The sequence below is a fragment of the Larus michahellis genome, chromosome 1, assembly GCF_964199755.1.
Source record: "Larus michahellis chromosome 1, bLarMic1.1, whole genome shotgun sequence".
Classification (NCBI taxonomy): domain Eukaryota; kingdom Metazoa; phylum Chordata; class Aves; order Charadriiformes; family Laridae; genus Larus; species Larus michahellis.
The window spans coordinates 25,782,352-25,843,299 of NC_133896.1; the positions used below are offsets into that span (position 1 = coordinate 25,782,352).

General features: G+C 40.6%; 1 protein-coding gene across 1 annotated transcript; it reads left to right on the top strand.

The window, feature by feature from the left end:
- Positions 1-30,340: 30,340 nt before the first annotated feature.
- FAM3C (FAM3 metabolism regulating signaling molecule C) lies at positions 30,341-59,161 on the top strand. The gene is made up of 10 exons (XM_074598761.1): positions 30,341-30,497; positions 43,012-43,073; positions 45,778-45,882; positions 46,966-46,995; positions 47,436-47,559; positions 53,065-53,123; positions 54,567-54,617; positions 55,094-55,178; positions 57,474-57,600; positions 58,632-59,161. The coding sequence occupies exons 2-10, from the start codon at positions 43,061-43,063 to the stop codon at positions 58,719-58,721; spliced, it is 684 nt and encodes a 227-aa protein (XP_074454862.1). The 5' UTR covers positions 30,341-30,497; positions 43,012-43,060; the 3' UTR covers positions 58,722-59,161.
- The last annotated feature ends 1,787 nt before the right edge of the window (positions 59,162-60,948 follow it).

The following is a 60,948-nucleotide window of genomic DNA, read 5'->3' on the forward strand; positions in this document are numbered from 1 at the left end:
TACCTGATGCTACTGGGAGAAAGGAAACAAGACCACTGCCTGGAGACCATTCCCCTTACAGTTCCCCAGCACCCACAAGTCTTGGTTAAAAGATGTTGGAAGGTAACATACGTTGCTGCCTGTTTCCTTTAAGGAATTTGTCTACTCCCTTTCAAGCCGGTGGTAGCATTTTCCTTTTGTCTATTTTAAACCACTTTCACCAAGTGCTCTCTAGTCCCAGCACTGCAAGACGTAGTGAATTTCACTTCTGCATTGACCTTTTCCACCACCTTCATAATTTTGTAAATCTTATTCCTTTTTCTCTTCAGCCTTCTCATTTCCCTATTGAACAGCTTTGGCCTTTTTAATCTTTCCTAATGAGGTGCCATGACATCCCCTCAATCATTTTAGTTGTCTTTCTCTGTACCTTGTCTAACTCCACTGTGCTCTTCTTAAGGACACAGAAATTTTAAGTTTGCAAGATGAGGGTTTTACATAGTGGCACAATGATGTTCCCCGTCTTATTCTCAACACCTTTCCTAATGATGATCCACATTTTGGTGGCTTTTTTTGGCTGACACTGAACACCAGGACAATGATTTTTTTAAACTGACTATGATGTTTCCAAGATCACTTTTCTGAGCTGAAACTGCCAATTCTGAATTCTGCATGTAGGTGCCCTTCAAGTTATTTTTCTCTGGATGCATTTCTTTTCATTTAGATACAGTGAAACTAATTTGATGCCTTTTTGTCCATTCAGTTTCGTAAACTCCTTCTGGAATTCCTCATTGCGTACCAGAAGAGCTTGGTATTATCTTCAAATATGATGATTTTGCTGCATTTCCCTTTCCAGATCACTGCTGAAGATGCTGAATAAATCTGGTCCCAACACCACTCCCAACCTCCTCTGTTGACGTGTCACCATCCTGGAAAGCACTAATCTTTATTTCCTATCCTTTATCCATCCTCCAGTCAATAAAAGGTCATTTCCTGCAATCCTGTGGCAGTTTAAGGGGTTTTTTGTAATCATTGGCATATAATCTGGTCAAAAGCTTTTTGGAAATTCAAATGTGCTATCCCCTTTGTCCATGTTAATAGAACTCCAGCAGGCGAGGGAGACAGGACGCCCTTTCACCCCAGCCATGCTGACACTTTTTCAATAGACTGTTTATTCAGGTATTCAGCAATGTCTACAATAAAGACAGACCTTTTCTACCATTTTCCCATGAGTCAGACTCACTGCTCAGTAGCTCCCAGCACTTGCTGTAATGGCCAACAATTCTGCAATTTTATGTCTCATTTCCTTATGGACTCTTGCGTGAATGCCATCTGGTCCCGGTGACTTATTAACTTTTAAATCTTCTGTTTGGTCTAAATACTTTTGGTACGCTTACTTCAAACCAATCTACCTCATCTGATCTCTCTGCTATAAAGGATGTATAGGTTATGGGAGCCTTCCCAAGACTAAAGCAAATAGTGCTGTGGATCTTTTGTCCCCAGTTGCCCCTAATTTCCCATCCTGAGGCAGTCCCACCATTTTCCACCCAGGCTTCCTGATGTCTGGATAGGGCTGCTCGACCTCCAGGAGTAAGAAACATGCAGCACCTCCTGGGGTGCTCTCTCCTCTTCTCCCTTGTAAATGTCCGAGTGAGTTGTTGAAAACATTGGTACTATCATCTTGGCTGGGGTCAAAGCTAACTTTCGTGTTTACCTGCAGTGCTTGATGAAAAACATCATAGCATAGCAATTAATGATCATTTTTCAAATGTTCAGTAAATCATACTATTTATTTACATGTCTTGCTCAACTTAAACTATAGGCTATCATTAAGAATGTGCTTGTTCTGCTTCAGATTAAATGTCCATCCAGTCTAGCATCCTGACACTGACAGAGAAGCACAGCAACAATGCATACTCCCCCGGTTGCTAACAATTTGTGGTTCAGAGAAACAGCAAACAATTATTCCCTATTCATCTTCACTATGACACTCATGATTTTATAAGTATGTATCATATTGTATCTCCAGGGAACGCTCCTGGCTGAATAGCCTTATTATGCAAATCCCTTCCTTTCTATTCCATGCATTTGATCATTGGAACAGGTTCTCCAGAGAGGCTGTAGGTGGCCCACCCCTGGAAACATTCAAGGTCAGGTTGGACGGGGGTCTGAGCAGCCTGATCTAGTTGAAGATGTCCTTGTTTGTTGGAGGGGGGTTGGACTAGATGACCTTTAAAGGTCCCTTCCAACCCAAACTATTCTATGATTCTATGATCATCCTTATCCTTCTCTGGACCTTCAGCTGGAGATTTTTGGTGCATTATCAAGTCATTTGCCTGATGTTAATTGTTTTGTGCAAGTTGGAACATTTTTTATATGGAGTATAATGTGCAAAAGAGGGTGACCTGCAAGCTTGTTCATTTTCTTCCACAGAGCTCCAAGTATGTAACAGACTCTGGCATGGGGATTTGCAACTCTTTTTAATCATGTATACCTATCCACATTCCACATTCAAAAATCATCCCATATTTTCATCTGGGATTTCTGGGAATAAAAATATGCATGCACACTATGCGAAAGCCCATCACGGCTATTCACACATAGTTAAACCTTAGAGCTGAACTAACTTAGTTAGCTAGATGCTGGCCAGCTGTCAGGAAACAAACTTGTCAGAAAACTCACTCTGTAAATAAAAAGAGAGCAGTTTTTGGTCAGGTTAACAAACCAAATCAGCATACCATGTGGTGTGAGGTGTGCCAGAGCAGGAGAGTTATGTGGCTGCAAGTATGAGAAAAAGGGCAAGGGCAGTCTTCTGGGAAGCAATGAGCCATGAAAATGGCCAGACTACACCCAACCTGCGCACGGACTTACTACGGGTGGGACAGAAGCAGTTGCCGATGGGTTGCAGAATCGAGCTGGATATGTACCGCAACCTGGCGCGTTCTGGACAAGTTGGACTTACTGCAGACTTGCACAACAACTGTATTGGGTGTCCATGCCCTGGTGTTGTCACCGGGGGGCTGCAGGGATGGCCTCTGTGAGGAGAAGACCAGTGGCTGCCCTTGTGTTGGGCTGAGACAATTCCAGCCAGCTCCAAAACAGACCCACCACAGGCCACAGCTGAGTCTGTCAGCCAAGCTGGTAGCATCTCTGCAAAAACATATTTAAGAAAGGGTTGAAGACACTGCACAGCAGCTGTGAGAAAGAGGAGTGAGAAAATGTGAGAGAAACAGCCCTGGAGACACCAAGATCGGAGAAGAAGGGGAGGGAGGAGGTGCTCCAGGTGCCAGAGCAGAGATTCCCCTGCAGCCCATGGAGAAAGCCAAGGTGATGCAGGCTGTCCCCCTGCAGCCCATAGAAGATTATGATGGAGCAGATATCCACATTGCAGCCCTTGGAGGACCCCACACCAGAGGGGTGGATGTGCCCTGTAGGAATCTGCAGCTCATGGAGTGCCTATGCAGGAGCAGGTTTCGTGGAAGGAGCTGGGGCCCATGGGCAGGACCCTCGTCGAAGCAGCAGGGAAGTGTGAGGAGGAAGAAATGGCAGAGAGGAGCTGTTATGGACTGACAGCAACCCCCCATTCCCCATCCCCTGGTACCGCTTGGGGGAGGAGGAGGTAGAACAGTTGGGAATAACGGAGACAGGTTGAGCCTGGGAAGAAGGTCTAGGGTGGGGGAATGGTGTTTTCATTTTGTCTTTGTTTCTCACTGCCCTACTCTTCTTTTTTTTTTAACTGGCAATAAATTAAACTAATCTTCTCTGAGTCAAGTCTGTTTTGCCCATGGCAGTGACTGGCAAGTGATCTCCCTGTCTTTATCTCTAACCGTGAGCTTTTTTACCTTATTTTCTCCTCCTGTCCTGTTGAGGTAAGGGAGCAAGAGAGAAGCTGGGTGGGTGTCTGCGAGCCAGCCAAGGCCAACCACCGTACTCTGTAACACGTGGAATATCTTGACTGCAACTGACTGATTGCACATGCAAAGTAGGAGTACAAAGTACGCGTTTCTCAGGGCTGCCCAACATCTGGGAACTTTAGTCAGAGCAGTAGCATCCAGTCACATTGCGAGACATCTGGAAATCCTGGTAAACATGTGGTGATGGTGTGAAAGGTACAGAAAAACCCAGCAAATTATTACAAGAAATGATAGAGTTGGCCAGGCTGTACCAAATAATAAACAAAAAAAACCCATAAGAGTTGATATACAATAGAAGCTGATGTGAGATGTCAACCCCAGTCATGGACAAGGGAACCACCAGCCCTGGGTACTGCCTGTCTTTTCCCCCTCCTTGCGTTCACAGCTGCAGTCAGCCTCATCTGCTGGGGCACCCGTCCTGCGGCAGCACTGCACAGGGTTCTATGGGGAGAGCCAAGAACGGGCTGGCAAGTTTACAGGGGCCTGGGTGTCCTGGTTAGTGACGGGAGCCCTGGGATGCAGCCGACCCATGTCACTGCACGTTAACGCAAGCCTCCCTCTGTGTGCGTCCAGCGGAGGGTGTACCAGTCACAGCCCACGTGGCCCTGATAGCCTGCAGTAGGAATGTTTGAGAAAGAGGTGGTTTTTTGGACCTTACAGAGTTGTTTATTCAAGTGATAACTTTGTTTTTATACCATTTACAGAAATCTTGGACTCGGTCCAAGTCATACGTGGCATTTTTCCAGCGGGAGGGATCGTTGTTGTGGTTTTACTTAACATTGTAGCCATGAGTATGCTGGGGGCTTGCTAGTTGTAAGTCTTTGCCATTTCTCTCTCTTTCTAGCTTTCTGTTTGTACAGCTGTAACCAGAACATTAAAAAGCTCCTTGAAAAGCTGCCGTTAGGTACTGACGTTCTCTTCACAGTTCTGCAGAGTTTGTTCTCAGGTTCAGCTACTACAGGACATATATTTAAAAATACATGATGATACAACTACCATTGTAGTTGTAAGCATCATTCCAAACAGACAAAGGAATGAATGATTAGGCTCTGTAAGACCACTGTATTTAGGAGAAAAGAGCTAACAACAGTAATACAAAATTGCAGGTATTGATTCTGCCTAGTTCAGATGCCAACAAACCTTACAACCATCCAGAGATGCCGCTGTGCTCGCTGAAGTTGATGGAAAGATCCTCACACATGTCAGTATAAGCCAGGACCAGAGTCAGCCATTTCAAAGGCGACAGTTAATTAACACAGAGTGCAAAAGAATGAATTTGCAGTAAATTGCTTTGTACCATTCTCTAAAAAAAAATACACTATACTTTTGAAATTTGTAATTATTCCTTTGCGTTTTACTCATTTAAGCAGCTGAGTACACAATAGTTACTGTAAGACTATTTGGATGGCTGATTGATTGCTTTATTACTAACACTGAAAATCAGTACAACTCCAGCATGCCGATGATCAAGCCCTCTCTGGAAACATGCTTGAAATTAGCTTCCTTCCTCCTAATGCAAACGTTTAAAAAAATAAGATGGTAAAGCCAAGCATTCACAAGCCTGTAGGATGTCCCAGTCAAGGCTCTTCATTCTTTCTCTGTTTCCTCTTCAGTATGTGTAAGTGTTATGACACCTTATTTAATTGTAAGTTAATTACAAGATATTTCAACTTCACAAGGGGAATAGGTGACGCACTGGGACAAATCGGGATCCTCTAAGGGTAGAGACTGTAGGCTGCTTCCTTTAAAGACATAAGTAGCCATGCAGTGGGTAAGCCAGGGAAAAGCAGGATGGCAAGTGATGACCTTAAGACAAGACAGTTGAGTGCTATTCTGGGGAACTGAATCCTAACCTTCCCTCAGCTATGGACTGCTTATGGGATTCTAAAGAATTTTTTTTACATTTAACCTATTGCCTTGGCCAACAAGTGATCCTCACACTTTGACAATTTAGGGCCCTGGTTTGTATTTTTTTTTTTTTTGGTTTTGAACAGCAGAAATTGGCATATATTTTGTAGTGATAATTTTGGCTTTCATTTCTTTGCCTCTGCCTATAGAATGAGAATAATGATACCATATAACATAACACTCACATTGCGGAGATAACTATAATAATGGTTTTGAATTACTTAGCTTATTCTATTAATAGCACTCCTGAAACCCCTGTAGAGAAAATGAGATTTCTTTTTAATCTAAATCACTGGATAAGGTGGGAAACTACTGAAAAATGGCAGTACACTTTCGTACTATTAAAGACAATCACAATGTCTGTGCATCAAAGGAGCAAATTAAAATTGCACAGAGATCCCCAATTCTGTTATCCTCTAGGTTCTCAACATGTGAATTTAAGATCTTTTCTCTATTTTAATGCACCAATTTTGAACATAATTTTTAACATTTAAGTTTCATTTCCAGTGCTGAGTTAATCACTTGAGCATCTGGAAAAGCAGATAGTAGTAATAAGATGCTATGCTAAGAAAAGAAGAGTCACAAACATTACAGTAAGTTTGGAAACTGTTTTCTGATACCAAGATATATATGTTAGTTATTACAGTCTCTTTCCTTCTAATTTCTTTTGTCTGCTACTCTTCTGTCGTTCAGATTATTAATCACTTATCTCCCTAATTCCTTCCTAACTTCCAAAGGCCTCAATGAACTTACACACAGCAGTATTCTGTTTTGCTGCATTACAGAAAAAGTCATGCTTCACCTCCAGAGCTGAGAATATTTGGAGATTTAAAATACAGTCAAGCTTTGGCAAGCATAGCAAATGATGCTTTTCCAACTCTAATGAGCTTCTATGTCAGATTCTTCTCTCATTTAGTCATGTTTCTCAACAAATTCAACCATAATGGGCTCCGAGCATCTAAAATTTAAAAAATATGATACTGAAAACCAAGCGTGACCATTAAAAATGCTGTATAATCTTAACATCTAATAGTAGCAGCCATGCATGAAGTCTCAAAGGACAGCATGAGAGGCTGAAGGAGCTCTTCCTGTTAGGTAGGATCCAGTGGTAGAGGATGCAGGGTCCTGCTAAGCTTCTGTCCCCACAACATGCTGCAGGGGAGAATCCCTATCAAAATTCTGCACCTGCATGCTTATTGATCTGCTGATATGCTTGCACCTATCTTCCCACCCCCTGTGCTGTACTAAAAGCATCTATCTGAGAGGCTTTACACTGTAGGAGACAGGTAGTGAAGTTTTACACAAGCAACCTTTGCTTTGGACACTGGGACTGGTAACTCATAAAACCATAATGTTGTTCTAACAAAATGAGACTCAAAATATTCTTGACAAAGCAGCATTTTTATATAACACTGCTATTTCCTTCATCCCATCCTGAGCAGCCAGCCAAAAATAGTGGAGTTGTTGGCTACTCTATCTAGAAGTAAAAGTGGTTGGCAGTGTGTTTCTTTGTTAATGTTCTCTTTATTTTCAAACATGTACCAAGCTCCATATCTTTGCACTGAGGAAGAGGAAAGAAATAAAAACAGCTTATTCATTCATTTTGAGTTCTCCTTCGGTCTCCACACGCTCCTAAGAGCCCATTCATTTATCTCTAGCTGAGGTCATGCCCTAGAGCTAGGGTCAATCTTTGGCTTCTGCCAACTTCACTGTTCCACCATACTCCTCCTTCTCTTGAAGAACCTCATCTCCACCAATCTGTCTTCTATCAATAGCACCCAGATGAAGCCCTTCTGCTTTATGCAGTTAAATTTTTGCATTCCAATAACTAAAACTGATGACAGACATCCTGGTTTTGACTGAGAGTTGACAGAGATGAATCTGGCACATCACATAAATTAGCATAAGCTATCTAAAAAATTTCAAAATCTGATGTGCCAAGCTTGCATTTATCTTACGGTAAATGTAGAAATCATGGCACTAAAAATAAACTTTGCTAGCATGGAGATTTCACTTTTCTCATAGTCATTAGATCACAAGACACCTCAGCTCCCAAATAACTAATTACCCTTAAGTTGCAGTATCACAGAAGTAATGATTTTTGAAAGCCAGTCAAGTAAATAAAATTAATTTTCCAGAGTAATTAGCCAAGCAGCTATGACTGAGATGAGTGATTCAATTAGAAGTTGAATTATGCAGAGCTTGTTTATGATGATATGAAAAAGAAATAAAAATAATTCTGTCCATCCTTGGAAGCCTGTGGGTTTTGTTGACGTTCCTATCAAGACAACTTCAAGAGTAAAGGCTTCCTCTCAGGCAAATAAACAAATCTATTTCTGAGTAATTATTATCACACTTCAGGTAGTGACTGTTGTAAGCCATGATGCTGCACGCTAAGTGACTGACTGCTAGAGACATGGAATTAGCCTTTAGAAATGCTCTGCTTGAAGTGCTGTTTGTTTTTTAAATAAATTAAAGAGCAGTAATAAAGAGCAAGATCAGGATTATTTTTTTTTTCTGTAAAGAAGGCAAAATGGTGTCAGAAGACATCCCCTTATACTCTGAAATTGTTACAGTGCCAGTATTTGTTATCCCTTGAGAAAATGGTCAGCTGCGTTCTAGCAGCACTGGATGGAGCACCCCTTCTAGTGACTCTTCTGCAAACACAGAACGATAAAGAACAGAAAGAAAAAAATGTCCCTTTCAAGTATAACAGTGCAAATATTTTCTTGGATGTTCCAAAATATGGACAGCCATTTGCACAGTTCTTCTTTGTTATTTTAGGCTCCTCACTGAAGCGCATAATTTGTTGCCGAGAGTATTACTTTACAGCCAGTGGTGCCAGGGATATACCTTTAAAGAATGATTCAGCCAAGCCAACTGCAAGTGCCTTTCTCTATTCATTGATTACAGAAGGTTTGTTGGACAATTCAGTTAAGGGATTAATGTTTTTTGGAACATGTTTATGATTTTCAGAGGTGTCGTGGGGCTGATGGAACTTCATATTGTACACACAGCAGAGTGCCTTGTAAGTGCAGCCAGCCCACAGATGATCAAACGACACCTCTGCTTGTTATTATTTTGCATAAGTAGTACATTTCCAGGGGTATAGGACAGTCTTTTCTCGGCCCTGAAGCCATTTGGCCCTGAAGCAATTTTACAAACAAATATTATATTATAACATAAAAATAATCTGTAAACCAGATTGACCGTAACTATGCTATTCTACCCTATTTCATCTGGTCTCACCATGTTCAGTTTTATTCTTCTAGATGACACAACTCTGTATGTGTTTCAGTACTTTTGCATAGCAAGTCATATACACAGAAATTACAGTGCAGGTAGAATACTTAAATGTTGCTTTAAACTAAAGACAGAAACTGCTGTATTAAATTAGTTATCTCAACTATACTCCAGCATCATGCATTGTACCGAACATTTAGAAAGTGGCTTGATACTTTCTGACCATCTGCCCAGGGCCAAATGTACCACTGGTACAAGAAGGTCCCACTCCCTTTCCTTCATAGGCATTCCGTTTATTTGCCTGCAAAGGAGCAAATATAGCCAAGGAATTTCAAAAGGTTAAGAGACCACCATCACAGTAGAGTATGAACATATATTACCTTATACTCCTGTTATATGTGACAATTGAATATTTTCCACAATACAGTCATGACACTCCATGATATGTTTATAACTGTGAATAAAAGTTCCACTAACACATCTTTCTTTGCCCATATTTGCTGTTCAATATCATCTTGGATACCACAATATCTCCCTCTTTTTAAGAGAGAAATGGAAGTGGTGAGGTACTTCTGTGCAAATAGGTCTTCTTTATTCCGAACTTTGTATTATTTTCCTCCTATGGGCTGTGTGACACAGAAACCCTTTGCACACTTGGAGATTTAATTGTTCAGCATGGCTGCCTCGGCAAGCCCAAAGCCTTAACCACCGTGGTAACTAAGCAAATAATAAGAAATAGTAGGCAACACTGTAGTTACAGTAAATCAATGCACGTACACAGAACACCACATCAACCTTGGTGGGCAACAAGAAGAACAGACCACAAGCTAAAGCTTTCTGTGATGTCTGGATATGGAGGAATATAAAGAGAACACACAGGTTCATCCAAAGAGCAATGGGGAGATGGAATTAACCAGTGACTCTCACAGGGCTGCTCTGTGGCTGTGGCTGCTGTCAATGAGCATGCTGCGAGGGCAAGGGCAAGGCAGAATTGATTGACTGGTCCTTCCTAGCACATTGATGGATGTGTGTCTAATTAAAGCATCTCATCTGCCATCCAGTTTTATGTCCCTTCTTGGGGAATCAAATTAGGCAACAAGCTGTCAAAAATCATTATGGCTCAGAAATGGTGCTAAGAAAATACGACTACATATAGAAACAGGAATCGATATGGTAATGCCATTTCAAAAGTGCAGTTAAACTCCTGTTCGTTTTCTGAATCTGTTGCTCATCTGAATCGAGTAAGGCTCATGGTGACTGAAAGAGGTTGTAATACAGTCTGCTGGAATAAGTTAGGTGGATTTCATCCAGCTCCCAGGAGAGACACGTCTTCACCGCAAAATCATCACTGCTCCTGCCACTAACCAGCATCTGTGCTGGCAATTTCAACAGAAGAGCTGAAAGCACTGCCAGAGGACAGAGAATGAAATCTTTACTGCTCCTTAGGGACTGTCATTTGGGAAGGCGTGAGACACCCTCGCAGGAGCAGAGAGCAGTGAGCGCCCGCGTGTGCTGCCTGAGAGCCTGCAGCTCCCCCCAGGTCCAACTTACAGCCACTTATCCATCCTTACTCCGCTTTCATCGCTCAATTACGTCAGCAGGGTGTTTGCCTCATGTTTTGTGAAGTACCAAAGTGCTCCTTCCCTTTTTCTTTCACATGGGTAAAGAACTGAGGCAAACACGCGAAATGATTTACCAGCGCATATAAGAATGTTATTCTCATGCCCACCACAGTCACGAGGCACAAAGCCAGTTTCCTGAGGGGCGGGAACCTTATTCTTTTGCTTAAATATGACAATACCAAGTATGTAATACTGTCATTATTTGTGATCAGTGTTTTGTTCATCCACTTTTTATTTTTTTGAGATTTCATTCAAGATGATTCGAATGATACAGACATTTTAATCAGCCATTAAATTGGTATGTCTGCCCTTACTAGGAAAATTCAAGTGATTGAATATATTGAAGAGAAAATAATAAACTGCTGTCCTCAAAAATAACTAGAGACGGACTTGTGCAGGCTGTCTCTGAGAAGCAGTCTTTGCCAAGGTTATTTCTCAGCAGCTTAGAGTACTCCTTGTTCAACTAGGTGTTGAACAACGCCTTACAATCAAAATTTAAATGCTCCCAATAAGATGCAGAAAAATATGGATAGAGAAATGCAGTGTGTAATAAATACGTAATAAAAAGCTCTGTAAGTGCTTAGGCAATTTATTGTATTTACCATATTTCTTATTATTCCTGGGGGAAAAAAAATAGCACTTTAATGCAAGAATTAGAGAAATAATTCTTAATTTGCCATGTTTCACCTACTTGTCAGGGTAAAATTCCTATAGAGACTTAGATCAGCACCAACTTTTAGCTTTCAAAAGTAAAATGACTCGCATGTTTTCTATTGTAAAAGTATCATTGGGAAAGAAATTATACTGAGGTTGGGTACAAAGGTGCACAGTGTTGCTGTCTTTGTGAAGTTCTCCGTCTTCTCATCTGTTTGCTTTATTTTTACCACCATGTTTCAAAAATAGTCTGCTTTAAAAATTCAAGGAGTGTTTTACACACAATCCTTAAAAAAAACAGTTCATGAATTAAATCCACTTATCCCAGTGAGCCTACGAGTCTTTGCCCCACAGGAAAAATATTATGCATTCAAGTAAATATCAAAAAAAGTCTCAAGTCTTGTCCTGGAGCTAACAAATCATGTGACAACTTCAGAATATTATTTTTTATCCATGTCCTCATCTTTATTTTATGAGTATCAACCTTGTATTCTCAAAAACAGGTTTCATTTTCACAGGTGCTTGTGAAGTACGCAGTTGCTGGCTGTTAAATATTTAATAAGAAATGTCAAGGTTACAGTGTCAAATGCTGTAACCTGTTACCACCATATTCATATTCCTTTCTTCAAGAAACAATCCCAAAAAACTAATTGGATATCTTCCTTTTCTCAAGGCCTTAGCTTGAAGGTCTTGAAGCTACAGTAGCATTTGAACCAATTTATTTTTTAATCTGTAGTTTAAAGTGGAAATTGAGGCAGTTATCTCACACAAGGTCTGCGTTTACGTCACAAAAATCATCAGAGCTGACAGTTTCAGTTCAGCCCAGGCGCGGGATCAGAACCGCTCACAAGCTGTACATCATGGCTGGAGCACTTTGGTAAAACTATGTGGAAAAACCTGTACCTGTACAGACTTTCATACCTTGAGCCACTGCAGTTCGGGTCAAACTGATATTGCTTCACAGCTTGCTTGACCAGTTAACAAGGAAAATAACATGGCATTTACCCATGTTGTAATAGGTATGCCTTGCGACAGAAAGTGTTATATCCCAGTTTAGGTGTGGTTGTGAGTACCCCTACTGAACTCACAGGCCTGTGGCAGTAAGGAGGGAGAGGTAAGAAGCAGTAAGCGTATTGGCCTGTCATAAGACCCTCTACTATTGCTCAGCTTATTCAAAACTAGCCCCTCTACACAATGGAAGGGACTACAGTGGAAATAAACTCTACCAGACATACGTGCGTGCAGCCTGCTCAGACTCAGGAAACTCTGTGGGCAAGTTTGGTGGTTTTCTTGTGTATGAAGAAAAGAAAATTACTTTTACTTTTAGCAGCTTCTACAGCACTAGCTGTCTGTCTGTCTGCTTTCAGCAACAAAGCCTGATATTTTTGGTTTGGTTTATTGAGTTGGTACCTGATTTACAGGTTTACATTTTGTTCCTTGCTTTGTTCTGCATGAGAGAGCTCCCAAAGCACCGGGATAAAAGGATAGCACTGTGTCCTTATAGGAAGCACAGTTCTACTTCTGAGGAAGTTTCCTACACATTTGCCATTAAGTATGTAAGACAGATAGCCCCAGCGGTGTCGTTTCCTACATCATCCCATTTCATTCTGATCACGTGGCAGATGTCCACCTTGGCCAGCCAAGTTGAGGGGGAGGTCGTGAAGTAACAATTCATGCATAGCCATTAACTCTGAATCCATAGTTGTCAAGTTTTACATAGGCTTTACCAAGGTATGAGAATACTTCTTGTTGTTTTCCTTAGCTATGAGCACCCTGGCTCACTGATTTCAAACTATCTTGCGGCCTTAGGGAAAGGATCTCTGTTGTTTGAAACCAGTGATGCTCCAGGCATGTGTTGGACACCATCTTATTCTGCTAGTGAGTCCAATGAAGTCAGAGAAAGACGTCATCTTTTCAACCCTGCCTACTCTACTCCATAATCACCTTTCAGACCAGCACAGCTCATACACGTTTGCATGTGTGTGGAGCCTGATATATCCCAGATGCGTTAGAGCTATTGTGCACCTGCAGATTTAACTTCAATGCATTGCCACAAAATTGGTGTCCAAAATGTGTCTTGCTTCCAGTGTATGTGCAAATCAGTTGCACAGCGGGCCACATGCTATAAAGCGCTTGTGCTGTGTCTATACACTACAACGTACATATGCCCTTGAGAAGTGTCTGTATGTCCTGGATTTGTGGACATGCAGATACTTAGGAATCCTTGACAAGTGACAAAACCAGCAGTAGTTCATAAAATCAGCAGCCTACTGCTAAAACAGGTGAAGTACGAGTGTGCACGCCTGGCAGAGCAGTGCTGCAGACTAGTTTTCCAATGTGGTCATGATGCCAGTTCAGTCGTAATGCCAGACCGCACTGTAACTGGGGTGTGATGACCATTTATATTAGAAATAAACTGATTTAAGTTCTTAGGTTACTTCAGCAAGCTTGGAAACTATTTAGACAGTGTATAAGCTAAACTGTGAATAGAAAATCCGAGGGAATGTATTGGACTGGAAATCCATGTCAGAAATTATGAGCATAGATGTAGCTAATCTTATACTGGTATGTCTGACTTCTCTGGGTGGGCTGGGGTTCTCCATTCTGTGGAGAACTGTGACTTGTACCTAACTTTACTTGTATAAACTGCCTGTTCAGGTGTGGGTTTTGTGACTGGCTGGGTACTCAAGGGAGTGAAGCAGAAGACTTGAGAAAGTTAACCCCTCCTCTTGCTCTTGCATCCAATACATCTTTTTTTGTCTCCTGGAGAACTGTTAGGTTATAAGACTGAAAAATCCTGTCCAAGAGCAAGAATAGTTACCAATGGGGTTCCCAAGTACTACAACACACAGAGAAATGAGAACTGTCAAAGCAAGCCAAGACAAATAGTAGCAGAAGCCCAAAGACACATAAATTTCAGATTGAGTCAAAACCACACAGAGGTTTTGTATAAATAAAAGTTTGGAATTACACTTAAAAATAAACCATTAAAAGTGAAATATTCCAATACAGTAGATGAAAGTGTATCCACAGAGGGAGTGAATCTGCTTGCTTTGAAGTCAATGAGAGTAAAATTGGGGCCCCAGTATTTTGGAAAGAAAATCAAGGAATAAAAGCATCCTTAAGGCAAGAAACTTGAGTGTGGGTTAGCCTAAGAATGCTGTAACACACAGAAAGAGGAGCCTGAGCTTTGAGATAGGCTCAGACACCAGCCTTTCATCTGCTGCCCAGTCGCTCTGTGTTTTCCATCTATGGCATAGTAGTTATTATCCCCTAACATAACTGCATGTTTCACTAAGCAGAAAACATAGTTTAATCACTACATAACAGATAATTTGGTCTTAGATACAACTCTGCCAGCAACTCTAGCTCACATGTGTTAAAATTTCATTTCATGTGCCTCACACAGTCATGTCCCTACAAAGTGTTGGCCAATACAGGCAATGGGAAGTCTGCCATGACTTCAAAGAAGTCAGGATTTCCCCAAATATTCATCACGTGACAGTATATTTGGCATGACAGCAAAAATAAGGTTATTTTAAAGCTCATTTATTGTCTGCAAAGAGTATTAGGTAAGTAGTCAAAGGTGAATCCATCCAACGCCTCATTTTTGCCACCACATATTTATCCTTATACAAGGCACACCCTTTTGCTTAGTTTACTTTCTAAAATAGACATACTTCTCATAGTCAAGTGAATGGTAAATTACCACTGTCTTACAGTCTCATAAGTGGGCATATTAAGACTATCTGCTTGAAATCCTGCTCCACGGAAATCAATAGGAAAACTTTCACGGATGTTGCATAGCACCAGAATTTCATGATCCCTCAGAGGCTGTATCTGAAAGTACTGTGTCTACCAGCCGTGACTGTTGACTGAAAGACAGTCTGACTTTTTATCACCTTCAGCAAATGTTTACATTCTACAAAAGTGGAAAGAGCCATTACACTTTTCTTTAGGAATACAGAACTTGTATTTTCTTTAATAGATAGGTCAATCTAATGGTCCCTTTAGCTCTGTATTTGACAGTGGCTAGTACCATATACTTGGGGAAAAAAGACTAGGAAAAATCATGAGTACAACATAACAGGGTTTTTTCGCGGTATGTCCTACACTGATATCCTGTTTATTTGCAATAAAGAAACTTCCAAAGGTCTTGGTTTCAGCTAGATAATTGTGTTTAATGTTAATCGAATAGAATTTTAGAAAATATAATTTTAATGGATTCATAGAAATGTTGGTTAGAAGGGACTGGTGGAGTTAACTGGTCCATCCTGCCACTCAAAGTAGGATGGACTATAGTCAACATTAAATCAGGTCAGATAGATTTTGTCTAGTCAGGGCTGGCAAACCTGCAAGGACAGAGATTCCAGAGTCTCTCTGGGTGACCAGTTTCTCTGCTGAGCCATTCTCCTAGAGATAAAGTTATTCCTAGTATCCAAATGGAAGCTCCCAATTGGCATTTTGTGGCTGTCACTCCTTGTCAAGCTATCTGTCACTACTGAGAAGAGTTTGGACCTACTGTCTTTGCAACTGTCCTTCAATCAGTTGTAGGCTGCTATCAGATCAGCCCTGAGATTCCTCTTCTCCAGAGTGAACAAGCTTAAATCCCATAAACTCTGTCTTACAGGATAAGATAAGCCTAAACAGCTAGCTGATATGCTATGACTTATCAGTCAAGTGTCTCAAGCCCTTGACTGTGTTGTGGGTCCTATACAGTTCTTGACATCCTTCTTCAGCTGGTGATCCTTAACCTGCACATAGTGTCCCAGAGATAGCCTCACCAGAGCAGAATAAGGGCAATAAGAGCTCCCATTGATCTACTGACCAGTGTCCTCCTGATAGAGCCCGGTATGCAGTTTGTCTTATTCACCATGAGAGCGCAGTTACAGAAGCACAGAATAATTTAGATTGGAAAGGTTTCCTCTAGGTCACCTGGTTCAACCTAATACACAAAGTAGGCCTGGCTTCAAAGTTAGATTGAGATGCTAAGGGCCTTCTCCAACCAAGCTTTGAGTATTGCCAAGGATGGAGATTCCACAGCCTCTGTTGGCAATCTCTCCCACTGTCCTTAATCTCCCCCACTGTGGGCTTCGTGTCTACCTGGTTGAAATCTTCCTTGTTGGAGGCTTTGAACCTCATCAACTCGCTGTGCAATTCTGAGGAGACTAGCTTTGTCTTATCTTTATACCCTCCCTTCTTCAATAGACAGCTCAAAACAGTAATTGGATTACTCTCTTGGCTTTCTCTTCAGGCTGAACAAACTCCCTCAGGCTTTGTACATCACATGCTTCTACCCCCTCACCATGTTAGTGGCTCATATTCAACTTAGCATCCACTGTGACCCACACCACCAGCCCTCAGTTTCCCACTCTCAGCCCTCAGACCCCACTCTCAGTGCATGGGGTTATCCTGCTCCAGGTGCAGAACTTCGCACCGCCTCTCTTAGAACTTCATGAGGTTTCTGTTGGCCCAATCATGAAGTTTCAAAAAGTCTTTCTGGACTGAAGATCTACTACTTGGCGGGCTACTCATTACCCCAATTTAGCTGATTGTTAGTAGTTCTCATTACATTTAGTAATTCAATTGTATATTTTTCTATATTTGACATTGTGCATCATGAAAGGGATATTGGAGCTTTTCCCAAAACATTTTAGTGTGGGAATGCCAAACAACCATGAATAACATGAATAGCAAGTAGCCCTTCTGGAAAAATCTGGTGTGGCTTTTAAGTCACTACCATCTCCATAGCTGTTTTCTACTGTCCTTTTCCTGTAGATCCCCAAGACAACAGCAGAATCAGTACATAGGTCATGGTGCCATGTTGGGTTAATGCTGTCACAGAGGCAATGCCATCACAGAAGTAGATAACAAACACATACTCCCTCTGTGAGCTGAGCTGTAAGGGCTGTAAGCCCCTTGATTGTAAGACTAGCATGTGAAGAGTGAAAAGAACAGGCAGGGAAGGTGTTGTTTTCATTGGCTGAAGACAGAACTGGATGATCATCTGAGGCACAAAATAAGATATTTTTTATTAAGTAAGACTCTTAACGAAATACGCTGAACTGTGCAATAGTAAGCCTGACGATATTGATATGTTTTGTGGTTCTGAGCAAACCAGTAACATTTCCAAATCAGTTTTTTGCCTCTAAAAATGGAATACTACTTATTAGTACTTTAAGGATATATTGGAAGAACTAATCAGTTGTTAAGTACTGTGAAGAAATTGGTAGTAATAGCAGTGGTAAGTAACCACATCACCAGGGGCACTACTGCCTTGGCTTATGTTCAAGTGCGACCTTTGCAATTTATACGCCTAAGTGCAGTCAGCCTGCCACAGCCCCATTAATATCTGTGCCATTTTATACAACAGCTTGCAAAAATAGATACGTGCTATCTTGCAGTATTAAGCTCTGATCAGGAATACAGACTCATTAGAACAACGTGAAGAACTACAGATATTATTCTTTTTCCAGTAGAAGATTTTAATATTTCAAAATTTGGAATGAAACCAAGGAGTGTTGAGTCTTTTCATGGCGTGATGCCTCAGCTCTGGGACAGCCTGTCAGCCTCGACCTCTGCATGTCTGGGGAATTGGGATTGCCAAGAAGCCCCAAACTGGTGGGTCCTTCCTTCCCAGCTCTCAGCACTCTGTCAGCCCCAAAGTGAAGGAGTCTGTAAGCCCAAGATCCCCTAGAACCAGCCAGAAGGGCTGTTGAGAAGACAGACAGGCAAACTGGCAGGCTCAGTTGTCTTGGAAACCTGCCTGGATTCCATTGGAAATTGGTCAAAAAATGGAAATTCTCTTGTGGAACATTTTGATTTCAATGAACGGCATATCCTGATGAGAAAATGTTTCATCAGAAATTTTCTAGACAGATTGTTCACTGCTGGAAGTAGATAAAGCTATTTAAAGGATTGTTTTTTTTTTTTTTACTCCCACATGGGTTGGTAGGATCAGATTAATGAGCAAAGCACTCTGAACGTGCAATGGCATTCAGTTCTGAGGTTTTACTCCAGGAACCCCTCCCTCTGGCTGAAATCTAAGTTCCAGCTCCATCATTCAGGCCTCAGTTAGGGAAATTGTTTCAAGAGACACAGGCTGCTACCAAAAGATAATCAGTTCCTCTCTACAGCTACATTTCTTATATGCCCATAAGTGCTCCTGAGTTGAGAACAGCCGTTGCACAATTAATTGAAGTAGAGGCCTGCCTCTGATTAAAGATACATGTTAATACCAGATTAGTCTTAAATACAGGAAGGGCAGATTTCCTATGGAAATCCTGGTATATGTTTCTGTAAGCAGTTTGTGTTCACTTAGACAGCTTGTAATAGTGCTACAAGAAATAAAATCTTCAAAAGCAGCTTCAAAAAGTGTAGGATTTTCTGGTTATTTCAATTTAAAATGGTAACATGTAAATTAACAATCATTCTGTGACTATAAATGTGTTTTGTGTTTAGACAAGCAGGTATCGTCTAATTACTGTGAAATCAATGAAGGGTCTATTAATGCAGGTGAAATGTCACTTCAAATACCATGAAGCCAAATGTCTTTCCTCAGACAGACATCAGAGGCCCTATCATGCTAAAGAAGAATAAATTTAGGTTAGTGACCTAACCAAGGTAACAGGTCATGTAGACAGGAGAAAAGCAGTGGATGTCATATACCTTGATGGTAATGGGGTTGTGGACTCTGCCGTCCATGAGATTTTCAGGAACAATCTTGGCATGCAAGATTTAGAGAAAACTGCTATGACGTGGGTGTGGCACTGACAGAAAAAAACAACTACAGTGGGCTGTATACTGCCAAAACCCCTTTTTGTGGTGATATCCCCAGTGATCTGTCCTGGTTCTAGCACAGAACACTCACAATTAACGCTCTAGGCGATGGCGTATCTAATTGTTAAATAAACAGATACAACCAATCTGCAAAAGCCTGTGAGGACTTTGAAGACCAGGATTAATTTCAGGAAGATCTTGACATGTAGCAGAAATGGTATAAAAAAGACAGGCTACAGTTTAGGGTTAGAAAAAATCAGCTGTATAAATACAGGACTTGAAACTCTCTGCGGGGCAGCAGCTGCACAGAAGAGGATGTAGGGGTCACACACAGCCACAGCTGAAGAAGAAAAGGCTCCAGGGAGACCTTATAGCGGCCTTCCAGTACCTGAAGGGGGCCTGCAAGAAAGCTGGAGAGGGACTGTTTGCAAGGGGATGTAGCGATAGGATGAGGGGCAATAGCTTTAAACTAGAGCAGGGCAGGTTTAGATTAGACATTAGGAAGAAGCTCTTTACAATGAGGGTGGTGAGGCACTGGAACAGGTTGCCCAGAGAGGTGGTGGAGGCCCCATCCCTGGAGACATTCAAGGCCAGGCTGGATGAGGCTCTGAGCAATCTGATCTTAAAGATGTCCCTGCTTACTGCAGGCGGGTTAGACTAGATTATCTTTAAAGGTCCCTTCCAACCCAACACATTCTATGATTCTATGAACATCAGTCAAACAGACTGCTGTAGCCAAAATGGAAGAAAACATCATGTAAGAGTACTGTGTGCCATAGATAATTTTATGTTGGTAATGCCTAAATAGATTTGTGTTGAGGTTTGGCCACCATGTTTCCAAGAAATTGTAATCCAAAGAAGGAGACAGAAAGTCTGGAAAACATGACCCATGAGCAAGGATTAGAGGAAGTGTGAGTGTTTTGCTTAGGGAAGGCTGACAGAAAACAGAAAGAAAAGTCTTCAAACACATAAAAGTCTAATAGCAAAGGCAAAACAAATACATAGTTTGCCGACATCACTGTAGGTGAGAGGAAGAAATGAGCTTGCACTACCACAAGGAAGGTTTAGGTTAGATATCAGCATCATAAGCATAGGTAGGTAATGGTATGGATCACTTATGGAAACGAAATTCTCCATCACCAGATGGAGATAATACAAATACAAAGCAACAGTTGTAAGGAAAGGTTTACGTACTACTGATTGTGATGGGCAGATGGATTAGGTGACCACTAAAGGTCCCTTTCAGCTTCTTCCTAATGTTCTACAAAAACTATGTGTGACTTCATCTGATCAATTAGCAACAGTGTTGGCGTATTCTAAAAGGAAAGGATGTAGGGACCATTTAAACCAGCGTACTGGGAGAAACATCTTCACTGAAATTTTAACAGAAATACAGTACCTTAAGAAGAAAAGTACATGAAAGGGATGCTTTGTAACACAAATCTGTTACAGTAACACTTCTGTCTAGTGTAAATCAAATTACTTTAGCTTCAATATGTCCTGTCTAGAAACTAACTGTGCAACAGCATAATAGACTCTCCCTCCTCCAGTATTTTCCTTTCATTTCATGCTGTTTCCATTTGCAGGATAAAAGACCGATTGAGAGTAATAAAAGTTTAGAATTCAAGTCTTGCCTAGATTTTTTTTTAAAGTACTAAATAGATTTTCCTTTTGACAAGCTTTATTGTTAAAATTAAAAAAGAAAAAAAAAGGGAAAAAACCCACATTCAGACAAATACAATTGGTAAAAAACAAAATTGCTGTCTTATGTTTTAGGAGTGTTGCTAGAAAGGGCTGTTAGTACTTTATTTAAGAAGTGCAAGCCATTCTGTGCACTTAGGAAGGCACATGTACAGTCTCACATCCTTTAGAACTAGTGAAATCTCCTACGGAGACACAGGCTGGAAAGACAGGGCATGGGCTTGACGGAGAAAGAGGTCCGTGCCTGTTTGAAGAAGGTGGCTTTCCCTGGGAAGGTGGGCCCTCTGCATTTTTAGCGGGGGGATCTAGAAGATTTTGCTGTCTGGACAGTCCACAAACTAGTATTTAAGTTGAGACACTATCACAAGCCTAATAAACAAGGTGAACAGACCCAGGAAAAGCAGAGCAGGAAACAGCCCAGCACTAAAGGGTGCCTACCTTGAATTACTTACAAGCTGCATCCCCCTGTACCTCATGAGTTCTTTCTTTCCTGCGCTGTCTGTACTATGAAACAGAGCAAGCATTCTCCCCACGTCATTCTTTGGACTAAAATTTAAGCTATCTGTAGTTGTTCGGGAATATATGTTTTTAAAATTCATTGAAAGCCATATTGTTCTTTTGTCAGAAAATCTGTGGTATCAGACTTGTACAGTACTGCACGCAGCAGCATGAGAAACAGTCGGAAGTGTTGACGTACAAGGAGCGAGCGCCCTGCTGCAAACAGGAGGGGTTGGTTCTGACAAGGTGTCTTGCTAAATGAGGCTGTTGTTACAATCAGCTGCTTCTCACACCATACTACTTTGACTCTTGAGGTAGGCCCCCTTCAAAGACATCTGAATTTCAGTGGCCATGTCAGCTCTGTGGTAGGAGGAAGTAAACTGCTGAGCTCAGAAAACCACCATGCTTGTGACCAGATGAACAGAAACTGCCAGCTGCATTTCTTTTATCACTCAGCAAACATGAACCTCTGCCCCAGCTGGACTGTGACGAGCTTTTGAGTAGCTGCTTAGCTGCAGGCAAAGCCAGAGTTTGATTGCAATTCATTATGAATATTACTGTGCTACTTTGAGACTCTCAGCAATAGCAGTGAGATCCATAGAGGCGTAACACCGGTGGGAAGATGGCAAGTGAACAGTGTGAGAGGGCATACGGGTGAACTGAGGAGCTGACACCTTCCAAGTCATTCCAGAAGCTCTCACAATTCTGGGTCTTTGCCCCACAGCTGCAAAGTAATGCCATCTAACCACAGTGTCCAAACTGCCACATCTTCAGTATTTTAGTCTCAGAGTACTGCATCTCCTGGTCCTTGAAGAGATCATTTTTTACAGTGCGATCTTATGGTTGGTGGTCCATAAGCTCTACTGCATAACCAGGTGTCTGCTCTCAGAGTTTCCACAGTTGCCAGGGTTCCTTTCATTAGAACTGAGCTGCTTGTACTAGCTGGGCAACGATGCAGCCTACTCTGGTCTCTAGATAAATCCCTTTGGCCTAAAACCAGCTGCATTTGGATCTGCTTCATGCAGTTTTCTTTCTCACTTCCAAAGTCAGTCAGATGCCTCTGTTACCAGTTCTGTAACTGTGGTCAGAACTAGAATCCCCTCTTCAGGGATGTGCCTATCAATCTACAGCCAAGGATGCAATTTCTTTTCTGTGGTCTAGCCAGGCATGACAATAGGCACGGGGTGATCACCAATGTCTCTGTGCTTTTTTTCTTACTCATTACTTGAGGCTTAGCAGGATGGGGTCCGGTCATTCCATGCTGGTGACAACTGTGTAAGCTGGCAGAACCCATAATTATACAGCCTGGTTTCTATTTCTGGGTACATAGGATTTAATGTTTTTTTTATTATAGTACCACCTAAGGGCCTAACTCAGTATGGGTTCTACCCTCCAGATATTTGCTGAGCTGCCCTGTCTTTTTGCCCCACCATCCCGAGAGTTTCTTCACAAGATGGGATTCTTTCTGCTAGAAAAGCACAGACATGACAACCCCTGACAATGGTTTATGTGTTGGTAAAACAGGAAGAGTTTTTATCTTGATGAAGCACTGAGGTGTGGGTGGACATGGAGAGACTGTCCATCAATTCCTCTCTCATCATTTGAGTTGTGTTGTGAAACGCAGAGCACATTGCTCATGCAGTTACATGGGTGGGAGGAGAAAAAATTATGATGAAGGCTGGAGGCTTGTGGCTTCTAGCAACAGGAGGACGGCTCCTGCTCTATCTGCAGATCTGCACCTACAAAATAGACTGAGTGCCCTGGTAGCAGCCAAGGGGCCAGGAGCTCTGTCCAGCAAAGCAGTGGAACCAGCGGAGCCTGACTCCACAGGTTTTATCCTTGAAAACCACCAGAGAAGGGAATGGAAGGGCTTGAGGAGGAGTGGACAGATACTGCAGATCACCACGCAGCAACATGCATCTGGCATTAATTTTTATGATTATAGGACCCTATCTGAGGGTCAACAACTTCTAGGAAAAGACAGGATCCACTTGACAAAGTGGGGCAAAAGTGATTCTGCCAAATGGCTGGCCAACATGGCGAGGAGAGCTTTAAACTAGGACAAGGGAGGGAGATGATGACCTACAATCAAGTAAGGAAGTGGTGGACCAGTTTCATAAGGAAATGGTGCAGGGTGACGCATAATCAATAGAACAGGGTGGAAGAGGTCAACTTAATCAAATACACATCAATAGGGAAGTGCCAACAGTACATTATAGGGAAATCTCTCCTACATTTTCTGGGAAATCAGCGCGACTGGGTGCCCATCTGAAGTGCCTGCACATTAATGCGTGCAGCACAGAGAACCAACAGGAGGAATTAGAGGTCTGAATGCAACTGCAGGGCTACAGTGTCTAATTAGCACCACAGTGATGTCGTGGAATAGCTCACACAACAGGGGTGGTGCAATGGATGAATACAGGCAATTTAGCAAGGACAGGCTGGGAGGGAGGGGAGGAATTGCCCTTTTTGTAAGAGAGCAGCAGGGATGCATGGAGCTCTGCCTTGGGAAAGGTATGAGCTATTTGAGAGCTTCTGACCTGACCCACAGGAACAATATCTTGCTGAAATGATGCATTAATAAACTTGGAAGCAAGCTTTATATGCTTGCAATGAGGAAGGGCTGTAGTTGGAGGAGTTTCACCTTGCAGAAAAGAAGAGCTCTCATGCTAAGGCAAGATGTTCAGAGTGCTGCGTGTGACCTTTCACAGTGCAACTCATCACCAATACCATCTTCTCTAGTGTGTCCGTCTTAGGGCATCTACAGTTACCAGCTGGTGATGCCTGTTCTTGATCCGAATGGGTACAACCTCAGTTGGAAGTGTTCCTCAGATGCTCCTCATATAAAACCGAAGCACGGATTTTTAGGACTTCCAAAGCTTTTGGGGAGACTGCTTAGATTCAATAACGTCATATACGGGAACCGTAAGATCTCCATATCCACAGATTAGAGGTTTTGCAAAAGATTGCCATTTTGCTCTTTATCACTGCGCGCAGATTTCATGTGGATCTCCAGCTCAGTACACATTGCCTATAAGATCTCACGCCAGCAATATTTCACTGCGTCTGCAGTAATACCTGTGTACCAGATGTTAAGACAAATATTTATGAGTCCCATATGGCAAAAGAAAATTACCACCTTCCACTTCTTCTGTCTAAATGACAGAATAACCTGTCCTTATTGGCACCAAATTGTCTGATTTCACAAAAAACCCATTATATTTCATAAGGAGTTAATACGATATCATACACAAGGAATAGCCCGTGTAACATTTAAGGTATTTAACAAACAATATAAGAAAGCTTCCTCTACCCTTTGCTGCACATATAATTTACACGAGACTTTGGTCTCTACTATTGTCTACTAAATCTAAGAGTTAAGCAATACTAGATGATTTAGAGGGAGGAAAGTGAAATAAGAAACCCTGTGGTAGAAATGTGACATTATTTTAGCAATTGCAATTATACTGACTCCAGCGGAATTTTGGACACTTACATACAGATTTCCTTTTCTAATCATACGCACTTAACTTGAAATAAAAAGAGACCTAAATAAAGGCAAAAAACCCCAAATCTGAAAGTTTGAGAATGCTTGGACCTGGAGTTTATTTTGAAATTACAGAAAAAGAGAGATATCTGTGAAATATTGATCAGGATCAGTGAGAAGAAAGCTTTGGAGGTGTTCAAATCCATCCTCTGGATTCAGATTTTTGGATTATTTTCATATCCATCCTTTCTATCCATTGTTACTCAGACTTCTCATATCAGAGACTTGGTATTTTGGCTGCTTGCAAATTAAATTCTGAGATCAACAGGGGGAGAAGTCCCAAAAAAGAGGAGGTATATATTTTAAATACCTACCCCATCACAGGGGGAACACTAAATAATACCTTCTCTTTCGGACACACATCCATACTGTTTATATAAAACTTGATAACACCAGCCAGAAAGCTAACAAAACGTCATTTAAGGAAGGGGGTTTTTTATACATGTTCTTGCGTGTTTGAAAGAGGCAGGAGAGGAGAGAGGAGTGGCCTTTGTGTTGCGCTTACACATTTTTGTTTCTATTTATAGTTAAGGGACTGACAACGATGAAAATCACATTTTCCAATTGCTTCAGGGCAAACTGCCTGCAGCCTTCTCGAAGTAACTTTCTTCTCTTCTTCATTTTTTTTTCTTTTTCTGTATAATATTTAAAAGACGTCCTAGGGTTTGCATCTTATTTAACACAGCAACGGTAATACTAACCCTACCCAACGCAAAGATAAGTGTTTCCTATGATTGTGCTACCGTGTTGAGAAAAGTAACTCTTATGTCACAGATATTCCAAGTTTTGGAGAGCTGGATCTCTGCCCGCAGTGTGAGGCTGGCTCATTCAAAACACCGTGGAAAGACCAGCTAGGGCAGAAGTATTTGTTTAAAGCATAAAAACATGAAGTTTAGGCTTACAGGAAAAAAGTGCATTTAAAAGCCACCAGGAACTGCTTTGATACCAGAAGTGAGACTCAAGACTGGTGACTGATTAGCAAAACATCTATTACTAGAGGCAATAATCAACAGCCTAAAGATAAAACACCTGAAAGAGTTTGCTTCTGTATTTTACTTTGTTTTCTTTTATCCCCATCAGCCCTAGGATGCTAAATAAGGCACGCATGACATTTAGCTTTCCTGCAATTACATGAAGAAAATGTTTTCATTTTCAATTAAAAAAAATAAACACAGTGCAGTGCTATAACTTCACACAGTAAAAATCAGCAGTTATGAGAGAGACGAGAAAGTAAGTTCAGGTCAAATGCTCAAGACACGAGCAAAGAAACTTGTCAAAAGTCACAAGTCCATGGGCCCCAATGGGATGCACCCGAGAGTGCTGAGGGAGCTGGCGGAAGTCATTGCTGGGCCACTCTCCATCATCTTTGAAAGGTCCTGGAGAAGAGGCGAGGTGCCTGAGGACTAGAGGAAAGCCAACGTCACTCCAGTCTTCAAAAAAGGCAAGAAGGAGGAGCTGGGGAACTACAGGCCGGTCAGCCTCACCTCATCCCTGGAAAGATGATGGAACAGTTCGTTCTGGGCGTCCTCTCAAGGCATGTGGAGGAAAAGAAAGCTATCAGAAGTATTCAACATGGATTCACCAAGGGGAAATCATGTCTGACTAATCTGATAGCCTTCTATGATGGCATGACTGGATGGATAGATGAGGGGAGGGCGGTAGATGTGGTCTGCCTTGACTTAAGCAAGGCATTCGACACAGTCTCCCACAGCATCCTCCTAGGGAAACTTAGGAAGAGTGGGTTAAATGAATGGACAGTAAGGTGGATAGATAACTGGTTGAAAGACAGAGCTCAGAGGGTTGTGATTAGGGGCACAGAGTCCAGTTGGAGGTCAGTGACGAGTGGTGTTCCCCAGGGGTCAGTACTGGGTCCAGTCCTCTTCAATATATTCATCAGTGACCTAGATGAGGGGACAGAGGGGATAGAGTGCACCCTCAGCAAGTTCCCTGATGACACAAAGCTGAGGGGGTGGCTGAAACACTGGAAGGCTGTGCTGCCATACAGACAGACCTGGACAGGCTGGAGAGTTGGGCAGAGAGGAACCTTATGAAATTCAATAAGGACAAGTGTAGGGTGCTGCACCTGGGGAGGAATAACCCCATGCACCAGTACAGGTTGGGGGCTGACCTGCTGGAGAGCAGCTCAGTGGAAAGAGACCTGGGAGTCCTGGTGGACAACAGGATGACCATGAGCCAGCAACGTGCCCTTGTGGCCAAGAAGGCCAATGGCATCCTGGGGTGCATCAAGAAGAGTGTGGCCAGCAGGTCGAGGGAGGTCATCCTCCCCCTCTCCTCTGCCTTGGTGAGGCCGCACCTGGAGTACTGTGTCCAGTTCTGGGCTCCCCGGTTCAAGAGGGACAGGGAACTGCTGGAGAGGGTACAGCAAAGGGCTACAAAGATGATTAGGGGACTGAAACACCTCTCTTATGAAGAAAGGCTGAAGGATTTGGGTCTTTTTAGTCTGGAAAAAAGACGGCTGAGGGGGGACCTTATCAACGCTTATAAATACTTAGAGGGTAGGTGTAAGGAGGATGGGGCCAGTCTTTTTTCAGTGGTGACCAGTGACAGGACAAGAGGTAATGGGCACAGACTTGAATATAGGAAGTTCCACCTAAACATGAGAAGGAACTTTTTACTTTGAAGGTGGCAGAGCACTGGAACAGGCTGCCCAAAGAGGTGGTGGAGACTCCTTCTCTGGAGACATTCAAAACCTGCCTGGACGCGTTCCTGTGCAACCTGCTGTAGGTGACCCTGCTCTGGCAGGGGGGTTGGACTAGATGATCTCCAGAGGTCCCTTCCAACCCTATGATTCTATGATTCTATGAAAATACGAGTAAGGCCAAAAAGGTCATCTTTGTTCAGGCCCAATGTACCGGAATTCTTAAGACACTTTTTTTTCTGACGTTTGCTAAATAAATACTTACAGTGTATGTTTTTCTTAGAGTTTAACAGTGTAAGGATAAAAACAAGCTATTTTGTTGTTCTATTGTTGTAAACAAATATAAGCATTTTGGATTTAAAAACTGTAAATTTAGAACACATTGTAAATTTAGAACACATTACGTCACGATGAAACATTTAGAATGTATGTGGCTATGAAACACATTCTGTTTCATACTGAATTTCTTAATCTACAGAAGGAAAAATGGCCAGTTCATCACAGACAATAATAAAAAGCAAAATAGATATAGATATTATTTGTAGGTAGGTATAAGTATTATTTGTATTTCTTATGGAAGACCTCTACTTAACGGCCATAGCCGGTTCATTATAAGGCAAATTACAAAAAGGAAATTAGATAAAAAGGGAAAATTATAAGACAAGTTAGAAAAAAAGGGAAAAGAGGAACTCGGAGCCTTCCTGAGACACTGCGGGGGCTGGTGTACTCCCTCTTCTTTGGGCTCCTGCCAGCGGCCACATTTCCAGGGAACTGTGACTTTCCACCCTGCGTGCCTTGTGGCACCCATGCCTGTGGCACCAGGTAAATAATCAGTAGGATTTAATCGCAGCCATTCACGAGCCTTATTTATTTCTTTGAGTTTGATATGGATGTATTCCGAGGTGTTGGTTATTGTGCAGATAATATTATTTCTTCTTCTAATAATGTGATACTGCTACTTAGGTAATCTTTTTAAAATGTTTGCTTATGAAAGGAGCCAGCCTCCTTTAGCATACTGACCTTATTACTCTGTTTATACAGACAGAATCACCTAGGGCAACAAAGCTGACTGAGGGATTGGAGCATCTCCCTTATGAGGAAAGGCTGAGAGAGCTGGGACTCTTTAGCCTGGAGAAGAGAAGGCTGAGGGGAGACCTTATTAAAGTTTACAAGTATCTAAAGGGTGGGTTGAAGGAGGATGGAGCCAGACTCTTTTCAGTGGTTCCCAGTAACAGGACGAGGGGTAACAGGCACAAGCTGCAACATAGGAGCATAGGAACTGCTGATCAAATATGAGAAAAAACTTCTTTATGGTGAGGGTGACAGAGCACCGGAACAGGCTGCCCAGGGAGGTTGCGGAGTCCCCTTCTCTAGAGACTTTCAAGACCTGCCTGGATGCAGTCCTGAGTAATGTGCTCTGGGCAATCCTGCTTTAGCAGGGGAGTTGGACTAGATGATCTCTAGAGGTCCCTTCCAACTCTGAAATTCCATGATTCCATAAGTAATCAGGGGAACACGGTGAAATTTCACCTATTAAGCACTGAAATAACTGTCAAACTAAGATATATCTATATCATCATTTAAAATTAAAAGCTATAAAGACTTTTTTTTCCTCAAGCAATGCTCACACTGGGTATTTCTTTGCTCATTTGGAGATTACAGCATGCCTGAAACTTCAATGTGTTGTGAGAATTTACTAAAGAAATTACTTGATCGATGTTCAAATAACCGTAGCAAGGAGCAGTCAGTATCAAAGTGTGTTATTTTAAATCCATTACAAGAAAAATCTGTTGACAAGGTGTGGTTAAAATAAGGCATGGAAACTTCCTTTTGTCTACCTGACTTTGAGGACGCATGATATGCCCTATATTTTAGATGTGTCTTTGTTCTCTGCTAAGAGGATTGCCACCCTGATGTTGGAAAAATGCTGATTTTGTGGTTTGACAGCAGTGGAATTGACTGAATCTGGCTGTCGGCTGCCCTGCCCCTTTCTATACCCACCCCAGCAATAGTCCAGCTGAAGGAGTTCTACCAACAGAAATCTTCTTCCACACAATAAAGTCCTGTCCTTCCAGCTCATCTCCCTCCCTACGCCAACTCATGGTGGGGTTAGAGGAATACCAGTGCCAGGGGAAAAAAAAAAAGGAAGAAAAAATAGGATAAATAGGAAAAAGAGACAGCAGCCGTAGAGCACAGCCAAGCACAAAAGATGAGAAAGGGATTACCTTTTCTTCTTATGTGATAACACAAATCCGCTCTGTCTGACTGATCAAAAAGTTTTTCTTTTAAGAAAAAAGGTGTTTTGTTTTGTTTTGTTTTGTTTTTTTTAAAGCAGAAAATGCCCATTCTGTTCGGCAACAGAAAATAACTTCTGGTGTACTGGGGGGGGGGGGGGCGGGGGGGGCAGGGGTAGAAAAAGAAAAAAAGGTGTTTAAGATATAAAATAAAGCAAGCATAAACATTTCAAACAGTCTCCCGGACCGGGGCACCGGGCTGGTTTTTGGGCACACCGAGCACCCCTGTGGACGCGTGGGGGATTTTTTGGGGAATAATCAGCCTTCATTAAACGATCCGAAAACTTGTAGCCCTGAGGCCCCCTCGCTGGGCGAGCCGCCTGCGCCGCGCCACGCCGCGCCGCGCCACGCCCCGCCAGCGGGGCTGGCGTCGTAGCCGGTCCCCTCAGGGGGCACCCGGCGGGTGCGGAGGAGGCCCCGCTGCCCCCGGGACGGCACCCCCGACCACATCCGCCCCCCCCACGGGTGTCTGCCCCGCGGGGCCCCTACGCCGGCGGCGGGGCGGTCGCGGCTGCGGGGCGGTGCCGCGGCGGCCCCGGTCCGCCACCGGTAGGGGGCGGGCGCGCGGCCTCCGCCCCTCCCTCCGCCTCTGCAGCGGCGGCGGCGGCTCCGCTGGGCTTCCTGCTCCATCGCGGGGCGGGCGGGCCGGGGGCAGCCTGCGCGGCGCGGCGGGGCTGCTGAGGGGACGTCCGTACAGTCCAGGTAAGAGCCCCGCGTTCTCCGCGGGGCTGCAGGCGCCCGCGCTTCCCTCCGCTCCCCGGGGCTCCCCGTTCCCGCCGACCGGCCGCGCATCGCTCTCCTCAGCGCGGGGTGGCCAGGCTGGCGCTGGCCGCCTGCCCTCGCCTCCGCTGCCGCCTTCCTGCGGCGACTTCCCCGGGCCGCCTGGCCTTTTCTCCCCCGTCCGACCTCCCGCCGGGAGGGGTGCGGCGGGCCGGGGCCCCGGGTGCGAGGCAGAGCAGAGCCGCGTCCCGCGGGGCCCCTCGGGGTAGCGGCCGGGCGTGCAGCGGGGCGGGGGTCTGCCCTCCCTTCCCCTGCCCTCCTTCCCTTCCTCTTCTCCGCCGGCCGAGGGGGCTCCGGGCCGGCTCCGGTGGATGCGCTGGGAGCAGGGGCCGGGTGTGGGGGGGTGTGTGTGTGTAATTAAAACGCTGAATACACCGTTACGGAGAAGAGGCGTGAGGTGATGGGGAAGGAGGATGTGCCGTCGCATCCAGGTTTGCAGAGAGGTACCTGTGGAAGCAGTCGGTGTTCTTTGGTTTCTCGGCTATTGAGTTGCCGAAGTAGGAAAAAATACAGTAATTCCATACTTTTTTTTTTTTTTGGTAGGTAAGCGTGACCGTGTCTTAAGTTACGTTTATTTGCCTGAGCTGCCGAGGGGCTGCCTAACTCACCCGATGTCTTGATCTTTCCATTTTTTCCACATGTAAAAGAGGTTAAATGCTACCGTAGTAACTCCAGACTTGTGTAAAGATCTCCGCACGTACCAGGTATTTCGTTTGGTGTTACGGGTGCCCCGGAACGCCGCGCAGGCTCTGAGCCCCCGGCGGGTCTGTGCTGGCGAACGCAGCTGGCAGCTCCTCTTTTAACAAAGCGTTTATTTAATACTAACAGCAGAATTATTTAGAAGCAAAAAAAAAAATAAAATAGAAATGGCTGGTTAATGACTCTGCACAACAGGCTCTTTTTTTTTTTTTTTTTTTGAAGCCTGCCCAGCTAATCAAGGTATGAATATCTTCATTAGCACATACCCCTGCCCCCGCCCCCCCGGGGTTCTTTTAAGTATGAAGAAATCACAGTTGTCTGCGTGGCAAAACAAGTTTTGTAACTTGCTTTAAGCCTGCAGGTAGGCTCTCCGCAAGCTAATAGCTTGGTATTGTCGTGTAATGACATCTAATCACTTGGGGATGGAGGAGGCACCTGGTCTGTTGCAGGCCATCACTTCCGTCTCTTTCCACCGGTCCTGACCGTTTCACCCAGTAAGAGTGCCGTGTAAATAGTTCCAAAAAGTCACCTCACAGTACCCACAAGTTACTGCCCAGCCTCTCTAGGTGCAGCCCGAGTGTTTCAGGGAATACGTGCTCTGCATTTAATGAGAATTCTCAGTGCTTTGAGAAGAAAATGATAGTATAGAAAGAGTTTGAGAATGTAGTGTAACTTTGACAAGCTAATACTTAAAAAATGAAGTCCTGAATGTTTAGTTTCTAGTTTTGTTTGGAATATTAGCATACTATATGGGAAAGGGACTTTTTTTTTTTTTTCCTGTAAGATCATAAGATGGATCAGTGCTATGTAAGCTGCAGAAAATACCATTTTTTACAGATTATTTTGTAGCCTAAAGATTAGGTGTCCATCAAATGAATCTGCAGCAGACACAGAGAAGTTGTTCCTTAAGAATTGAATTTTCAAAGAGAAGTTGTTGCTCAAATAGAACTTAGGTTGTTGTTTTTAAACCTGCCATACCAGGGAGGTCAGAGGGTTGACATGTATGTGAGTGTAAGGGCTGCAAGTCTTGCCACTTATATCGGCGAGCAGTATCTCCATGAGCCCTAATATAAGTGATATATGTGTTCAGTTTTGAGATTTTCACTAAAATCTGCTGAGAAAGTTTAGGCTTTAAGGCATAATTATTGTAAACCTGTGTATTTTCTTTGCCAGTGGCCATGTGCACAACCCTGTGACAGTCGTTTTGCTGTCAACAGCATTGGAATTATCGTAATTGTTTCACGGTTTAGAAGGTTCCCATAAATTCTGTCCATAAATTCTCAGGATTACCTGAAGAAAAATGTAATTTGCAGTAATGTCAGAAATCTTGCAATGATACTTCATGAGTTGGCTGAGCAAATGTAACAGCCTGATGCTGCTGTGCTTTGCCTCCCACCACTCCTAAAAGTTGTTGTCTGCTAATCTGGCAGAAATTATATTCGTTCCCTTTTACTAGGTTAACTTTCCTTAGTGAGCAAAATCATGTGGCCTGGGCTGGGGAAATGGTGAGTAGGGCTGGAGCAACGTGGCAGGTGAGCTCACCTGTCTTGTAAATTTTCATGCTTATCCAGGCCTGAGGCCCAGTGACAACATGAAAGACCGGTGATGAGGAAATAACTTTAAACTGGTATTACTGCGTGAAACGTCATTTGTTAGCACCAGGATTTTCAACTCGGATGGATGATAAATCACCTGTAACCTATAAATACGTGCTTCTGGCTTCCTGCTTCATTGTCTGAAATGCTGTGTCTAACCATGAATCCAAGCTTAGCTTCCTCGTGCATTTCTTAATGGTATAAGCATCCCGAGAGGATTTAATGATTATTTTTTTCTTAAAAGAAAAAAAATATTTTTCTCGATAATTTGTAGTTCTAATTCTGCCCTTTAATTTGTTTGCACCTGCCTGCATCTTGATGTTATCCATGAATTTAAAATGCTTATCCCTATTCAGTAGTCCAAGTCATTGATGACTAGTAAGTATTATTTTACACAGGCTTCCTGAAATCTAGTCACACTTAAGTGTTCACAGGGAGTTATCAACAGCTACTCTTCTGGAATTGTTCAACTATTTTTGCTCCCCATATATAGTACCGTATTTCCAGGATACAAAAATAGTTTATATCTTAATTTGTAGAGAGAGCTACAACTTAGCTTTTCCCAGCTCTTGTTGGAGCTCAGTGCCAAGAGGATATGGAAGAGACTTTGTGGGAGAGGGGAGAAGCTTTGGAAGGCTTATCAGGACAGAGGGAGCTGCTGGAGTAAACTCTGCTCTGCATTTGATGTGCATTGCTGTTGAGTCAGTTTTAATGTTAGAAAGTTGCACAATGTGCTTATATTTATAAAAGCATGGTAGTTCTCATGAGAGTCCGGTTAACATCTTAATTTAAAACATCAAAATAGATGACATTTACAGTCTCCCCTCTATTCGTAAGACTTGCTTTCTTCTTGTGACTGACTGACTTTCTTCCCTTCTCCCACCCTCTCTCCAGTCATCTTCTATTTGAGGAGAAAGTAAGCATCTCCTAGTAGCAAAGACTTTTTTCCTTATCTCTTTTGGTATCAACAGGTAATTTAGTTGTCATTTCGCAAACTTTTAAGCTGGTATAAGCTATTACTACTGCTGCTAGAAAGTTGCTGACTGGCTCCCAGGTGCTTATTTCTGCTTTTGGATCAGCCCAGATGTTCTTGCAGATATTCCAATATTCGGTGACACCTGAATGGTTTTGGAACTGCATTTGAGTTTGGGAGGAGGTTCATTACAGGCATTTCTGTAATAATTAGTGAACAGCATGATCCAGAGAAGCATGGCATCAGGAGTTGTTACAGTATACAGTGATTACATATCAGCATCTTCCTGTCAGCTGTGTGTAGAGTCTCGGTGGTGAGCTCACTGGGGTAAGCACCCGTCTGTCAGTGAACGATGCTGTTCCTCCAAGTAGTTTACATGTATTTAATGTGGCAAATTTCTCCATAGGTACGGACAAGTAGGAACTTCCTTTGCCACATAACTTTTAATTTTTCCCACCTATGATGATCCTTAGATTTTAAAATCTCGTAGGATAGAAGATGTCTGTGTCGGATTTTAGTTAGTGGGGTGTGTACCAATTGTTGACTAAGTATTGAAGTATACAAAGTATATATATCTTTACATAAAAATATAAAGACAGAGTACATTGCCCCTAGAATTTTTTCTTGCTGTGAAATTAATTCTTCTTGGATACGGCTTATGTGTTTGGTGCTGGTTGCTGGAAGATTGCACACAGCTGGGAGGTAGGTTATGGACCTTGTTCCAATCCCTTTACGCTCAGAAACCAGTCTAGTCTAGAAACTGCAATTTTTGTTGCTGTCTCTTTGTGTCTTCAGTAGGAAATGAGTCACTCTAGAGCTGTTACGGATCATGCAACTGACCGACTTCCTCTCCGTTTCTGACCATCTTCCACCTCATGGTCACAAATGGTGGCCTGTCCAGTGCTAGGATGGACCAGTAGCAATGACTGAATGACCAATGACCGAGGAGCGGTTCTGAATGCATCATGCAGCGTGGAGGTTATTAGTCACTGGCAGCAGTCTCATATCTGCAGTATGATCCCACTCTACAGTGTCCTGTAGGCATAGCGTGGCCTCTCTGTGTCTTGGGCCTGCTGTGCTGCTGCCCCTTCTACCCCGAGCTGACGCCTGACGCTTTCTCTGCAGGATGCTTCCCTCCGCCAGCAGCACTTTCTTTCTGTCCTGCCAAAGCCAGCTGCTGCCTCACATAGGAGATGAGTGGACGAGAAGGTGCTCTGTGCTGGAGCTGGGGTTTCTGTATCCCTTAGAACAAGAGGAGGGAGAGATATCAGCAGCGCTCTGAGCGGTGGTTGTCACCTGGCAGTACTTTGCCTAGAGGCATGTCCCAGCTTCCAGGTGAGGTCAGCTTGCTACTGAGAAAACATGAGAACTCTTCTCCAACGTGCAGCCTCAGATCGTGATGAGCTTTTGTTGAAGAAACTTAAATGCTTGGTAGTATCATAGTATTTTTTTGGTCAGCAGCAGCGTGTGGTGATGTCCCTTGCTACTGTTGGTATCCTTGATCCTCTCTGACTTGCAGAGTATATAGGAGCTCCGTACCTCGCTGTGTGGGTGATCTCAGCGTGCAGCTCTGTGATGAGGTTGATGTGGTGGTTTGTGCAGTAAATTGATCTCACTCATAAGATGATGGTCTCATTCTGACATCTTAAGGCTACCATCTAGGGTCTGGTTGTGCCTTGGGAGCAGAATAGTGTGGAGAAGCAGATGGGTCTTCCTGTAGTAAACTTGGACCTGTAGAGGAAGTGTTTGTAATGCTCCTTTCCTGTTCTGCTTGCTTGGTAACTTCATTTAAAGTGGGCCCCACTGTGAAGTGACACACTGTAACCATAGCCTCAAATAAATTTCTGCCATGGTCATGTGTGCTTATATCAAGTCATATTAACTATATGTATGTTAATTTTTCTTCAGACCTGTAATCTTTTTGTATAGCAGTTCTATTGAAAATTGCTGTGTGGGGCAGGGTAAGATGCACAGTAGTGATGCATTATTCTGGTAGCAGGCTTGGTATTTTTTTACTGATACAAAGATGTGAAAGCTGTTGTACATTTGAAAGGTCTATTGGATTCTGGCCACACCTTGTTTCAAGTGAGACCTGGTGATCTTGCAGATAAATGAGTTGCAAAGCTTTATTTACTCCTTCCTGTGGTGGAAAGATTGAACAGACTTTGCTGTTTTATGAAATCAAGGTGGTAATTTGTTTCTTGAAAAACACAACAGAGAACAAATCAGTGGGTTCAAACTTTTGAACAGATGGTAATTGCAGCAGTGCTTTAGTTTCAAAATAGTTTGTTCATCATTTGACAGAAGAAAATGTTAAACCTCACTCTCTTAAATCTCTATTGTGAGATTTATGTATTTCTCCGTTAATCTGGGAAGCAAGTGGGTGAATGAGGTTCAGCAATTTGTCCTTGAGGATTTTATCTATATGAATTTCTTGACATGATTTTATCCAACCCTACGAAATACAGGGCTAAGATTCTCTTTAACAGGCACATCAGCAGCAATGGTACGATTTACTTCTGTCACATATGAACAGTATGGATTTTAGGGACAGTAAATTAAATTCCATTTTTAAATATATGGACCAGTAAATTTTGTGTAATGTTTGGGAAGAGCCTTAAGAATATGGATTGAGTACCTCTGAGGTTTGAATTTTTTGGGGGGATTGTTGTTGTTTTAATCGAAAAAGGAATGTGGATTGAGTTTCATTCTCAGTGGGAAGAATGCCTTAGTACTTTTATCTCAGGCTTCCCAGGATTCATGAGAATTTTTCTGCCTTTGAGACTGACTAGTTTGTTTATTGGCTAAGGTGAAGGCGCTGGATTGATGCCACTAGCAAAAGCTTGCATGGTCAGTGATTTGACACCTCATTTGGGAACTTTTGTTTTGCACATCAGGTATTTAAACACTCTGTCCTAATGCTTCTTATGTCTATTTTCTTTGTTAGAAGTGAAACCACGTAGCAGTATTTGCAACATAGGACATGCAACAGTAGCTGAATTACCTAGTTTTAATTTTGGAGTAAGTTTGGGTTTCATTTGCTAAATTTATCTGGGTTTCACTTGTGGTTGACAGAAGTAAAATGAAATTGTTTTAACACGCAAGCCCTTTGGGTCTAATTCAGTGTTATCAGAATACCAAGCTGAATCTTACACATATATGGAAGAATATAATTCAGGTGATATAATTTTTGTAAGAAGTTAATAATTATACTTCGTGGTAGTTATTTGTCTCAAAGGAGAAAAAAACACATATCCAGGAGTCTGTAAGTGGTTCTGTGTGGAGAAACCTTTTGCCTAGGTGGAGTTCTGCCATAACCACAAGGAATTCATATGGATATAGGAGTGCCTGTAGGGAAAAACTGCTTGGGTGACAGCCTGGGTCATCAGAAGACACAAATGGTGCACGATTATACAATAAAATCGATCTACAGTAGTTACTTTTTGAAAGATGTAACTCTTTTTGCAATTATCTGGGTGAAGAAATGCATCTTGTATTTGAATAAAATGATCATACTGGAAGCCTAGATTCCTACTCAAATTTAGACGTGGAATGGTTTCGACTGTCTCCGCTGTTTTGTCCATGGCATGTCATTCAGGTTGGCACAACCACTGGTTTAAAACCAGAGCTCGCATGAGAATATCTAGTGCTGTCCCTGACACATCTAATTCACCGTGTAATTTTGAGTGGAAAACCACCACCGCTCTGAGCTGCTTGAAAAAAACAGACTGAAATTATTTATTAACAGAGACTAGATTTTTCACTGATTGCGTTTTACTAGGTATAAAAAGGTAAAATGTCTTTTTCTGAGCTGTTCCCTGACAGGAAAAAAATGTATCTGCTAATCATTGAGGAAGGCCTTTTGTACTGCAAAAAATAAACACTGTCCTAATCTACTCATGACTCAGAAATAAAAATAAAAGCTCAACCCTTTTTTTTCTTTTTTTTTTTCCTTTGGTACTAAGTAATTTTGAATGCTTATCTAATTCTGGTACAGTGTACTTAGTATGCCATTCATATTAACAGATAGTAAATACTGATAAAAACAGGTATAACATTATTTGACCATTTTTGAAAGTATACAGACTTTTAAATCATGGTTTGGGGGGAAAATATCCCTCTGACTTTAATTCAAAGCTTATCAGGCTAATACAGATTTAGTGCTATATATCTGGGTACAGAATTGCATACAACAGTGAAGGAATATGAGGTTAATATTGAAGGAGACGCTAACTCACACCTTGTAGGCTACCTACATTAAGAAGACATGTCTTTTGTATTTTCCTAGACTTTTATGATGAGTTACAACCAGCTTTTGTATTTCTTGTTTATACTTGTAGCTGGAAAGTTGTTTTTCTTCAACATTACAGCTACAAATAGATAAGCAGCAACCAGTGGATATTGAGAACAGTCCATCTCAGCATCTTTTAAAAAGTTTTTTAAATTACACCTTGGAGGTAAGAGACAAGGTGTCCGTTCCTTACTTCTGTCTTTGCTTTCACAGTTCCTTGCAAAGCAAACCTGATTCTTTTCAGCCCTTAGTTGTTGTATTTAGGTCGTGTAATTGTTATCTAGATTCTTCCATTTGGGGATTATGCTTTAAGATAGACTTATGGAAAAACCATACATATGAAACTTGGTTAAAAGTCTAGATAGCACGTAGAGCAGAGTATTTTTTCTTTGTTTAGGCAGATCAGAATAATTGCTTTTGGTTTCACACATAGCAATCCCGTTAGTACAGTCCACAATGAGCAGTTACCACATCGTTGACCCCAGTATTAGAGAGCTGCTGTAATCTCTCAGATCCTTTTTTTCATTACTGCTGCCTGTTTTGCCTCACTGGATGTCTGTTTTGAAGAGTATTACTTTCTGTTTTATTAAATATTGTTGTTGATTTTGGAACCTTTTTCCTAATCTACTAAGGTCAGAATTCAAAATTATCTTGGCCTTCTAAATTCTTGCTTCTCATCTTTGCTTGTTTTTGTGTGCCAGTTTCATAAGTATAATCTACACGTGCTATCAAATTGCTAATAGAAATACTATTATCCTGGGAATGAAGTAGACTAATCTGCATGTTTCATTATGATGCATAAAAATATTTATTACAGTCATGTTTGAAAACCCCTTATAAACAGCAGTACATTGCAAGTGGCCATAGCTTTCCCGCATACTGAGAAGGGCAGAGGCTGTGCCCAGGTGACGTGTGCCCTACGTCGTGTGTCCCACGGCACCGTCCCCCCTTGCGGTGTCAACACACCGCAAGAGTGTTGAGCAAGGCTGATAAAGAATTGGCTGAATTGAATTGCGTTCACCTTGGGACTGAAATCGTGGCTTCATTCCGTGTTGTGTCAGTGTAGCTGTATTAATAACAACTGATTAATAGCAATTATCAATTCTTTTACTTACCTCAGTACAGCCTTCCTCAATGACTGTTATATCTAATACGTGAACGTGGAAAGAACTCAGTCTTGGCGTGTTAGAAATGTTATATCATGTAATAAAACATGATGATGATTTGCTTGGCAGGATTATAGGCTCATAGTTTTCCTAAATGAAGCTATATTATAAGCTCCCTGTGTGAAGTACCTCGCAGCGTTCTCTCAGGAGACACAGGTCACTTTTAAAAGCTGATGGAAGCTAGTTTGGGTATGTATCACAATATGTGCAGTAGCTATGTGGACCTAGGTACTGAATTTGTCAGATTTGTGTTGAGTCTGTCATACCCACACAAGCGAATCAACAAGTGGAGCAGAGTGGGGTGGAAAGCCCAAGCCCTTTTCTCTCTTCCATTTTTTATTGTAAGCTGCTGTTTTCTGTTTTTCTTCTACTTTTGTTATGTCACCCTATGTATAGCGTTTTGGGCTGTCATCGGGGTTGCTTGGAGTGGTTTTGGCACTGGAAATCGCGACATCTGGAAACTCCCCCTGCCTTGGGACAAAATACAATGCACAAGGATGGGTGGAGTAGAAAAAAGCAAGCAGTAACCTCAGCTCCCAACCGTCTTTCCACATACCCACTCCCCAGTAGTTTGCATCCAGAACAAATAACCCTTTTCTGCATGGACAGACGTGCTACTCCATGCAGGGAACTGGACAATGACGTGCCAGTGTTCAAAAAGGATTTATAACCTGTAACTTCTTGTCTTCTGGTTCAGTGAGCTGTCTGCCTTTTCCTTCCTATTCTTGAGGGGAATAAGCAACCCATGCGCTGGGCTGTGCTGCAAGAGGAATTTCTGAACTTGTTAATATGGCAGCACCAGCTTCTGGCCTGTCTGGTGCTTTTCTCTTACTGTTGTTGTTGAGTTCATCATGTTCAGAGAGAACTTTCTACATCAGTTTAACAAAGCATTCCCTTTGTTTTCTGCTACTCAATATTACACAGCTTTACATACTGGAATTTTACCATCTCGCTAGACCAGATGGCTGGTTGGCAGAGCTTGGCTGAAGGTTACCATCATCAAAGCCTTATAAGAAAAAAAGCCAGCCTGTAGACCACAACCTCTTCGCAGTTTTCTGCCCTTTATTCAGGATGTGGATGTGACTTACTGTAGTTGAGAGGTCACTGGTCTGAACGTCTTGCCACTGGTTATTCTCCTGAATGCTGGCTCCGGTGGGTGGGCGATGGTGGGCAGTGGGGCTCAAAAGGCTCTTCAACAGATGTGGTTGCTGCTGGGAGGAGACGTGTCCTCATTTTTAGCACTGAGTGAGATCATAGGAAAAGGAGAACATGCTCCTCCAGCCTCATGAAGAGTTGCACAAGATTCCCTTGATGAATAGGAATATGGGAAGTTTAATAGAAAAGCTGAAATTCACAGTGATACTCATCTTGTGAATGCGTGCATGTGCCACGTGCGGATATTTGACTATGCTGATTGTAACCAGATCTTGTCTGACTTAAAACACCTTTACTTGTGTCCCTGATATATGTAAACTGCACCTCTCCTTCTAGTAGGCCACCCTGGAGACTAACAATTTCCTTTCTCTTAACATAGAGGAAAACCAGCATCTGAAGGCACCAGTTGTAGGTTCTTCTGTGGGTCGCTTCTTATTTCGAGGCACTTGGTGCTACATGTGAGGGATTTTTTGGTTTCTTTCTAAGTTTTAGAGCTTGACTGATAAACCTCTGAAGTTCTGCGCTAAGAAAACAATCTGAAGAAAAAGAAAATCTGTGTTTCACAGTCATACAATATAATGTTTCCCAAAACCAGCTGTTTTACTGTGTGACTTGCAGATGTTGCTCGCTTCTGTTGCTGGTTTTGTGGTGCTCTCCTTGGCCTTTACATCTGTATAGGGTTCTGCTGTACTCATCGGGGGCTGCCTGTAGACCCTGCCATAGGCTGCGCATCCTCCCTTGGTCTCTGACTAATAAGTGCGAAATGTGAGCCTTATTGTACTGCCTGACAGAGGTGAATTACGTTAATGTAGTAATAAAGTGGTTATTTATATTAGTGGACACTAATAAGTCAAGAAGATACTTTGGTTGTAATTCTGCTGCCCCTGCTTGATAGAATCTTATGTCAAAGAGGAGAAAAATAGTGTTTGGGTTTTTTAAGCCCATTCTTAAAGCAATCAAAGGAATCTTGTTGCCACTGTTGTTGTGCATCTGAATCTGAGCAAGCTCAGTTGTCCTGTATTCTTTGTTTTTAAATGATCCTAAAATACATACACTCTTAGAAATTCCCAACCCATTTTTATATCACTTCTGTAATTCCAGTTTTGAGGTCTAATGCTAAAGATGTGGAGTAATCATCTATAAGCATTCTTAAGGGCTCTTGGGCTGTCCTATTTTATTCCTGTTCTGTCTTGAATTAAAAAAAAAATATTCTAAGATAATACGGTATAGGAAAAGGACTTGGCATTCACAAATTATGCTATTGCAGCTGGAAAATGCTGTGCAGGGCTTATCTGTACTGTAGCATTCCTGTATTTATTCTCTAGATCAAAACCCGCTGTAATTGGTATGCTGTAATTTAGGAAAAGAATCTATAAATCACTTTTAAAATTCCTTTCAAGTTGAGGCATGACATACTAATTTTTACTCTTTCTAAATCAAAAGCATTTCACACTTTAAAAAAAAAAGTGCATTTTACTTGTTGTGTATTTGTTGATTGCAGCAAGCAATGATCACTGAGGGTGGATGGGGCTGTTGGGATAAAGGCATTCTGCAGTCAGAGTTGGATCGTGTGATTGTTTCACTTAGTTTCTGCTCTTTGGTTTTGTTCATATTCTTGCTTTCATGCTTTGAATTCATTATGTGTTTTTGTTTATAGTAAAACAAAAAGAAGAAACTTGTTTTTTTCAGAGCTGACTTAAAACAAGCTTGTGGTTATTCAAACTACAGATGGTGTTTATTTTAATGTTGATATATTTCTGGGGGTGGGGAGGGGAGAGAAAGGAGCTTAGAATAATTCTGTTCACAGACTTTGAAATAAAATGAGTTTATCTGCCCTGGCAGATTCTTTTTGCCTTTTTATAAGACAGATAAATACTAGCCTTTCACTGAAAGAAGATACTATATATGGATATAATGTATGTGGCTATAGATATAATGGATATATTATGTCCATAATATGCTGTGAGATTTCCCTTATAGTAGAACCTTAGCGTGCAAAAACATTTGTCTGCTTTTCAAGCTTTGTTGATACTTATTTTGAAATTCTTATGGAATAGAAATAAATATTGCTTTTCCTGTTCATTTCTCTGCTGACCATTTTCTTGGAAACTTTAAGCAGTAGAGCACAATGACTGTGTCTTTGGCAAAGAGGATCTGGACACAAATCACTGAACTCAGATACTGAGTTTAAGTGAAGGCAAAAAAGGTGTATCCATTTTTCTTCCCTAGCATAGACCATGAGAACTATGTGGGGGTTTTGGTGATCTCCAAATGATTTGCAATTTTTCTGACTTCTAATAACAATAGGTTTTCAAATAATTTCTAAAGATAATGTACAATGAAACAATGAAATGTTTGCATTTGAATGAAAATGAAAGCAATACATCAGAAATCCATCTCAAATTGTCCTCCCTTTATTGTGAGCATTAAGAATTAGGTATTCAGGACAATCATCATTAATGTTATTGGCTAGAAAATCTGTGAAGTTTCCTGTTGACTCATCACAAAAGTGCTTATTTGGCTGTAACTACAGTGATGTACTTTCCTTTTTCCCTAGGTGGCTATTTTTTAATGCAGTAGTGTCATTAGCTGGCTGAAGACTAAACATGAGAATAGCAGGTAAGTCCGCTCAGTAAAATCGGACTTTTGTCAATTGTCAAACAAGTGCTATAGGCAGCACTAACAAGTTGTGACAATAAGGTTTTGAAATAAACTTGACTGGTATAACAGGCATTGCCATTCCATTTAACTGACGTTTAATGAAACTCATTTGGGAATTCGGGTGGGTCTAAGAGCAAGCAGCTGGTTACAATGCTTCAGCTGGTCTGCAGTGACTGGTGAAGGTGCCATGGCTTGACATAATACTTTGGCTGCTAATTCTGTAAGATGATGAAGGAATGAGGAAATGGCCAATTGCTGTCTTCAGCGATTTCTTCCCTGCATCCCACCCCAACCAAAAGTGCTATATACTATTATAATATAGTGCCTGAAACTTCCGGAATGGTTACTGGGAGTTTGAAAGCTATAAAAGCCTTTTCATAGAGGTAAGTTACTGTAGTACAGGGTCTGAGCAACTGTGTTTGTAGTGGTTGTAAAAATAAGATCTTTGCCAATATAATGCTACAATAAAATATTATTTAAGACATTTCCTTGCAGTAGAGTAGCCTGTGTGGCAATTGAACAGTTTAGAGTTTCTGATGCGTTGCACTTTTATCAATAGTTGTAGAGTTATGTTGCAGAAGAAGCAACTGTTGGGTCTTCTAGGAGAAAAAGACACCTTTTTTCCAAGAAAGTTGTACATTAACCTTCTTAATGCATGAAATTAGTCATGATTTTTGTCACTACTAAAGTTGTTTTATTAACCTCAATATCTATAACTGGGAGCAACCTGCTAAAGTAGATCTGATAAAGAACTGGAAAGTGCTGCAATTTTTACATGATGTCTGAATCGCCTGGGAAATGACTTTTCCAATCCCCTTTTTTTCTTCCATCTAACTGCTTTTCTTGCTAAAACCTACAGACAAAGCAGATACAGCAGTTCCTATAGGATGTTTAACATGTAGCAAACAAGCTGGTTTTGGTTCAAGTGCTAAAAGGGTTTACTAGGAGATTTCTTCTCCCTTAGAGGGAGTGCTCGCAGTTCAGTTGAAAGGATACAGAGTGGAGTGGATGGTTACTGCTGAGGCTGAGTTCTCATTGATCACACCTACTATCTACTGAAACACCACACTCTCCAAGTGCTACTTGCTAGGTGACACATTCCAAAATCTGGTACCATCTTACAGTTGTAAGCAGTTTTGCTTTGAAAACCTTTTCTCTGCTTCTTAACATATGTTTGGATCATCTGTTCTCTCTAGTGGTTACATGTGGTTCACTTCCCTTTGAATGCAGTAATCTTCTGAGTTCCAGCGTAATATTTTTAAATTAAGTTTGCATCTGCATTTTCTTATGTAGTATGCATGTGCTCACATACACAAGAAGGGAAAGTGGGAGAGAAAAACCAAACTACAAGCAAACAAAAAAGTTGTTATCTCTTTCTTCATCCTTCTTTTCTTTTTCTATCCCCTTATCTTTTTTTTTAGCCTTTTTGGATGGATTGATTAACATCTCTCATCCCTCTGAAGGCTGAGTAATCTGTCTATTTTAAGGTTTTCTGAACAGCCCATCACAGCAGCAGTCTGAGATCAGCAGGAGTACAGAAGTTTGGGGGTTTTTTTTGAAGGATTTATTTGGCTGACAATCTGAGAAACAGAAGCATGCTGTAAGGTTGCTTCTTCCAAACAGTTTGACATACTGGGGTGAGATAGGAAGGCAGGATGTTGATCAGATGCCTCCTCACCTAACTTCTACTCTCAGTTAATATTTTACAATGAGCTAAGAGTGGAGTATTCTGCCAAAATGTAATGAAAATTATGCTAAAAAATGGCATGGTTCATGACAGTACCACGTACACCCGAGTTTCCATTTCAGATATAGATTGCTGTGGTTGCATGCTTCCAGCTCTTCTCCCAGTAGGTAGTTTGACCACTCAGCACTGGAGAAAGTTAAGCTTGTAAAACTTCGAGCTACCTGAGGCTTCAAAGTATTAAAAGGGGGAGGGGAGAGGCACTGCTTTTTATTACTTTGTAAAGTATCTCTTGAGTTTTCAGACTTGCTTTTCAATGGTCAATAATTTAAATTTGTTGAAAAGGAGGCTTTTCTTTTTGTTTGGTTGATTTTGTTAATTTCCTTTTTTTTTTTTTTTTAATGTAGTGCTCAGACCTGACTGATCAGAGCAGCCAGGCTACAGTATATGAACAGATCCCTAATCACTCAGTCTTGGCCATATATTAAAATAGAGGTAGCTCAACGGGGGGGGAGACAAAGAGGATTGTTGGTGAGCAGTGAGAAAATGGATACACATGGCTAAGAACAGGGAAGTGGGATGGGGTTAAGTGGGGAATTTCCCCTTTGGACAACAGCCAGTTAGACCAGCTCAGTTCATTTTGTGAAGCTGGATTTCCATGGAAAATTCTGTGGTTTGTGCTGGCTGCTGAGCTGAGTTGGTGTACTCTGGTGTCAGACGAGCATGAAGCTGGAGAAAGCTGAGAGCAGTGTGTGCAATTGGTATAGTAACCTGATGGACTGGCTCAGTTGTATCTGACGTTATATTGTCTATTTCTTGCACATTACTTCTGTTTTAGCAAGTCCACAAATGATCATCCTGTTTCTAAGTTCCCCTTAGCATAATCTGATAAGCGTTACTCATGTAGGTAATTTGGGTAAACTTCATGTTATCATTTGCAGATAATTTTTTTTGAAACTTTTCTCTGCTTCTGAATAGGTGCTGCAAAGTTGGTAGTAGTCGTAGCGATATTTTTATTGACGTTTTATGTCATATCTCAAGTGTTTGAAATAAAAATGGATGCAAACTTAGGACACATATTTGGTAAGTGACGACTGTTTTCTCTGGACATCTGTTAATATTAACTTGAACCGTAATCAAGGCTATCATATTCATTTTCCTTTAAGCTTGACTTCTTACAGTTAAGAAATCTGTTTTTATTTTTAATGTGTGTACTTGGGTTTTTTTACTATATTATACATATATAATATATAATGTGTGTATTAAGTTATTTTGTGTATGAAATATTTAACCTACTCACTTAATAACTTTGATTTGTTTGCCTGCCCAGTATGCATAATTTCACCTGCTTTTTCTGTTTACTGGTACTTACAGTCTTAGTCTGGAGTTGTAAAGCAGGTGACTTGAATGATGTGTCTGGAAAACTGCACTCTGCCTTTCTGCTGCTTAAGCAATTAAGAAATTATGTTTGCAGTGGGCTTTTTTGCTTGCACTGCAAAGCTGAAGTGACTTAAAGTTCAGACTCTGTTTTGAACCAACTTTATCTTTAAAGGGGCTTTTCATTACAAAAACCCCCTAATTTTAGGTACATGGGTAGGGTTCATGCTGTTTAACTCCACATTACAACAGTGTGAGCCAACATCTGAACCAGTCACCAGAGGCATCGTTAATAATCGTTGAAGAGACACAGGTGTCATTAAGCATTGCAGGTGTGTTGTAGATATGCGCATGATGAGGTCTCTTGTGTCTCTCCCTGTCCCAAGAAAGGGAGTCGTGGATGGTTGGGTTCAAGTACACCTGAGTTGCAGGAGTGTTAGGTGAAAGGAACCCCATCCTGGTGAAGCTGTAAGAAGGGAATTCATTTCCCTTCAGTGTCCACACCTCCAGAAATCCCTGGTGGTTTTGTATCTCAGTGGATCTTTGTGTTTAATCAGAGAGTCATAAATGAAGGCAGTGCTTCTAAATATGGTCCCTCATCACTTTCATTCTTCTACCGTGTAAAGGTTAATGTTTTATATTGGAACGTAATGTTTGGATGTATTTGATATTTCATTTCAACCAGCCTGGTTTTATAGGGGTACAGAAAGGTTTTAAATTTATAGGATATTTTATAGCAGGTGACACTTTATAGTAACATCTTGTAAAACTTTTTTTTTTTTATTTTAGCTAGATCAGCACTGGATGCAGCTGCACACTGTGAGTATTCATATGCATGTGTTACTGCTGTGACTTGCTTTTGCTAATAACGGAAAGACTGTTGAATTTTCTGAGTTAAGAAAGTCTTAATTACACTTTAAATGCAATCAGAAACTAATTTTCCTCTTTTCCTGATTTTCCAAAATTTCTGGTTAGGCCTGGTTTTTGCCAGCATTTCACTTGTAGTTTTGTCTTGTGGCTTTTGATGATGGTGCCAGAGCAAGCAGCAGGGTGAGAACAAGAAGTAGAATAAATAATGAGGTACTGCAGGAACCTAGAATATGTTAAGGTGCTGTGAAACTGTGGATGAGATACGGTTTGTCTTTGCTCTTTCCCTTTAATTCTTTCAGAAAACTGACTGATGCTTCTCTGTTTGATGTTTCTCTGATAACCTACCTGTGGTGTTGTCTCTAAAATCCTATTTTATTTCCTTTTGAAAGCTACAAAACCTCCAAGATACAAATGTGGGATCTCTAAAGCTTGTCCCGAAAAGCATTTTGCATTCAAAATGGCAAGTGGAGCAGCAAATGTAGTTGGACCTAAAATTTGTGTAGAAGATAATGTGTAAGTATTTTTACCTGTTGTCTCTAAGTATCACTTTCAGATGCTGTCCTGGATCACTTTGCACACAAAATCAGTAGTTTAAATGATTCTTCATAGGCTTTGTTTGCCAATGGTTTGAACACATGAAAAAATTATATTGCCTTGTAACTTAATCTCTGATGAAGCACAGGTGGTACTCCGCAGTAAAATCAGAAATACATGATATTTTAATACATGCAAGATAGCTTACTCTTTATTTCAGGTTTACAGACTTAAGGATTAGTTAGACTTTGTCAAGTCAGATGCAAACTTGCCTCCAAGTAACTTGTTCTTGTGCCTCCAATAGTAATTCAATGAACAATTGTATTTTTAAGTAACTATTGTTGATATTTCACGTCATCAGCTAAAACTGTGCTGTGGAATTGTCTTTTGCAAGTTACCTTTTAAAATATCTATTTCCATAGTACTAATGTCAGAACATGTTTTCCACTTTTCTTTAAAGTATGACTTCAAAAGGGAAAAATAGTATTGTAATGATCTGTAGTTATTTAATTGTGCTGATGGTAACTAAAGTTAATAAAGTTAAAGTAATTGTGAAACGAGGAAAGGAACTGCTTGAAATACAGTTTGGTTTTAAGTGCTGTATTTCTAATAGTTGTATTTTTAACACAGTATTATCAATAATACTGTGCCTAGAGTATTTAAATGAATACCTTTCAGTAATCCCCATAATGGGAGCATTATTATTTATTTTTAGACTCTTTGTTTCTTTGCTCTTAGGTTGTTCTGCTCATTTTTAGCCAGAGTGTGCAGCTTCATATAACGTAATCTATCCACTCCGTTTTGCATGTCACACGTTAGAAAAGACATGATGTTAGCGTTGTTGGAAGGAGTTTTTTTTTAAATATCAGTCACGTTGTCAAGCCTCTGCCTTCTGTTTGCATTTAAACTAGTCCAAGTTTAGCTGTTTCTCAGCCCAGGCTGTGTTAGTGCGTAGCCTGTGTACATAGCTATGTTAGTATGGTTCAGATAGCACGTACAGTAGTGAGTGCTAATGAATTCTAGAGCAAATGGCAAATTCACTGTGGACAGCATAACCCCATGTAATATAGGAAACAGGGTCATTAATCTGTAAGAGAATAAAAAGTATTGATTTACATTTTCCATCACTTTACTCTCTGAACTAACCCTGTAAGATTAGGCTTATATGACCTTAAAAGATCAGACTATATTTAGCGCTAACTAGCAATTAAGATGTAGTGAAGTTGAAATGGGAGCTTTTTTTCCTTGACAACTAAAACATGTGCAGGTTCTTTGCTTTGTGTCACTAGTGGAAATGTGAGGACCGTTCAGGAGTACTATGGAATAGTACAGTACTGGGCTCCCCAGTTCAAGAAGGACAAGGAACTGCTGGAGAGGGTTCAAGCAAAGGGCTATGAAGATGAAGAAAGACTTTATGACTTTCTTATGAAGAAAGACTGAGGGACTTGGGTCTTTTTAGTCTGGAAAAAAGACGGCTGAGGGGGGATCCTATCAACGCTTATCAATACTTGAAGGGTAGGTGTCAGGAGGATGGGGCCAGGCTCTTTTCAGTGGTGACCAGTGACAGGACAAGAGGTAATGGGCACAAACTTCAGCATAGGAAGTTCCACCTAAACATGAGGAGGAACTTCATTACTTTAAGGGTGTCAGAGCACTGGAACAGGCTGCCCAGAGAGGTGGTGGAGTCTCCATCTCTGGAGACGTTCAAAACCCATCTGGACACGTTCCTGTGCAACCTGCTCTAGGTGTCCCTGCTCTGGCAGGGGGGTTGGACTAGATGATCTCCAGAGGTCCCTTCCAACCCCAGTCATTCTGTGATTCATATTTCAAGCCGTTCTTCTGCGAGGCCAGAGCTCGCTCGCCTGCGCAGCACAAGAGCGAGTTTGCAGCGGCACATCATGGCATGGTCGGGGAGCGAGTGCGAAGCAAGCAGGAGCACGCCGGTGGCACGCATGAAATAAAAGCTGCCGGGTTCTGGTTTCCATTCATATCGTTGATTCGCTTTGTGACCTTGGACAGTCTTGTCTAATATCTGCACAGTATTTTTATTGGTGTTACAAAACCTACTACCTTCTCATTCTGGTTGCTAGGAAGCTCAATATCTGCAAAGGCTGAAGGTGATTCACTAATTAAAAGTTGTGGGAGGGCAAGTAATATTTTAGCTTCAGGATTGTAGTGTGTGTGTGTGTGTTTGTTTGGTTTTTTTAATGTCTTGCTTACTCGTTAACTAAGAAGAGATTGTTGTTCCTGTCCAAAAAAAAGTAAAATAAATCCTCTACTGGATATTTCACTGAAGAAAGTGATGAAAAGACAGTAGTTGCTGGCAAGAAACCCTCTATTCTTTTAATACTAGCGCATACCTTAGTGCACAGCCATTGGAGTCTTGAGTCCAATTTCCCTTGGCAAAAGTCTTTCTGAATTCCTTCTGAGGAGGACTTATAATGCCTGTTTAAATGTCCACCAGAAAATGTGATTAATTTTATATTATAGAATCATTTATGTTGGAAAAGACCCTTGGGATCATCGAGTCCAACCATCAACTCCTCTCTACAAAGTTCTCTCTTACACCATATCCCCTAACACCACATCTAAACGAGTCTTAAACACATTCAGGGATGGTGACTCCACCACCTCCCTGGGCAGCCTATTCCAGGGTCTGACCACTCTTTCTGTGAAGAATAATTATCTCTTAAGACGTTTGATTTGTCTTCCAAACGTAACAGAACTTGTTGGTTGTAAATTTTTGGAAGGATTCTAAAACTGATGAACGACTGCCCTCCTGTGAGGAAACTGTCACATTGCAGCCTGTAGCATTTGTGACGGTGCACAGGCTATCTCCAGTGTGTGAAGTAGTATCTCAGAGCTCTGAAAGAGCTTATTACCTTTTCAGTACCTCTTTTTTTAGTGATGCTTTGTGAACTCACTCATGCAAAATGCTTCTTTCTGATTACTTCGTATTCTTCTCCATACTTCCGAGACAAGGAAGCGGGGACAAGTTTTCATAATTTGTCAGTGGTATTTACAGCATGGTTATTTTTGCTGTGTATTAAATGTAAGTATGTCACTTAGTTTGAGGGCACTAAAGGTGCCGATATAATTCAGAATGTATTCAGTTTCGCAATTTTTCTTTTTCCTTATATAGATATTTTGGTGTGAAATAGGAATTCTGCTGTATAGAAGTTCAGTTATACCCTTGTTCTCCTATATTGGAAGGACGTAATGCAAATTAAAAGGAACAAAATGTAGTCATCATCAAAATATTAAATATTGTAGCGCTACTTCGTGGGCTTTTTAGACGAAGGGGTGATACTGCTATACTTCTTTACCAGCAACTTCTGCAGTTCTACTTCTTCTGTTACGAAGCCAGTTGCATGATTGTGCCACTGTAACGTTATTAGCAGAATGTTGCACTACATTCCTTTAGTAGCTCTTGTATTCAAATTCGCAGGGTTTTTTTGTTGCCTGAAATACATTATAACTTTTGTTATTTATGTGGATTTTCAGCGTCTAGTCACCTCGGTATTGGATATTTTGACTGGTATTTATTTACAGAGAATTTTGTAGTTAAAAAGAAGTTCTTATTCTTTTTGGTAAATTAAATGTCCCCTAAATTTTATGTGAGCAAAGAAACGTGTTCAGAACTTCACTACCTTTTTTCATTTATGTTTTCAGTCTTCATTTGCCATATGTTTTTATTGTTCAGAAGGGATGCTCAGACATGACACAGAAATCATGTGATCAGGGAAGAAATGATCCTCCAGTGGCTAAAACACTTCTGGAGTTCCCTACAAACCAGAAGTGAATTCTGCATTTCAGCAGAAAATGTCAAGTCTTCTATTTCAGAAGTTATTGAATTGAGTTTTAGTTTTAATCATAATTTTTGGCAGATGTTATAACTTAGAGGACTAACAGAAGAATATGGAATCTCTTATCTCTCATTACTAGGTCTTTAAGACTGAAGTCACTGTGCCAAGAGTTACGATTAACTAATAGTCTTTCACAGCTTCTCTGAACTAGCTAATATTGAGTCTATTCCTGATAGTTGTCTATTAAATTTGACATTCCTCTAAATTTTTGCCTTCTGTCTTCATCCTGGGTGTAAAAGATAGCATCAAAGAGGAAGATTTTTGTCATACTTCTGTGATAGACCATTTCTCCTTTCTAGCCTATCACTAATTAGTTAGTATGAGAAAGCTGATGTTGCAGTTGTACGTGTAAGGATGCAGTCCTTCCAAAATGTTGCTTAGAATGGATGTTTAGACGTGACCTGAAAAATCATATGATCACAGAAGAAACATCAAAAAAGTTTCAAACATAACAGGATTTTACACATCTGCAGCCCCTTCTTAGGGCAACCTAGAGAGGTTAAAGAAATCCTGATCAGGATGGAAGTAAAACATCTGTTAGAGTGTGTTTGTAATTAGTGGGATATGTGCACCTATATGCTTATGCTGAGGTGCTTTCTTGAATCTCAGCTGAAGACTTCTTTGTTATCTTAATTTATGTAATTGTTTCAGCCTGTGCTCCTGTTTCTCCTTGTGTATAATAAAAAGTGTTAACACTTTTATTCCTAGCTTCAAAATGTTAATGCTGGGATATTTGAGGCCTGGAGGCAGAACAGAGATCCTTATCCAGTGCCAGTGAAAAGGGATGAGGAGGTGTGGAAGCTTCCTCCCGCTGGCCTGGTACACCTACCATGGCCCAAGGCAGCGCAGCATCCTGCCTAACAGTCTTGTCATTCCCATTAGCTCTCCTTTACAGCTCTGAAGGGCTTCCATTTCACAGGGCGTCTCTTCTTCCCAGCTCCTTTGCCACTCTGACTTTGGCCAAGTAATTGCTTTCATAGATTGTGACAGGTTTTTTGGGATGTGTAACTGTACTCCAAGATTATATTCAACTTTTGTGTAAAGTCACATCAATGTATTAGCTATTTTTCTTGAGTTTAGGTGTCCCGTTATAGGTACAAGTAACTAACTGCTTTGACTTTGTCATTTCTTAGTGTGATGCTGCAATATTAATTTGAAATGCCTCTGTTCAGTTAGCTTTTAAACTCATTAACACATTTTTGTTCCTCATGTATTTAAAAAAAAAAAAAGCTTAAAATGTTGGTTGCATGACTGTGCTAAGCTCCTCAGGTTATTATTTATTTCAGGCTCTTTAACTGCAAGGAATCTTCTTAAATACATTAATAGCACTTTATTTTTTGTGACACTTAAAAATACACACGTACTCTGAAACCAAGATGATTAAGCAATCAAATGAAATGGATACAACTGGGGATATCTGATCTATTGTTCTTAGTTCAGTGGTACCATAAGAGCACACAGATTAGTTCAGGAGGATTTTGTTTCATTTAAGTACTTATGAGCATGTGGTCTTTCAGCTATGTATCTCTTAAAATTTGATTGATCCTATTTAAAAATCAGAAATATTTTTCATCAAGAAATTGTCCTATTAAAAATAAAATTGTTTGCTTTGTTTCAGTTTAATGAGCGGAGTTAAAAATAATGTTGGCAGAGGAATAAATGTGGCCTTGGTCAATGGTAAGTGGCATTTTAAGTGAGCAAATTGTCTTCATTTTGAGATTGTTTCCAAAATTTAAGGTGAAATACTAAGGGATGGTCAAAGGCAAGCAGGGGGAGAAAAGGATATTTTTCAGCATATTTATACTGAGACAACATCAGATCTTGGAACTTACACCTTTTTGTTAGAAAGTAGAAAAACTCAGTGCTTTTTTGTTTCTAAAAATTTGTAGTAAAAATAGTCACCACAGCATTCCACGTTACTATCTCAGTGATACATCAAGTAAATTCCTAATGCACATATAACATGAAAAAAGACACGAGACGCGTGCTACTTCTTTTGACTTTGTATGTTGCCATCACTAATAGGACTTTGTAGACTAAATTCTTCTGTTGATCTCTTTTCAGTGTAACTTATTTAACAATTCTGTTACTACAGATCTGAAGACATGGCTCATTATTTCCTAGCTTGAAATCAATATATATGATTAGTCCATATGTATAGATCTTGTCCCTAAATACATCGTGTTAGGTAATTTTGTTCAGGATTCTTAACTTTCATTAAAACCACAGAAATTTACCTCTGTGTCATCTTGATCACCTTGGAAAACTGAACTGTCAGTACTGGCAGGCTTGTCCTTAACATACAGGATGCAATTCCTTGGATCACTGAGGCACCGCTTCGTCATTTTGCTGTAATATAAATTCATGTTATTTTTGGATTGTACTCAGGTTTACGTCATCTAAAGCATGACTTGAACAATACTCGCCTAATCCTATTTTGCCCTCCTAAATTGTCCCAGTCTGTTCAAAACCAAAATACTTATCTTTGTGTTATATAGCTGCCGGTCTTTCTCCCTGTCTTCCAAACTTTAAATGAATGTCTGTATTAAAAAGAAAACTCTGCGTTCCATTAAATACTGCCTTTGGAGAACATAGTGGGGAAGAAAAAAGCTAATGAGATGACTATATTGTCCACTTTCTTCTAATTGTTCTGGATGTTTAAATCGACTAAGAATTTCCAGTCTATAGCAAAACATGCAGTATAATTTTAATCTTTCTTACTTTCCATGTGGCACTAAAGGCAAAAGGCAACATATCGCTGTGCTATCAATTTTTGTAAAAACAACTTCAAAAAAAAAGCGCAAATACATGAAGTGAGTTCTCTTTATTGTTGGTGGAGGCTGCGGGCTTCTTGTTTTTTTTATATCCACTTCAAGCAAAATCAAAAGTTTGTCTTCTTTGTTTTTTTTTTTTTCTTCTTACCTTTTCCCGCATCTTTTCACAAACTACTACACTGTTTAAGGAGCAATCTTCATAAAAGTTAAATCCATTACTGTGGTAACTCCTATATGGTGTCTTCTGCAGCACTTCTCTGAAACAGTCATTAAGGGGAGTCAGGAGTGTTGTCTGTAAGATAATTTTGGCTATATTTGCTGACACTAAATATTTCTCTTTCTCCAGGTAAAACAGGAGAACCAGTAGACACTAAATTCTTTGACATGTGGGGAGGAGGTAAGTGCAGTTACCTTAGCTGGTTAGAGAGAAACAACTTAAATGCCTTTTGTTTTTTTTTTTTTCTTTTCTTCCCCACTGCCTTTCTCCAGGCTGTATTTGCTGTGGTGGTTTAAGGTGATAGTTAAGGGGGTGCTTCACTTCTGCCTTTGCAATTGTGAGGAGAGTGCAACTTTAAAGAAATACAAATAATTGAGATGGGGGGGAATGGTATGGTTAATCAAACACACTTGTTCTCTCGAGTAGTTCCCACTAGTGGTTATATCTTTACACAATATGGATGAAACTCTTTCTATAAAATCAAAGAGTTCTCTCTGATGAATTTTATCTTTCTCCTGCTTCGCATCTGTTCATAAATTCATAAGTACGTTTACAAATATTCTTAAAAGGAATGTCTTTGCACAAAGGCTTTGCAGGGGTTTAAATATGGAATGGTTGCTTGTTATTAAACAGCTGCGTGTTCTCTCTCTTTTCAGATGTGGCACCGTTTATTGAATTTCTGAAGTCCATCCAAGATGGAACGATAGTGTTAATGGGAACATACGATGATGGTGCAACCAAGTATGTCATTGATTTATGTAGTCAATATTGCTTAAACCTTTACATGCTGAAAAAAATACTAGAAAAAAACCAACGCATTATCACCCAATCACTTCTGATGAAGTTTTGTTCTTCCAAGATGACAGATTTGAAACTATGCTTTCAGTTTATTAGTTTTATAACGCTGATGTGCTTTGGGGACAGCAAGGACCAAATTAAAAGTAACCAGGTATAATGGATTATGTATGTATTTACATAGAGGACTGTTAGGTGTATACTTTTGTGATCCCAACAACAGAGAAACAATAAATGAGATATTAAATTAGGTCCTTTAGCAGAAATATCACAAGTGTTTGAAAATTTGAAAGGTCTAGAGATTAATAGTTGACTAATTAGCAACTGCTATATCAGTACACATAATTGGGTTTTTTTGCTCCTCTGAGAAAGGATGTTGATGCAATGAGAAGACAACGTAGGTCATATGGTCAGTCCAACAAACCGCTTACTCGTAGCCATGTCAGGTATTGTACTTTTCTTAAACCTTATCCTCCCAGGTTCCTGAAGACCCTGTAGGTTTCTCTCCTAGAATTTTTCCCCACCTCTTTTTTTTTTTTTGTTGGTTTTTTTTTTTTAATGTATGCTGCCAAAAATACCTGTCTTCTTAGAGATGTGATGGTTTTCCTATTGCCGAGAGCTCATTCTTTTTTATGCTAGTAAATTCAGATATGTCCAGACATAGGAACGTGACTGTGAGAACATACTCTGGTGGAAATTGGTCTGTTCCATCCAGCGCTTTTCTCAGGTCTACTCCAGGACAGAATTTGGTGGTTACAGGGGTGCAGAGACCGTTCCGAGCAGGCCTTGCCTGTATCCTTCCTTTTGAAGTCTGAGAGGTTACTAGTGTGCGTTTTATACTTTTTGGCCTCAGTATTTGGACTGTTCCACCCTAAAGCTGTTAAATTATTAAAGTAGACATAGCCTAAGAGGATTTAGTTCTCTTTAAGCATTATCTTCCAAGCTTCCCAACTTTGGTCACCTTGAATAGATACTAAAAAATACTGTAAAATTTGTATTGTAACCTACTTCTCACTTAAGTCATCCTGTCCAAAGGATTAATCTTCATAGTGAAAAATAAGAGGTTTTTTGTTTTGTTTTCCTTTCCTTTGTGGTAAGTGTCAGTATGTTCACTGCTTTTAGGAGAAGAAACAAATTTAATGTTTCTTTATGCTAAGGCTGGATCTTCTGTGGTTCTATTCACTTGTTTTGTTACTTTTCTTTTTGCTTTTTCCTTTCTTCTTTGATGTTTTAGATAATAAGTACAGTTAGTTTGTTTCCATAGTCATGTCACAGCTGATGTTTTTGAAAGCTTGTATGTAGATACAGTATCAACGAAGCAAGAAGGTGCTTTTGACCCATTCATGCTGACAGCCAGGAATTACTGCTTATTAGTGGTATTACATAATTAGCCAAAACCTTACCACTGGTGGTTGATGGTAATCGTAAATGCCAATTCTTGAAAATAGTTAAAATTGTAAAGAACCAACATGTCTAAAAGATAGAATATTTTTATTTTGATTTTTTTAAAAATAAAAGCTGCCCTAATGCTCTAGAATTTTGGAGTGTGGGTTGTGCAAATAACCTCCAAAGTACTTAATCATTTTCCTAATTTTAGCTAAAGTGAATCATGCAACTGTATCTCAGTAAGTAGTAATAATCAAAAGTTGTGTGTGACATTTATTAATTGGGCAAATATAGTAACTGAAAGGAAGAAATAAAGAGCTGTTATTTGGAGGTCTTGGAATGATAACTTATCCTACAGAATCATTTTCCCTTCCGTACTAAAATTATCCTACTTAGACCGACAGGCACTGAACTGTGCTGTGGGGCAGCATTCTGAATTTTGAATTAGACCCAAGCAGACAAGAACTTCTTTCATGTATTTAGGTCATTCTTCTAATCTAAAATACCTTTTACTTTATCTAGGCTTCAGCCTGCAAACAATGTTTACTTTAAAGGTTAAGTTTTTTTAGTTGCTTGATGTATATATAAATTCTCAGAGGAGAGCGTTCTTGGCTTTTGTTGGTGTACCGATAGGTTTGTGTGCTGATTCCTTAAGATTATAATACTAAAGAGCAGTGCTCATTAGATCAGGTGATTTCAGAACTAGCCTTATCTGATTTGGAAAGATAGATCTTGCCCAATATTGACTGAGTTAAACTATTTTTAATCAGATTAAAGCTGAATGGTCCATTGAACAGTGAAAGCTCTAAGGGCACATATTTTATTTACGTGCTGAACTTCTCTGTTTTGTTCAAGGCTTAATGAGGAAGCACGGAAACTGATCGCTGAATTAGGAAGCACATCTATTACTAACCTTGGCTTTAGAGACAACTGGGTCTTCTGCGGTGGAAAAGGAATTAAGACTAAAAGTCCATTTGAACAGGTCTGTGGTTCTATAACTTACTGGAATTGAACACCTTGCATTAATAAAGGCGTAGCATGTATTATAAATACCACACATTTGCTCAAGATGGGTGTGTGTTGCAGTAGTGGCACGCAGTGTTATTTTCAAATTTATTCCTTGACTAGCCTCCCTCTCTTAAATGTACAAAAAAGATTCTTTGGTGATTCACAAATAAGAAAAAAAAGTCTTATATGGGGTAGATCTTAGTATCCCAATAACTGGATCATTTATCTTATTAATGAATCCAATTATACTGAAGAATTCAAAACTAACGCTTGTATTTTAGATGCAGTAACAACGGTAGACCTCCAACAGATAAGTGGTAGTTAAGGTGTTGGTGTTCCCGGCTGTTCACTTTGCTCTTATGTCAAAAAACATTGCTGCCGTAGCAAAACTTGTGAAACAGAATATGTGCCCATACTTTAGCTGTTAGAATTCAATGTGTGTCATTGTTGCCTTTAATTACTGGTAAAGGTAGCTTTGTACTAGGAGGGTAAGGAAAGACACGTTCTCTATGGCCAGGTTTGACAGGGAGTGGGAGCCAGTGCAGGAGCAGCGGCAAACTCTTGGAGGCAGTAATGTCTTGCCTGACTGCAGATGGTTGCTTGGTGGAAAAATAAACCCCTAATTTTCAAAAAAGGCGAACATTCAACATTAAATAAAGTTCTTTAAAATCTTGACTGTTGGCTTTCAGTCCCTTGTAAATTTAGTATCCTTATTTATTTTTTCCTTGTAGCTCATGTTTTTCTCTTCTTAAATAAACATCCATAATAAACGTTTTCCCAGTATGACTTAACTGTTTTTAGCATACGCTTGTCCGAGCAAGTTACATTAAGTGGTGAATACTCAGAGATTGTTGTATTTGATACAAAGCACAAGAGGCTAATAGTGATGTCTTCTCTTTGTCCGTGGCCCGAAAATAGTAAATAAAATGTCTTTTAAAGCTGTGAATTAGAGCAAAAGGATAAATGACTTTATGTTAATAGTAGATCGATGTTTTCTATTTGTAGCATATAAAGAACAACAAGGACACAAACAAGTATGAAGGCTGGCCAGAAGTTGTTGAGATGGAAGGATGTATCCCTCAGAAGCAAGACTAAACGAAAAGGAAAGGTGAAAGAATATGGAAGAAAATGCACTTTCTGCTATTATTAGGGAGAGGGCTATGAAGGAGACTGTACTGTAAATACTATTTTTAAAGCATGCAACCATCTTGTCGGTGTGTGCATGAGCACTGACATTTTGAATATTGGGATTATTTATTGCTAACACACATAGCAGTTCTTTTTGTAAATATGTCCAAAATAAAAGAAACATCAAATCATTTCTATGCAGGTTTCTTAAAAGCACAGTATTTAGTCTGCCTGTGGTAAATGATACCTTGTAAGTCAAATGGCTAATAAATTGCATATGCGGATAATAAACAGATCCTTACAAATGTTGTACTGTCCTCTTAACAGCGTAATGTTGCTGTGAGTATGTAACCTTTGTGGAATACTGTAGATTTTAGTGATAAGTTAATAAAGAGCTTTAATTTTTTTTTTATCTTCTGCCTTTTTAATGGCAGCATCACTTTTTATTAAAGCTATTTCGTTATTCTAATACCAAGTGCTCCTGAAATTTATTTTGTAGTCCCCCATCAAAACTGAATAATCAGAATACATGGTAGTGTAACAAGATATGCCATGAGAAGCACAATAGAAATTATTTTTATTGGGGGAAGAATAAAAGTAAATATATTTAGTGTGTGTGTGTGATATTTAAAAGCAGCTTGGAAGGATTTGTACTTAACTCTCAAATAAAGTTTACTTTGTAGAAGAGACGTAGAGGTGTTAAGCAGCAGTACTGTGGCTAACTTGGTCAGTTTTTATTGCAGTTTTTGTACTGCTGTTTCAGCATCGATTCTACCTACGGCTGTTTGGCTATAGTGGCGAGTCACATAGTAGATGTGCATTATGGAATAACTTCCTCTTTTGGTTCTAACGTCAGGATAAATTTCCCATCACAAAGAGCCTGTTAGAAAGCAGTCTGCCTTCTAGTGAGAGTTGTTTCAGGGCACACAATCGTGTACAGCACCTGTTTTACATCTGATGCGAGCTGAGGAGATCTGTTCTTGCAGCGAGATGTTGGAGAAAGCATTGTATCTTGGGTTATGCAATGTGTGACACTTAAACTTAACGGACAATGTTTCCTTCATCTTTTTTTTTTTTTTTTTTTAATGGAAGAAAATGGACCAAGTTGAAGTGGACTTATTCTCTAGCTTGTATCAGAGTTGTGAGAAAACACTGCTTTCTTTGGAAACTTTGGTTTCTTTTAAGTAGGGCCAGCTTGAACTTCTGCTGAAACTAAGTTAGTATGGTATAACTGACGGTGTCAGTATTCACAGAATACACAGAACTGGGTGTAATCTCTTGGAGTTTTATGTCATGAGCTCAGGTATAATCTTCAAAAACTTCTGGCTAGTACCATGGGACAAATGCCACAAAGGATTTTTCAGGAACCCGCAGCGCGAGTCGAACACAGTGGCACTCGAAATACTATTGTTGTTGATGTCTTCTGAGACAAATTTATTTCTGTGCACTAAAAATTTCAAGCAATATTGGGTTTTACCTTGTAAGTCACATAAATAACCTGTGATGCCAGAGTGAGACTGGATGCTGAGTTGTTCTGTGTGTTTAACTAGCTTGTTAAATAATGTGGTTTTCCCACAAGTTTCATGTAGAACAGCAATAAATGCACCTTATACAGTGAAACTGCTTTTGTTAAATCTTTCAGATTTTCTTGTGTAGGAGGACATGTCAAAATCATGTCTATTTTTTCATCAAAGTACCCCCCTCCGGTTCTGTCAGTTGGAAAATAACTTCTATTTCATAACATCAGGCTATTGTGGAAAACTAATTGTGTAAGTCCTGGAGTTTTCGCAGAAACAGTTTCATTGGTGTATATGCCGGCATTGGTTATGCTGCTATCCAGAATAATATCAAAATAATTTTGAAGTTATTTCTTGGTAAGGGCTTAAGAGGGGAAAAAAACATTTCTCGGCATTAATAGTTTCCCTGGACTACTACAAGACAATGTCTTGTCTTCATTCTTTTGGTTTTGAATGCCAATTAATATTTCATCTTTCATCAAATTAAAAAGTTCAGATTTCCTCTATGAAATTAAATGGAGAGGAAATAAGACTAAAGGCAAACCTCTTTTAGCCCTTGTATCTTTTAAATTTGTGCCTCTTTTTTTAGCAATATAAATTAAGTAAATATCTTCTGACTCTTTTAACCCCTTAAAGTTGCCTCTGCCGCAAGCCTTTTAAACAATGGATTTCAAAGC

Excerpts from the sequence above, each read along its gene's own strand:
- FAM3C (XM_074598761.1), top strand. Across the intron at positions 53,124-54,566 it reads AAATGTGGCCTTGGTCAATG|GTAAAACAGGAGAACCAGTA; the intron begins GTAAGTGGCATT and ends CTCTTTCTCCAG. Across the intron at positions 55,179-57,473 it reads TACGATGATGGTGCAACCAA|GCTTAATGAGGAAGCACGGA; the intron begins GTATGTCATTGA and ends GTTTTGTTCAAG.